This window comes from Limanda limanda, chromosome 17 (genome assembly GCF_963576545.1).
Source record: "Limanda limanda chromosome 17, fLimLim1.1, whole genome shotgun sequence".
NCBI lineage: Eukaryota > Metazoa > Chordata > Actinopteri > Pleuronectiformes > Pleuronectidae > Limanda > Limanda limanda.
This window is the reverse complement of record NC_083652.1, coordinates 16,614,201-16,686,289: the sequence shown is the minus strand read 5'-3', so window position 1 is coordinate 16,686,289 and position 72,089 is coordinate 16,614,201. Positions and strand designations below refer to the sequence as shown.

General features: G+C 42.4%; 9 gene segments (V, D, J or C); all 9 read right to left on the bottom strand.

The window, feature by feature from the left end:
• Window positions 1-171: 171 nt before the first annotated feature.
• On the bottom strand, window positions 172-612 carry LOC133023100 (immunoglobulin heavy variable 4-38-2-like). The segment is given in 2 exon segments: window positions 172-479; window positions 570-612. Coding segments are annotated over 2 exon segments (351 nt in total).
• A 1,251-nt stretch (window positions 613-1,863) lies between these two features.
• Window positions 1,864-2,307, bottom strand: LOC133023644 (immunoglobulin heavy variable 4-30-2-like). The segment is given in 2 exon segments: window positions 1,864-2,174; window positions 2,265-2,307. Coding segments are annotated over 2 exon segments (354 nt in total).
• Window positions 2,308-12,010: 9,703 nt separating this feature from the next.
• Window positions 12,011-12,451, bottom strand: LOC133023099 (Ig heavy chain V region 5A-like). The segment is given in 2 exon segments: window positions 12,011-12,318; window positions 12,409-12,451. Coding segments are annotated over 2 exon segments (351 nt in total).
• A 16,126-nt stretch (window positions 12,452-28,577) lies between these two features.
• On the bottom strand, window positions 28,578-29,015 carry LOC133023222 (Ig heavy chain V region 5A-like). The segment is given in 2 exon segments: window positions 28,578-28,882; window positions 28,973-29,015. Coding segments are annotated over 2 exon segments (348 nt in total).
• Window positions 29,016-50,148: 21,133 nt separating this feature from the next.
• On the bottom strand, window positions 50,149-50,587 carry LOC133023073 (immunoglobulin heavy variable 4-38-2-like; the record flags this gene model as incomplete). The annotated part of the segment is given in 2 exon segments: window positions 50,149-50,441; window positions 50,532-50,587. Coding segments are annotated over 2 exon segments (336 nt in total), but the record flags the coding sequence as incomplete, so codon positions are not given.
• A 6,564-nt stretch (window positions 50,588-57,151) lies between these two features.
• On the bottom strand, window positions 57,152-57,589 carry LOC133023072 (Ig heavy chain V region 5A-like). The segment is given in 2 exon segments: window positions 57,152-57,456; window positions 57,547-57,589. Coding segments are annotated over 2 exon segments (348 nt in total).
• A 5,458-nt stretch (window positions 57,590-63,047) lies between these two features.
• On the bottom strand, window positions 63,048-63,485 carry LOC133023575 (immunoglobulin heavy variable 3-53-like). The segment is given in 2 exon segments: window positions 63,048-63,352; window positions 63,443-63,485. Coding segments are annotated over 2 exon segments (348 nt in total).
• Window positions 63,486-65,439: 1,954 nt separating this feature from the next.
• LOC133023169 (immunoglobulin heavy variable 4-38-2-like) lies at window positions 65,440-65,868 on the bottom strand (the record flags this gene model as incomplete). The annotated part of the segment is given in 2 exon segments: window positions 65,440-65,735; window positions 65,826-65,868. Coding segments are annotated over 2 exon segments (339 nt in total), but the record flags the coding sequence as incomplete, so codon positions are not given.
• Window positions 65,869-71,225: 5,357 nt separating this feature from the next.
• On the bottom strand, window positions 71,226-71,663 carry LOC133023350 (immunoglobulin heavy variable 4-38-2-like). The segment is given in 2 exon segments: window positions 71,226-71,530; window positions 71,621-71,663. Coding segments are annotated over 2 exon segments (348 nt in total).
• Between the last annotated feature and the right edge of the window lie 426 nt (window positions 71,664-72,089).

The following is a 72,089-nucleotide window of genomic DNA, read 5'->3' as shown; positions in this document are numbered from 1 at the left end:
GGTTAAACAGTTGCTGTTAAATGACTTTATGACCCATGTCTGATTCCTCTTTACAGTAACATTGAACTGGTCTGAAATCACCAGTAGTCTTTGGGCTCCTCCTCTGGTGGCTTCATGTAACTAGTGTTCAGGCACTGAGGGGTTTTTGTTCAGGTCGGCTGATGGTTTGTATCATTGTGTGTCTCTGGCACAGTAATACACAGCAGTGTCTCCAGGCTGCATGTTCTGTCCCTTTAGAGTCACTGTTTTGCTGGAGGTGTCTGAGTCGATACTGAACTTGTTCTTTAATGAATCTTTATAGTATATGGTCCCACCATATTTCATCCCAATCCACTCCAGTCCTTTTCCTGCAGGCTGTCTGATCCAAGCTGTGTAGTAGCCACCGCTGAGAGAATAAGAGACCTGGCAGCTGATGGTCAGAGGTTGACCTGGCTGCACAGTCAGAGAGGCTGGCTGCGTCAGAGTTTCACACTTCACATCTGTTAAAATAAGAACGTTTTGTCACAAATCATTAAGTTGTCCTGAAAAAGAAAAAGTGGTGACTCTATGACAAGTCCAGGGAGACTCACATGATCCAGCTGCCAACAGCAGCAGCACAGCTACAGGAAACATGGTTAATGGTGAATCTGACTTGCCGTCAACTCCCCTGTCAGTCTGTTGGGAAGTTTTTATAGTTGAGTAACAAGGAAGGTCTCTGAGTTTGCATAGAATCAAATATACGAATCATCAGTGATGGTGTCACTGGGGTCATAGAATAGAATAGGCTGCTCAGTGTTATTAGATCAGCTCTGAGAAAACCTGACGGGGAATCACCTCTGCTTTCTATCAAATATGGTGTATTTTGATCTCATTATTTACTCAAATTTAACATATTGAAATAACATTGTAAGGCTGGGAATCCATTAGCTTTGCTTTTACTGTAAACTAGGCATATATGTATTGTTTTAAAATTTCAGATTTTTAACTGAAAATGTAATGATTTTATGATTTGGACAAATTCACCATTATCTATGGGAATACAGATTCGAGGGCCATTGCTACGAGCAATCCCGCCCTTGTATAATATTAAGTGATAATTGTGTCTTATATGTTCTGGGGAGGGACTCAAACTGAGCATTGACCTACAGGCCAAGGTCCCTCTTCACCAGCCCTGTTTGTGATTCACGAGACTTCAAGATGCAGCCAGGGGGAGGACTGTGTCCAGGTTGGAGGATGCAGAACTTCCTCTTTGCTATTTACAGATGATATGGTTCTGTTTGCTTCATCAGATTGTGACCTGCATGTGTTCTGGGTTAGATTGCAGCTGGGATGACGGTCAGCACCTTTAACTCTGAGGCCGTGGCTCTCTGCTAGAAAACAACGGATTCATTATTTGGGTGGGGACGGAGATTCTACACCAAATGAGGAGTTTAATAATCTCTGGGTCTTTTTATTGAGTAATGTAGAATTCAGAAGGAGACTCTCTAGTTTAAAGTCTAAAATTGTAAACACAATTCACATCATGTTGCCATAACTTTTATAATAGAATATAAGTGTGTGCAGAAAGTGGATAAATGGATGGATAAAGCTCATTTACATGATTCGAACAAGGTCTGCAACATTCTTGGTTTTAAGACTTGGAGATTCTGCTGCTCTTGAGCAAGGTGGGTGATTTATTGACATTTTATGCAGGAGGAATGAGTGACGTGATGAAAAGAGTTCCTGAAGTTATAAAAACCTTCATGAAACGGACTGATTCCTCTTTACAGTAACAGTGAACTGGTCTGAAATCACTAGTAGTCGTTGGGCTCCTCCTCTGGTGGCTTCATGTAACTAGTGTTCAGGCACTGAAAGGTTTTTGTTTAGGTCGGCTGATGGTTTGTATCATTGTGTGTATCTGGCACAGTAATACACAGCAGTGTCTCCAGGCTGCACGTTCTGTCCCTTTAGAGTCACTGTGTTGCTGGAAGTGTCTAGATCAATACTGAACTTGTTCTTTAGTGAATCTTTATAGTATGAAGATCCTGTAGCTTTCATCCCAATCCACTCCAGTCCTTTTCCTGCAGGCTGTCTGATCCAAGCTGTAGTCCAGCCGGTGCCGCTGAGAGAATAAGAGACCTGGCAGCTGATGGTCAGAGGTTGACCTGGCTGCACAGTCACAGAGGCTGGCTGCCTCAAAGTTTCACACTTCACATCTGTTAAAAGAAGATTGTTTTGTCATAAATCATTAAGTTGTCCTGCAAAAGAAAAAGTGGTGACTCTATGACAAATCCAGGGAGACTCACATGATCCAGCTGCCAACAGCAGCAGCACAGCTACAGGAAACATGGTTAATTGTGAATCTGACGTGCAGTCAACTTCCCTGTCAGTCTGTTGGGAAGTTTTTATAGTTGAGTACAAAGGAAGGCCTCTGAGTTTGCATAGAATCAAATGTACAAATCATCAGTGATGTGGTCACTGGGGGTAATATAACGGAAAAGGCTGCTCAGTGTTATTAGATCAGCTCTGAGAAAACATGACAGGGAATCACCTCTTCTTACTATAAAATATGATGTATTTTGATCTCCTTATTTACTCAATTTTAACACATTGAAATCACATGGTGAGGCTGATTAAACCGTTAGCTTTGCTTTTTGACAGTAAACAATGGGAATACAGATTTTAGGGCCAATACTTTCAAGCAATCCCATCCTTGTGTAATATGAAGTGATAATTGTGTCTTCTGTGTTCTGGGGAGGAACTTAAACTGAGCATTGACCTACAGGCCAAGGTCCCTCTTCACCAGCCCTGTTTGTGATTCACATGAGTTCGAGACATAGCCAGGGGGAGTACTGTGTCCAGTTTGGGGGACTCAGAACTTCCTCTTTGCTATTTGCAGATGATATGGTTCTGTTCGCTTCATCAGATTGTGACCTGCATGTGTTTTGGGATGGATTGCAACTGGGATGCCGCTCAGCACCTTTAACTCTGAGGCCATGGTTCTCTGCTAAGAAACAACGGAGTCATTCTTTGGGTTGGGATAGAGATTCCTCACCAAATTAAGGTGTTTAATTATCTCTGGGTCTTGTTAATGAGTGAGGTAGAATTCAGCAGTAGACTCTCTAGTTCAGTTTATAACATAGAAAACAACTTTCACATAATGATGCCATAACGTACATAATAGAATATAAGTGTGTGCAGAAAGGGGATAAATGTATGGATAAAGCTCATTTACATAATTTGATTAAGTTCTGCAACAATCTTGGTTTTAAGACGTGGAGATTCTGCTGCTCTTGAGCAAGGTGGGTGATTCCATGACATGTTATGCAGGAGGAATGATTGAACTGATGAAAAGAGTTCGTGCAGATATAAAACCTTCATGAAACGGACTGATTCCTCTTTACTGTAACACTGAACTGGTCTGAAATCACCAGTAGTCTTTGGGCTCCTCCTCTGGTGGCTTCATGTAACTAGTGTTCAGGCACTGAGGGGTTTTTGTTCAGGTCGGCTGATGGTTTGTATCATTGTGTGTCTCTGGCACAGTAATACATAGCAGTGTCTCCAGGCTGCACGTTCTGTCCCTTTACAGTCACTATTTTGCTGGAAGTGGCTAATTCGATACTGAACTTGTTCTTCAGTGAATCTTTATAGTATGTATAGTCTGTACGTTTCCACCCAATCCACTCCAGTCCTTTTTCCTGCAGGCTGTCTGATCCAATATGTCCAGTAGATGGTGAAAGAATAAGAGACCTGGCAGCTGATGGTCAGAGGTTGACCTGGCTGCACAGTCACAGAGGCTGGCTGCGTCAAAGTTTCACACTTTACATCTGTTAAAAGAAGAATGTTTTGTCATAAATCATTAAGTTGTGCTGCAAAAGAAAAAGTGGTGACTCTATGACTCCCCTGTCAGTCTGTTGGGAAGTTTTTATAGTTGAGTAACAAGGAAGGTCTCTGAGTTTGCATAGAATCAGATATACAAATCCTCATTGATGGTGTCACTTGGGGTAATAGAAATGGCTGCTCAGCGTTATTAGATCAGCTCTGGGAAAACATGACAGGGAATCATCTCTGCTTACTATAAAATCTGATGTTGGTTGATCTCATTATTTACTCAATTTTAGCACATTGAAATCGCATTGCTGATTAAACCTTGAGCTTTGCTTTCACAGTAAACAGTTGATCATTGAAATCACACATTAGTTGACACGGTGATTATCCAATCACAGGCTCTCAGAACAGATGAAATTATGAACTGAAAGCAATTTTGTTTGCTAGTGTTCACTGAAAAAAACTGACTCTGTGCTGTAGTAAAATATACGTATTAGATTAACTGTTACTTTTTATACATAGAATTATCAATTTGATTTTGTGTTAGCTAGTGTATATTCACTGTCAGGCCGTCATTGTGACCCTAGTTTTAAAAAGTCTGTCAGTCATGTTTTTAAAAGAGGGACTTCCACATATTCACATTTCACTCATGATTTCTTAACCAGTGGGTGGTTGAGTTTGAAGGTTTATAGTTCACTATGAAGAGATTACCCTGCCTTCAAGCGCGTGCGTGCTGGAAAACACTCCTGGATGTATAATATGTCCATGGAGACACTCATTTTGAGGGACTTGAAGCTGCATCCTCGGCTTAGTTCAGCCCAAGACGACAGTGATTGGTTTGTAGACGGACAAACAAGATCTGGAGATCTGGCTACGCAGAACTACTGTGAAGTCAAATCAGAGATGAGATGATTATTCTCACAGGGAAAACATCGTGGGTGATTCTCCTGTTCACCTCCGCTGCAGGACAAGTCCCATTTAGAAACGTGGTTAACATGATGTGCATAGAAAGGCCCTGGTTGGCTGGCAGGGAGATTCTTGTTCACCACTGAGCCGCCTGCCTACGATGTTGTATCCGTCACATTTCACTGTTTAGTGTCATACACATTTACAAGTTGTGTTTTTGTAATTCATACCTGAAAGATTTTTTATTATAGGGGAATATCAGATCTGTAAAAATCAAATGCTGTAGGATTTTGTACAGATGATGAACCAACTCCAGTGATTTGATTCTCTAGCACAATAATAAACAGCAGAATCTTTTGTTTTCAGACTGTTTTTCTGCAGATAGACCTGCTTTTTTGCTGTTGTTTTTGGACATGGTGAACCAGCCGGAGACTGACTGAAAGTATTACTTATTGCTACTGCCATCACTGATAGTAGCAACCCACTCTAGGCCTTTTCCAGCAGCCTGCCTAATCCAAACGTCTCAGTAATCACCACTAAACCCAGAATATGTGCAGGTCAGTGTGTCTCCAGGCCCTTTAACCGCCAGTCCAGACTCAGTCTTTGCATCAATTCCTCCTCCTCAAATAGAAATGCACAACTAGAACGTGAAAGAAATGTTTCATATGAATATATTTACATGTGTGTGTTATATATATATTATATATTATATATTATATATTATATATATATATTATATATATATATATATATATATATATATATGTATATATATACACACACAGTCACTGTGATTTCAGAGTATTAAAAGTGTTATAAATAGTTACTGTTAAATGACGTTATGACTTATGTCTGATTCCTCTTCACAGTAACAGTGAACTGGTCTGAAATCACCAGTAGTCTTTGGGCTCCTCCTCTGGAGGCTTCATGTGACTAGTGTTCAGGCACTGAGGGGTTTTTGTTCAGGTAGGCTGATGGTTTGTATCATTGTGTGTCTCTGGCACAGTAATACACAGCAGTGTCTCCAGGCTGCACGTTCTGTCCCTTTAGAGTCACTGTTTTGCTGGAAGTGTCTAATTCTATACTGAACATGTTCTTTAGTGAATCTTTATAGTATGTGCTTGATCCAGCACCTCTTCCAATCCACTCCAGTCCTTTTCCTGCAGGCTGTCTGATCCAATGTGTCCAGTAGCTGCCAAGAGAATAAGAGACCTGGCAGCTGATGGTCAGAGGTTGACCTGGCTGCACAGTCACAGAGGCTGGCTGCGTCAAAGTTTCACACTTCACATCTGTTAAAAGAAGAATGTTTTGTAATAATCATTAAGTTGTCCTGCAAAAGAAAAAGTGGTGACTCTATGACAAATCCAGGGAGACTCACATGATCCAGCTGCCAACAGCAGCAGCACAGCTACAGATAACATAGTTAATGGTGAATCTGACGTGCCGTCAACTCCCCTGTTAGTCTGTTGGGAAGTTTTTATAGTTGAGTAACAAGGAAGGTCTCTGAATTTGCATACAATCAAATATACGAATCATCAGTGATGGTGTCACTGGGGGTGATAGAATAGAATAGGCTGCTCAGTGTTTTTAGATCTGCTCTGTGAAAACATGACAGGGAATCACCTCTGATTTCTCGAAAGAGATGATGTGTTTTGATCTAATTGTTTACTCAATTTTAACACTTTCATTTTGTATTTATTTACTTTTATTCTTTTAAAAAAATATATTATAAATTATTTCGTATTTATTTATTTTTATTCTTTTAATTATAAGAGACAGTGACAATAGACAGGAACTGGAGGAACGTAGTGGATATACATTTGTGGTCATTTTGTGAGAGCCCTATAGCCACTCAGCCATCTATATTTTTCAGGTAAAATCTAACACCAACAGTCATTATATAGAAAGCCATGGTTAACACATATGTCTCAATCTGATTAAGTCAAAGGAAAATCTCAGAGTTTAGTTTCCTCTTTTTATTTGTATTTATTTTGTGATATTGACTCAGCAACCATCTTTTCTTCAGATCACAAAGTTGAATAACACTGTAAAATCATGAGCTTAGTTTAAAAAGCAGTATTCCTTTAATAAATACAAAATATATTCAGTGTTTTTTTTATTTGTTTAAAATTTATATTGGAGGTATTTTTAGATATTGGTACTTTTTAGAGAAGCTTAGGACATGGGGGGGGGGGGCTTTAACGATATTCCGTGTTGGAAGAGGAGGATATTTAAACACTCAATGAGTGACACAGGGACAGATGCATTGCAGATGCAAAAACTCAATTTCTTGTGTTTTTATTATTTATCATGAATTAAAATTATACACACTGAAATGTCATTTACTTTAATGTCAGAGTGTTAAAAGTGGTATAAATAGTTTCTGTTAAATTACGTTATGACCCATGTCTGATTCCTATTTACAGTAACAGTAAACTGGTCTGAAATCACCAGTAGTCTTTGGGCTCCTCCTCTGGTGGCTTCATGTTACTAGTGTTCAGGCACTGAGGGGTTTTTGTTCAGGTCTGCTGATGGTTTGTATCATTGTGTGTATCTGGCACAGTAATACACAGCAGTGTCTCCAGCTTGCACGTTCTGTCCCTTTAGAGTCACTGTCTTGCTGGAAGTGTCTAATTCGATACTGAACTTGTTCTTTAATGAATCTTTATAGTATTCGTTCCCTCCACTATCGTTCATCCCAATCCACTCCAGTCCTTTTCCTGCACGCTGTCTGATCCAAGCTGTCCAGCTGCTAAGAGAATAAGAGACCTGGCAGCTGATGGTCAGAGGTTGACCTGGCTGCACAGTCACAGAGGCTGGCTGCGTCAAAGTTTCACACTTCACATCTGTTAAAAGAAGATTGTTTTGTCATAAATCATCAAGTTGTCCTGCAAAAGAAAAAGTCGTGACTCTATGACAATTCCAGGGAGACTCACATGATCCGGCTGCCAACAGCAGCAGCACAGATACAGGAAACATGGTTAATGGTGAATCTGACGTGCCGTCAACTCCCCTGTCAGTCTGTTGGGAAGTTTTTATAGTTGAGTAACAAGGAAGGTCTCTGAGTTTGCATAGAATCAAATATACGAATCATCAGTGATGGTGTCACTGGGGGTGATAGAATAGAATAGGCTGCTCAGTGTTATTAGATCAGCTCTGGGAAAACATAACAGGTAATCAATCACCTCTGCTTATAATAAAAATACGATGTGTTTTGATCTCATTATTTACTCAATTTTAACACGTTTATTTATTTTTTATTTTTTTTATTATTTTATTTGTTAGAGACAGTGACTACAGACAGGAACTTAAGCAAAGTAGTGGATATACATTTGTGGTCATGTTGTGAGAGCCCTATAAACACTCAGCTATATATCTTTCACTTAAAATCTAATGCCAACGGATATTTATGTAGGAAGCCATGGTTTCCACATATCTCTCAATCTGATTACGTCAAAGAAAATTTTTATAGTTTAGGTCCTTTTTTTAATTTTCTTTATTTTGTGATGTTACTTCAGCAACCATCTTTTCTTCAGATCACAATGTTGAATAAAACAGTTAAATCATGAGCTCAGTTTAAAAAGCAGTAATCCTTTCATTAATACATTTATATTCAGTGTTTTTTCATATGTTTAAAAATGTGATTGGAGGTTTTTTTAGATGATGATATTTTTTATTGTAGCTTAGGACCTGGAGGGAGGGGAGCTTCAGATGCGATGCTTTGTGTACTGCTCTGTGGCTTCCTGTGTTACTGTGGCTCTCGAGCACAATAATAAAAAGCAGAGTCTCCAGTCGTCAGGCTGCTCATGTGCATATACACCTGGTCCATGTCGTTGTTTCTGGAAATTGTGAAGCGATACTTGACAGATGCTGAATATAATTTAGAACTGCCTGACGGAGCAGTAATGCGGGCAACCCACTCCAGGCCTTTTCCTTCAGCTTGTCTGATCCAGCTGATATAAGCAGAGTCATCAGATATCCCTGCATATGTACACGTCAGTTTGTGGGATTCTCCGGGCTGCTTCACCGCCGGTTCAGATTCAGGTCGAGTCTGACTGCAAACACCTGAGGAGAAAATCAGTTTGATTACAGAACACAGCCGAACATGAGCCTGGACGACGAAAAGGAAGAGTACAGAGGTTTGGAATTCACCAGAAATGTCTGACAGCAGCAGAAATGTGAGACATTTAGTTAAAGTCATCATGTACGTTTGTTGAACATCTGGTTGCTGGTTTGGTTTGTCATCAGGTTGAAGGGAGATGAATACAGATGGAGGGGCTCATGATTTGCATTTACTCCTCCTCACAATGATGAAACTATATCAATCAACTGAAAGGATTTTATCTCACTTCTTATTGAACTCGTTTTAACAGCTTGTTCATTATATTAATAAGTTAGTTACAAAATGTTTAATATAAATATATGAATATATATATTTATAATTTTGTCTAATAGTTTCAAATTAAAGTAAATTATGGTAATTTGTCATCATTTGTAATTTTTTCTTCTCAAAACACGTAAACTTTATAATCTTTATTAAGTTTTACATTATTTTTGAAAAAACTCTGTGCGTAATTAATGGATTATGATACCATCAGAAAACACATTTTCTTGTGTTTTTATTATTTATCATTAATTTCAATAGTTACTGTTAAATGACGTCATGACCCATGTTTGATTCCTCTTTACAGTAACAGTGAACTGGTCTGAAATCACCAGTAGTCTTTGGGCTCCTCCTCTGGTGGCTTCATGTAACTAGTGTTCAGGCACTGAGGGGTTTTTGTTTAGGTCGGCTGATGGTTTGTATCATTGTGTGTCTGGCACAGTAATACACAGCAGTGTCTCCAGGCTGCATGTTCTGTCCCTTTAGAGTCACTGTTTTGCTGGAAGAGTCTGAGTTGATACTGAACTTGTTCTTTAGTAAATCTTTATAGTATGAACTTGATGTGTCTCTCATTCCAATCCACTCCAGTCCTTTTCCTGCAGGCTGTCTGATCCAAGCTGTGTAGCTGCCAAGAGAATAAGAGACCTGGCAGCTGATGGTCAGAGGTTGACCTGGCTGCACAGTCACAGAGGCTGGCTGCCTCAAAGTTTCACACTTCACATCTGTTAAAAGAAGAATGTTTTGTCATAAATCATGAAGTTGTCCTGCAAAAGAAAAAGTGGTGACTCTATGATAAGTCCAGGGAGACTCACATGATCCAGCTGCCAACAGCAGCAGCACAGCTACAGGAAACATGGTTAATGGTGAATCTGACTTGCAGTCAACTCCCCTGTCAGTCTGTTGGGAAGTTTTTATAGTTGAGTAACAAGGAAGGTCTCTGAGTTTGCATAGAATCAAATATACGAATCATCAGTGATGGTGTCACTGGGGGAAATAGAATAGAATAGGCCACAAAGTGTTAATACATCAGGTCTTGGAAAACATGACAGGGAATCACCTCTGCTTACTATAAAATATGATATACAGTACCTGTCAAAAGTTTATACACACCTTCTCATTCAATGGTTCTTCTTTATTTTCAGTTCTTTCTACGTTGCAGATTAATATTGAAGACATCCAAACAATGAAGGAACACATTTGGAATTATGTGGTGAGCAAAAAAAATGCTCAACAAACCAGAATTTGTTTTATATTTTAGATTCTTCAAAGCAGCCACCTTTTTTTCGAAGACAGTTTTGCACACTCTTGGCCTTCTTTCAACCAGCTTCATGAGGTAGTCACCTGGAATGCTTCTCCAACAGTATTGAAGTGTTCCCAGAGGTGCTGAGCACTTGTTGGCTGCTTTGCCTTCACTCTGCGGTCCAACTCATCCCAGACCATCTCATTTGGGTTCAGGTTGGTTGGTTGTGGAGGCCAGGTCCTCTGACGCAGCACTCCATCACTCCTTCTTGGTCAAACAACCCTTACATAGACTGGGATGTGTTTGGGGTCATTGTCCTGTTGAAATACAAATGCTGGTCCCACTAAGCTCAAACCAGATGGGATGCCATGTCGCTGCAGAATGCTGTGGTAGCCATACTGGTTAATTATGCCTTGATTTTGTAATAAATCACCAACAGTATCACCAGCAAAGCCCCCCCACACCATCACACCTCCTCTTCCATGCTTCACGGCGGGAATCACACATGTAGTGAGTGACCATCCGCTCACCTTTTGTGCGTCTTACAAAGACATTGCAGTTGGAACCAAAAATCTCAAATTTGGACTCATCAGACTAAAGTACAGATTTCCACTGGTTTAATGTTCATTCCTTGTGTTTCTTGGCCCAAGCATGTCTCTTCTTCTTGTTGTTTTTCCTCAGTAGTGGCTTCTTGGCAGCAATTTGACCATGAAGGCCTGATTCACAGAGTCTCCACTGGACAGCTGATGTTGAGATGTGTCTGCTGCTTGAACTCTGCAAAGTATTTATATTGCCTCTAATCTGAGGTGCTGTTAATTTGCAGTTTCTGAGGCTGGTAACTCTAGTGAATTTATCCTTTGCAGCAGGGGTAACTGTTGGTCTTCCTGTCCTGGGGCGATCATCATTAGAGCCAGTTTCATTATAGCGTTTGATGTTTTTCGCGAATGAAGTTGAAGATACATTCAAAGTTCTTGAAATTTTCCGGATTTACTGACCTTCCTGTATTAATGTAATGATGGAGTGTTGTTTCTTTTTACTTAATTGAGTGGTTCTTGCCATAATATGGATTAGAACTGTAGTCGAATAGGTCTATTCACTGTATAGAACTGTGCACCAACTCTGCCTCTAAACAATACAACTGATGGTCTCAAACACATTAAGAAGGCAAGAAATTCCCCAAATTAACCCTTGACAAGGCAAACCGGTTAATTGAAAACCATTACAGGTTACTACCGCATGAAGCTGGTTGAAAGAAGGCAAAGAGTGTGCAAAACTGTCATCAAAGCAAAAGGTGGCTACTTTGAAGAATCTGAAATATAAAACATATTTTCTCAAAAACTCACTGAACCTTTATAATCTTTATTAACTTTTTATCAGTTTTGTAAAAAAAAAATCTCAGCACAACAAATGTATTTTGAGACCATCAGAATCACTATTTCTTGTATTTTTTTTAATGATTTATCATACACTCAAATTATACACGCTGACATGACAGTCTCTGTGATATCACAATATTAAAAGTGGTATAAATAGTTACTGTAAAATGACGTTATAACCCATGTCTGATTCCTCTTTACAGAAACAGCTAACTGGTCTGAAACCACCAGTAGTCTTTGGGCTCCTCCTCTGGTGGCTTCATGTAACTACTGTTCAGGCACTGAGGGTTTTTTGTTCAGGTCGGCTGATGGTTTGTATCATTGTGTGTCTCTGGCACAGTAATACACAGCAGTGTCTCCAGGCTGCACGTTCTGTCCCTTTAGAGTCACTGTGTTGCTGGAAGGGTCTGAGTCGATACTGAACTTATTCTTTAATGAATCTTTATAGTATGTGCTCCCTCCACCATACTTCACTCCAACCCACTCCAGTCCTTTTCCTGCAGGCTGTCTGATCCAAGCTGTACCGTAGCTGGTGACAGAATAAGAGACCTGGCAGCTGATGGTCAGAGGTTGACCTGGCTGCACAGTCACAGAGGCTGGCTGCCTCAAAGTTTCACACTTCACATCTGTTAAAAGAAGAATGTTTTGTCATAAATCATTACGTTGTCCTGCAAAAGAAAAAGTGGTGACTCTATGACAAATCCAGGGAGACTCACATGATCCAGCTGCCAACAGCAGCAGCACAGCTACAGGAAACATGGTTAATGGTGAATCTGACGTGCTGTCAACTCCCCTGTCAGTCTGTTGGGAAGTTTTTATAGTTGAGTAACAAGGAAGGTCTCTGAGTTTGCATAGAATCAAATATGCGAATCATTAGTGATGGTGTCACTGGGGGTAATAGAAGAGAATAGGCTGCTCAGTGTTATTAGATCAGCTCTGGGAAAACATGACAGGGAATCACCTCTGCTTACTATAAAATATGACGTTTTTTATCTCATTATTTACTCAATTTTAACACATTGAAATCACATTGTAAGGCTGATCAAACCGTTAGCTTTGCTTTTACTGTGAACAATTAAGGCACATATGTATTGTTGTGACGTTTCAGAAGTGCAATGATCCCATCATCAATGGGAACACAGATCCTAGGGCCGTTGTAGAGTCCTTGTATAATATGACGTGATAATTGTGTCTTCTGTGTTTTGGGAGGAACTCAAACTGAGCATTGACCTACAGGCCAAGGTCTCTCTTCACCAGCCCTGTTGGTGATTCACATGAGTTCAAGATGCAGCCAGGGGGAGGACTGTGTCCAGTTTTGGGGACTCAGAACTTCCTTTTGCTATTTGCAGATGATATGGTTCTGTTCGCTTCATCAGATTCTGACCTTCATGTGTTCTGGGATGGATTGCAGCTGGGATGACGGTCAGCACCTTTAACTCTGAGGCCATGGTTCTCTGCTAGAAAACAACGGAGTCATTCTTTGTGTAGGGACGGAGATTATACAACAAATTAAGGAGTTTAATTTTATCTGGGTCTTTTTAATGAGTAAGGTCGAATTCAGCAGGAGACTGACAGTTTAGAACAATGTTGGAGGCTGACATAACTTTTTCTCATCAACTGCTGACTTATTTGCCACTTTTAGGACTCACTCCTGCAAGATTTCCATACATGACTCTCTAGCAAGTGTCACAATGCATGGAAGTGTTTAGCTGCATTGCCAGAAAAAGGAAAACATGTGTATAATAAAGCCTTTAACACGTTATTTTTATAAAAATATGTTTTTCACGTTATTGTAGCAACTTTTATCACATAACAAGGAACTCCTCTTGTCATAGGAATGTGCTGTTTATTGTCTAACATTGTAAAAAAACGATTCACATCATGATGCCATAACTTATATAATAGAATATCAGTTTGTTCAGAAAGGGGATGCATTGATGGATAAAGCTCATTTACATGAATTGATCAAGTTCTGCAACATTCTTGGTTTTAAGCTGTGGAGTTCTGCTGCTCTTGAGCAAGGTGGGTGATTTCTTGACATGTTATGCATGAGGAATGACTGAACTGATGAAAAGAGTTCCTCTAGTTATAAAACCTTCATGAAACGGACTGATTCCTCTTTACAGTAACAGTGAACTGGTCTGAAATCACCACTAGTCTTTGGGCTCCTCCTCTGGTGGCTTCATGTAACTAGTGTTAAGGCACTGAGGGGTTTTTGTTCAGGTCGGCTGATGGTTTGTATCATTGTGTGTCTCTGGCACAGTAATACACAGCAGTGTCTCCAAGCTGCACGTTTTGTCCCTTCAGAGTCACTGTTTTGCTGGAAGTGTCTAATTCGATAGTGAACTTGTTCTTTAATGAATCTTTATATTTTGAATCTCCTGTATATTTCCACCCAATCCACTCCAGTCCTTTTCCTGCAGGCTGTCTGATTCAATGTGTAGCGTAGCTGCTGAGAGAATAAGAGACGTGGCAGCTGATGGTCAGAGGTTGACCTGGCTGCACAGTCACAGAGGCTGGCTGCGTCAAAGTTTCACACTTCACATCTGTTAAAAGAAGAATGTTTTGTCATAAATCATTAAGTTGTCCTGCAAAAGAAAAAGTGGTGACGCTATGACGAATCCAGGGAGACTCACATGATCCAGCTGCCAACAGCAGCAGCACAGCTACAGGAAACATGGTTAATGGTGAATCTGACGTGCCGTCAACTCCCCTGTCAGTCTGTTGGGAAGTTTTTATAGTTGAGTAACAAGGACGGTCTCTGAGTTTGCATAGAAACAAATATACGAATCATCAGTGATGGTGTCACTGGGGGTAATAGAATAGAATAGGCTGCTCAGTGTTATTAGATCAGCTCCTGGAACACATGACAGGGAATCACCTCTGCTTACTATAAAATATGATGTATTTTGATCTCATTATTAACTCAATTTTAACACATGGAAATCACATTTTAAGGCTGATTAAACCGTTAGCTTTGCTTTTTTAGCAAACAATTAAGGCACATATGTATTGTTTTGACATTCTAGAAATGCAATGATCCCAATTTCAAAGGGAATACAGATTCTAGGGCCATTGGTCCAAGGTATCCCGTCCTTGTATAATATGAAGTGATAATTGTGTCTTCTTTGTTCTCGGAGGAACTCAAACTGAGCATCGACCTACAGGCCAAGGTCCCTCTTCACCAGCCCTGTTTGTGATTCTCATGAGTTCAAGATGCAGCCAGGGGGGGGACTGTGTTCAGTTTGGGGACTCAGAACTTCGTCTTTGCTATTTGCAGATGATATGTTTCTGTTCGCTTCATCAGATTGTGACCTGCATGTGTTTTGGAATGGATTTCAGCTGGGATGACAGTCAGCACCTTTAACTCTGAGGCCATGGTTCTCTGCTAGAAAACAAAAGATTCATTCTTTGGGTTGAGACGGAGATTCTACACTAAATGAAGGAGTTTAATTATCTCGGCGTATTGTTTATGAGTAATTTAGAATTCAACAGGAGACTCTCTAGTTTATTGTTTAACATAGAAAATAAGTTTCACATCATGAAGCCATAACGTATATAATAGAATATAAGTGTGTGCATAAAGGGGATAAATCGATGGATAAAGCTCATTTACATGATTTGATCGAGTTTAGCAACATTTTTGTCACAGTTCCTCTGTGCCTCCAGTGCCCCTACCCTTCTCGTTTCCCTTTTTCCGCAGGTGCAGCACATCTCGGTGATGACCCGGCTCTCCAGGCGCACCTGCACTAATCATCTCCGGGCTTTATCTGCCCTGGCTGTGCTGCGAGTCATCGCCAGTTCGTCCCCGTCACTACAGTGGTAGATACTCGTTCTAGGCTCCGTAACTGTCTCTGGATGAGACCTCTTGTTCTAACCCACGTGTCTATCCCTCTGTTCGCCAGGACTGAAACCTTGGACCCTCGTGTCTACCTCCACGCTGAAGACCTCACGGAGATCCAGCCGTCCTGTCTACCTCCACGCTGAAGTCCTCACGGAGTTCTCAGCCGTCCTGTCTACCTCCCCGCTGAAGACCTCACGGAGTGTCAGCGGACCCGCCAATCTGTTCTCTCCTACTGCAATAAACTTCCTTGAACGCACCACCCTATCTGGCTCTGTTTTGACTCTGCTCTGGGGTCCCGCTCGAGACCTCAGTCATCACAGAACAAACTGGCCATTAAACCATGGACCCCGCAGAGTCAAAGGAACTTCGCCAAGCCATCAAAATTCAAGGGAACATGCTCGGACAACACGACAAGACGCTCACCGGACTGGTAGCCTCCGTGAACGCCGTGGGAGTCCTGCTGACACAGATTAACGAGCGGCTTAATCCCTCCTCCGGCTCTGTCTCGGGGGAACCATCAGCCCCGACGCATTCGGACCCTCCGGGGGCTTCCACCCGGGATCCTTCATCCCCACACCAGAACGTTACTCCGGTGAGTCGGGGTCTGTCGGCGCTTTTTGCTCCAGTGCTCTCTTGTGTTTGATAATCAGCCCCGTATGTATAATAATGACCGTGTTAAAATAGCTTTTGTTGTGAGTCTCCTCTCGGGTCGGGCTGCGCAGTGGGCCACGGCGCTGTGGGATCGAGACTCACGATTCAATTTTTCATTTGATCAGCTTCAAGCGGAAATGAAAAAGGTTTTTGACCACCCAGTTCGGGGCAAGGAGGCAGCCAATCGCTTGCTTTCGCTCCGACAGGGGACACGCTCGGTGGCGGATTACGCTGTGGAGTTTCGCATTCTCGCTGCGGAGAGCGGCTGGGATACGCTCGCGCTGCAGAGTATGTTTTCGAACGGTCTAGGGGATAACATCAAAGATGAATTAGCAGCTAAAAATGACTCTGAATCCCTCGATGATTTAATTTCCATAGCCATCAGACTAGATAACCACCTTAGAGAGAGAAAGCGAGAGCGAGCAGGGCGCCAGCAGACCCCAGCTTCACTACCCCGCACCGCATTCAGTTCACCTCCACCATATCCTACTTCCAGCTCCTCCTCCAGGGAGGCCACGGAGGAGCCCATGCAAGTTGGGAGGGCCCGGCTCACGGCTATTGAGAGAGAGCGGCGTTTCCGGGAGCGGCTTTGCCTGTACTGTGGTCAGCCCGGCCACACTCTCTCCTCCTGCCGTCAACGGTCAAACGAGGAGGCTCATTAGGGGAGGGGGGAATCCTGGTGAGCCACACTCAGTCCTCCACGTCTCTAACTCCCTCCAGAACATTATTAGAGGCGAGACTAATTACCAATGAGTTGTCACTTCCCCTTAAGGCTCTTTTGGATTCCGGTTCGGAGGAAAACTTCATTGACACGGACCTGGTCACTCAGAGCAACATTCCTCTCATTCCCCTCTCTCAACCTGGAGAGGTGAGTGCCTTGGATGGTCGACACCTGGCCCGGATAACCCATCAAACTAAACCCCTCACCTTGGTAGCATCAGGTAATCACCGGGAGATCATCCAATTCCTGGTGATCTCCTCGCCCCATTCACCCCTGGTTCTGGGTCAGCCTTGGTTACAGCTCCATAATCCCCACGTTGACTGGAGGAGAGGCGTGGTGATCGGATGGAGTACACATTGCCACGCCAACTGCCTTCGTTCAGCCAGCCCGTCATCTTCTCTTCCTCCGTCTCCTCCTCCTCCAGACCTATCTCTGGTTCCCTCTGAGTACCACAACCTCCAGGAGGTGTTTATTAAGGACAAGGCCCTTACCCTACCCCCTCACCGACCTTATGATTGTGCCATCACTCTCGTTCCAGGATACACACTTCCCTCCAGCAGACTCTACAATATATCCAAGCCCGAGAGAGAGACGATGGAGAAATACATCCAGGAGGCACTCAGAGGAGGACTCATCACGCCCTCTTCATCCCCGGTGGGAGCAGGTTTCTTTTTCGTTAAAAAGAAAGATGGCTCCCTACGGCCATGTATAGACTTCCGCGGGCTTAACAACATCACTGTTAGAAACAAGTACCCACTCCCCCTGATTGACGCTGCTTTCGGCCCATTACATGAGGCTGCTGTGTTCTCCAAACTGGATCTCCGCAACGCCTATCACCTGGTGCGGATCAAACAGGGAGACGAATGGAAAACGGCTTTCAACACCCCGCTAGGACACTTTGAGTATCGCGTGATGCCTTTCGGACTCATCAATGCCCCTGCAGTGTTCCAAAACCTTGTTAATGATGTTCTCCGTGATATGCTCAACCACATTATCTTTGTTTATTTAGACGACATTCTCATATTCTCACGGAACCTGCAGGAGCACAGAGAACACGTCAGGTTAGTGGTGCAGAGACTATTAGAGAATAAACTGTTTGTTAAAGCTGAGAAACGTGTGTTCCATGCTTAATCGGTTCCTTTCCTGGGATATGCCATGGAGGGGGGTCAGCTTCGGACGGACCCGGCTAAGGTTCAGGCAGTGACCGAGTGGCCGACTCCCGAGACCAGAAGACAGCTGCAGTGCTTTCTGGGCTTCTATCATTTCTACCGTCGCTTCATACGGAATTACAGTAAGGTAGCCACACCACTCACCAGACTCACCTCCTCTAAAATCCCTTTTACCTGGTCCCCTAGTGCGGAGAGAGCGTTTGTTGAGCTCAAGACGCTGTTCTCCACCGCACCTGTACTGGTTTACCCGGATCCGTCCCTGCAGTTCGTGGTGGAGGTGGACGCTTCAGACATTGGGGCCGGGGCAGTCCTCTCCCAACGTTCCCCTGGGGACGGTAAGTGGCACCCTTGTGCCTTTTACTCTCACCGTTTCTCTCCCGCCGAGCAGAATTATGATGTCGGTAACCGGGAGTTGCTGGCCGTCGTGTTGGCGCTGGGAGAGTGGCGCCACTGGCTGAGGGGAGCTGAGCACCCGTTCATCGTGTGGACGGATCACAAGAACCTGTCATACCTCCAGTCAGCCAAGAGACTAAACCCACGACAGGCTAGGTGGGCTCTGTTCCTGGGACGTTTTGACTTTACATTAACTTTCAGACCTGGTTCCCGCAACATCAAGCCAGACGCCCTCTCCCGGCAGATGGCCCCCGTGACCCCCAGTCAGTCTCCAGAGACCATCCTTCCACCATCATGCATCGTGGCAGCGGCTTTTTGGGAGGTGGAGTCCCGGGTCAAGGAGGCCCAGCTCACGGATCCCGGTCCAGGTAACGGTCCTCCTAACCGCCTTTATGTCCCGGTCCCCCTCAGATCCCAAGTGCTGGTATGGGGACATGCGTCCAAGCCATCCTGGGAACCAGCAAACTCTGGAGTTGATTCGACGGCGCTTCTGGTAGACCAGCATGGCTCAGGATGTCCAGTCTTTCGTCGCTGCGTGCTCAGTCTGCGCCCGTGGAAAGGCCTCTCATCAACCTTCCTCTGGACTCCTCAGACCACTCCCCATCCCCAGCCGTCCATGGTCCCACATCGCTGTGGATTTTATCACAGGGCTCCCCCTATCAGCAGGTAATACTACCATACTCACCATAGTGGATCGTTTCTCTAAGGGCGTACATTTTGTTCCTCTCCCCAAACTCCCTTCTGCGCTCGAGACAGCTGATCTCCTCACCCAGCATGTGTTCCGGTTGCACGGTCTGCCTCTGGACATTGTCTCTGACCGTGGACCCCAGTTTACCTCTCAGGTGTGGAAGGCATTCTGCCGGGCTTTGGGGGCATCGGTCAGTCTGACCTCGGGTTATCATCCCCAGACTAACGGACAGACCGAGCGAGCGAACCAGGATTTGGAATCAGCCCTCTGCTGTGTTTCAGCACGTCATCCCTCATCCTGGAGTGCTCACCTGGCCTGGGTCGAGTACGCCCACAACTCCCTAACCAGTTCGGCCACAGGTATGACCCCATTCACTGTTATGTATGGTTTTCAACCCCCCCTGTTTCCCTCACAGGAGGAGGACGTGGCCGTCCCCTCCATTCAACTCCACCTACGCCGCTGCCGGAGAGTCTGGAGGGAGGCTCGTGCTGCATTGGTTCGCACATCAGCCAGAAATGAGAGGATTGCCAACCGCCGTCGTACTGCTGCCCCTACGTACACGCCTGGACAGAAAGTATGGCTGTCCTCTCGGGACCTTCCGCTCCAGGTGGAGTCAAAGAAATTGGCTCCCCGATACGTCGGCCCATACGAGGTGGTGAAGGTCATCAATCCGGTCACAGTACGTCTCAGGTGCAGGTGCAGCACATCTCGGTGATGACCCGGCTCTCCAGGCGCACCTGCACTAATCATCTCCGGGCTTTATCTGCCCTGGCTGTGCTGCGAGTCATCGCCAGTTCGTCCCCGTCACTACAGTGGTAGATACTCGTTCTCGGCTCCGTAACTGTCTCTGGATGAGACCTCTTGTTCTAACCCCCGTGTCTATCCCTCTGTTCGCCAGGACTGAAACCTTGGACCCTCGTGTCTACCTCCACGCTGAAGTCCTCACGGAGTTCTCAGCCGTCCAGTCTACCTCCCCGCTGAAGACCTCGCGGAGTGTCAGCGGACCCGCCAATCTGTTCTCTCCTACTGCAATAAACTTCCTTGAACGCACCACCCTATCTGGCTCTGTTTTGACTCTGCTCTGGGGTCCCGCTCGAGACCTCAGTCGTCACAATTCTTGGTTTTAAGTCTTGGAGATTCAGCTGCTCTTGAGCAAGGTGGGTAAATTATTGACATGTTATGCAAGAGGAATGAGTGAACTGATGAAAAGAGTTCCTGCAGTTATAAAACCTTCTTGAAAACGACTGATTCCTCTCTACAGTAACAGTGAACTGTTACTGTAGAGAGGAATCAGTCTTTGGGCTCCTCCTCTGGTGGCTTCATGTAACTAGTGTTCAGGCACTGAGGGGTTTTTGTTCAGGTCGGCTTATGGTTTGTATCATTGTGTGTTTCTGGCACAGTAATAGACAGCAGTGTCTCCAGGCTGCACATTCTGTCCCTTTAGAGTCACTGTTTTGCTGGAAGTGTCTGAGTCGATGCTGAACTTGTTCTTTAGTGAATCTTTATAGTATGTGCTCCCTCCAATCCTGCTTCCAATCCACTCCAGTCCTTTTCCTGCAGGCTGTCTGATCCAAGCTGTGTAGTAGCTGCTTAGAGTATAAGAGACCTGGCAGCTGATGGTCCTGGCTGCACAGTCACAGAGGCTGGCTGCGTCAAAGTTTCACACTTCACATCTGTTAAAAGAAGATTGTTTTGTCATAAATCATTAAGTTGTCCTGCAAAAGAAAAAGTGGTGACGCTATGACGAATCCAGGGAGACTCACATGATCCAGCTGCCAACAGCAGCAGCACAGCTACAGGAAACATGGTTAATGGTGAATCTGACGTGCCGTCAACTCCCCTGTCAGTCTGTTGGGAAGTTTTTATAGTTGAGTAACAAGGGAGGTCTCTGAGTTTGCAGAGAATCAAATATGCAAATCATCAGTGATGGTGTCTGGGTAAAATAATAGAATAGGCTGTTCAGTGTTATTAGATCAGCTCAAGGAAAACATGACAGGGAATCACCTCTGCTTACAATAAAATATGATGTGTTTTGATCTCATTATTTCCTCAATTTTGACACATTGAAATCACATTGTAAGGCTGATTAGACAATCAGCTTTGCTTCACAGTAACGTTTCAGAAATGCAATGATCCCATTATCAATGGGAATACAGATTCTAGGGCCATTGCTACGAGCAATCCCGTCCTTGTATGTTATGAAGTGATAATTGTTTTGTCTGTGTTCTGATGGGGGGAACTCAAACTGAGCATTGACCTACAGGCCAAGGTCCCTTTTCACCAGCCCTCTGTGGGGACCGCGTATTTGTGAACTACAGTTCGGCCTTCATGTGTCGTCAGAAGTCAAGAGCACATGTTCTTTGTTCTTGAGAAACCAGAGCAGCCAGAACTCAGGATCCCAGGGTGCTTCAACGTCACGCAGAGGTGTGAAATCCAACCTAGAACACAAGTTTCAACCACTTTTGGTCACTCTGGGCCCCATGATCCATGAGGTCACAGGGCCAATATAAGCCATGTCCCCCCTCTCTTTTTTCTCTTTCTACTCAAACCTCCGAGAGGAGTAGTGATGCTATCCAGCAGTCAACTCTCCTAGAGGAGCCCATCTCTCTTCCTGCTCAACTTCACTGGAGGAGAGGTGCAGTTTGCAGCTCACCTCACCAAGGAAACCTCCTCCCAATCCAAGCTCTACCAACCTTCAAGCAGGCCTGACTGGAGCAGACTGCTAAAACCTTCGGAAAGTTCAGTTATGCATACACTTACCTGAGAACTTCAAACAGCACAAGAGCTGCATCGCACAGCAGAACCACAACAGGAGCCGCAACCCAGCAAGACGACTTCACTGGACTTCGGACAGCAAATATACCTTTTTTCCCTTTTAATGGACGGGTAACACAACTGGGCTTAATAATAATACAAGGCTAAGCAAAGACTGTTTATACGATTCTGTGTGATGTTTATTAGTTTGATTTGTGTTGCTGTGATATTTTGGTTACAAGTAATTTGAAGGTTAAGGTTAGTTATGTTATGCTCTTCACAGTCTTTTTCTGCAAGCATCTAGTAACTTTCTCTAATTTGGCACCAACACACACACGCATATCTCCACACACACCTCTCTGAGCCCTGCTACATGTAGTAAACACACTAGGGGGGTATGGTTTATTGCCCTCATAGGGGCCACCTGCCAATTTGAAAGCACACTCACTCACACAGACACACACACGCAGTCATACTCACATACACATATTTATTTGGTAAGTCCGCCTTTAGTAATTTGTGTTTTTATACTTTATTATCTTCACAATATATGTTTTTCTTTCACAAATGTTGTTTTAATGAATGTTGCATAAGTGTGAATTTTTCCAACCTTTACACTGTCAAGGACTCTATATCCTTCAACATTTCTAACTATCTCTATGGTAATTTGGTTATAGTTATTAATTTAATTAATCAGAGTTCCAAATTCAAAGTTATTACTTTCATGAGACTTCATCAATAAAGGAGACTCTGTAGTTTATGGTCTAACATCGTAAAAAATGATTCACATAATGATGCCATAACTTATATAATAAAATAATATAAGTGTGTGCAGAAGGGGATAAATGATGGATAAAGCTCATTTACATAATTTGATCAAGTTCTGCAACTTTCTTGATTTTTAAACGTTGAGATTCTGCTGCTCTTGAGCAAGGTGGGGGATTTCTTGACATGTTATGCTGGAGGAATGAGTGAACATATGAAAAGAGTTCCTGCAGTTATAAAACCTTCATGAAACTGACTGATTCCTCTTTACAGTTACAGTGAACTGGTTTGAAATCACCAGTAGTCTTTGGGCTCCTCCTCTGGTGGCTTCATGTAACTAGTGTTCAGGCACTGAGGGGTTTTTGTTCAGGTCGGCTGATGGTTTGTATCATTGTGTGTCTCTTGCACAGTAATACACAGCAGTGTCTCCAGGCTGCATGTTCTGTCCCTTTAGAGTTGCTGTGTTGCTGGAAGTGTCTAATTCGATACTGAACTTGTTCTTTAATGAATCCTTAAAGTATACAGTCCCACCATGCTTCCTCCCAATCCACTCCAGTCCTTTTCCTGCAGGCTGTCTGACCCAAGCTGTCCAGTAGCTGCTGAGAGTATAAGAGACCCGGCAGCTGATGGTCAGAGGTTGACCTGGCTGCAGAGTCACAGAGGCTGGCTGCGTCAAAGTTTGACACTTCACATCTGTTAAAAGAAGAATATTGTGTCATAAATCATTACGTTGTCCTGCAAAAGAAAAAGTGGTGACTCTATGACAAATCCAAGGAGACTCACATGATCCAGCTGCCAACAGCAGCAGCACAGCTACAGGAAACATGATTAATGGTGAACCTGATGTGCCGTCAACTCCCCTGTCAGTCTGTTGGGAAGTTTTTATAGTTGAGTAACAAGGAAGGTCTCTGAGTTTGCATAGAATCAAATATACGAATCATCAGTGATGGTGTCACTGGGGGTGATAGAATAGAAAAGGCTGCTCAGTGTTATTAGATCAGCTCTGGGAAAACATGAAAGAGAATCCCCTCTGCTTACAATAAAATATGATGTGTTTTGATCTCATTATTTACTCAGTTTTAACACATTTATTCATTCTTTTTTTTTTAAATTATTTTATTGGTTAGAGACAGTGACGACAGACAGGAACTGGAAGAAAGTAGTGGATATACATTTGTGGTCATGTTGTGAGAGCCCTATAACCACTCAGCTATATACTTTTCATTTAAAATCTAACGGCAACTGTCATTTATGTAGAAAGCCATGGTTTACACATATCACTCAATCTGATCAAGTCAAAGAAAAATCTCAGAGTTTGGGTTCCTTATTTTATTTGTCTTTATTTTGTGATATTGATCCAGCAACCATCTTTTCTTCATATCATAATTTTGAATAACACTGTAAAAACATGAGCTTTGTTTTAAAAGCAGTATTCTTTTCAAAAATAAAAAATATATTCAGTATTATTTTATCTGTTTAAAACTTTAATTGGAGGTTATTTTAGATTGATACTTTTTATTATAATTAAGAACATGTGGGGGGGGGGGGGGGGGGGGCTTCAACGATTTTCAGTGTTGGAAGAGGAAGATATTTAAATACTCAATGAGTGACACAGGGACAGATGCGATGCTGTGTAGTAGCTGGTGACAGAATAAGAGACCTGGCATCTGATGGTCAGAGGTTGACCTGGCAGCACAGTCACAGAGGCTGGCTGCGTCATAGTTTCACACTTCACATCTGTTAAAAGAAGAATGTTTTGTCATTAATCATTAAGTTATCCTGCAAAAGAAAATGTGGTGACTGTGACAAATCCAGGGAGACTCACATGATCCAGCTGCCAGCAGCAGCAGCACAGCTACAGGAAACATGGTTAATGATGAATCTGACGTGCCGTCAACTCCCCTGTCAGACTGTTGGGAAGTTTTATAGTTGAGTAACAAGGAAGGTTTCTGAGTTTGCATAGAATCATATACGAACCATCAGTAATGGTGTCACTGGGGGTAATAGAATAGAATAGGCTGCTCAGTGCTATTAGATCAGCTCTAGGAAAACATGACAGGGAATCACCTCTGCTTACTATAAAATATGATCTATTTTGATCTCATTATTTACTCAATTTGAACACATTGAAATCACATTGTTAGGCTGATTAAACCGTTAGCTTTGCTTTGACAGTAAACAATGAAGGCACATATGTGATGTTGTGACATATCACATTTGTACCAGATGAAACGTTATGATTTGATTTGGACAGATTTACCATTATCAATGGGTATACAGATTCTAGGACCATTGCTACGAGCAATCCTGTCCTTGTATAATATGAAGTGATAATTGTGTCTCCTATGTTCTGGGAGGAACTCAAACTGAGCATTGACCTTCAGGCCAAGGTCCCTCTTCACCAGCCCTGTTTGTGATTCACATGAATTCCAGATGCAGCCAGGGGGGGACTGTGTCCAATTTGGGGGAATCAGAATTTCCTCAATACTGTATGCAGATGATACGGTTCTGTTCGCTTCACCAGATTGTGACCTGCATGTGTTCTGGGATGGATTGCAGCTGGGATGGCGGTCAGCACCTTTAACTCTGAGGCCATGGTTCTCTGCTAGAAAACAACGGATTCATTCTTTGGGTTGGGACGGAGATTCTACACCAAATGAAGGAGTTGAATTATCTCTGGGTCTTTTTAATGAGTTAGGTTGAATTCAGCAGGAGACTGTCTAGTTTATCATCTAACATAATAAAAACGTTTCACATCATGATGCCATAACTTATATAATAGAATATATAAGGACTTCTTGATTTATAGTATAGAAGTTATCCTTAAAAATGTTTACCCTCATCAATGCTGCTAAAAACTTTCATCCCGATGATGTGTTCCTACACTTGACATCTATTGCACTTCTGTCCGTCCTGGGAGAGGGATCCCTCACATGTGGCTCTCTCTGAGGTTTCTTCGTATTTTAACCTGTTAAAAAGGTTTTAAGTTGTTTTTCCTTACTCTTGCTGAGGGTTAAGGACAGAGGATGCCACACCATGTTAAAGCCCTATGAGACGAATTGTGATTTGTGAATATGGGCTATACAAATAAAATTTGATTGATTGATTGATTGAATATAAGTGTGTGCAGAAAGGGGATAAATGGATGGATAAAGCTCATTTACATGATTTGATCAAGTTTAGCAACATTCTTGGTTTTAAGACGTGAAGATTCAGCTGCTCTTGAGCAAGGTGGGTGATTTCTTGACATGTTATGCAGGAGGAATGAGTGAATTGATGAAAAGAGTTCCTGCAGTTATAAAACCTTCATGAAACGGACTGATTCCTCTTTCCTCCTTTTATTATTTATCATACACTAAAATTTGACACACTGACATGTCAGTCACTGTGATGTCAAAGTATTAAAGTGGTATACATAGTTACTGTTAAATGAAGTTATGACCCATGTCTGATTCCTCTTCACAGTAACAGTGAACTGTTCTGAAATCACCAGTAGTCTTTGGGCTCCTCCTCTGGTGGCTTCATGTAACTAGTGTTCAGGCACTGAGGGTTTTTTGTTCTGGTCGGCTGATGGTTTGTATCATTGTGTGTCTCTGGCACAGTAATACACAGCAGTGTCTCCAGGCTGCACGTTCTGTCCCTTCAGAGTCACTGTTTTGTTGGAGGTGACTAATTCGATACTGAACTTGTTCTTTAGTGAATCTTTATAGTATGAACCTCCTATATATTTCAACTCAATCCACTCCAGTCCTTTTCCTGCAGGCTGTCTGATCCAATGTGTCCAGTAGTTAAGAGTATAAGAGACCTGGCAGCTGATGATCAGAGGTTGGCCTGGCTGCACAGTTACAGAGGCTGGCTGCGTCAAAGTTTCACACTTCACATCTGTTAAAAGAAGAATGTTTTGTCATAAATCATTAAGATGTCCTGTAAAAGAAAAAGTGGTGACTCTATGACACATCCAGGGAGACTCACATGATCCAGCTGCCAACAGCAGCAGCACAGCTACAGGAAACATGGTGAATGGTGAATCTGACGTTCCGTCAACTCCCCTCTCAGTCTTTTGGGAAGTTTTTATAGTTGAGTAACAAGGAAGGTCTCTGAGTTTGCATAGAATCAAATATACAAATCTTCAGTAATGGTGTCACTGGGGGTAATAGAATAGGCTGCTCAGTGTTATGAGATGTTATGAGATTAACACGTTTATTTATTTATTTTAAGTTTTGTATTCTTTTTTGTAAGAGACATTGACAACAGAGAGGAACTGGAGGAAAGTATTGGATGTACATTTGTGATCATGTTGTGAGAATCCTATAACCACTCAGCTATATATTTTTCATTTAAAATCTGACGCCAACTGTCATTTATGTAAAAAGCCATGGTTTACACATATCTCTCAATATGATCAAGTCAAAGAAAAATCTTAGAGTTTAGGTTCCTTTTTTTATTTGTCTTTATTTTGTGATATTGACTCAGCAACCATCTTTTCGTCAGATCACAATGTTGAATAAAACTGTACAATCATGAGCCTAGTTTAAAAAGCAGTATTCCTTTCATAAACACAAACTATTCTCAGTGTTTTTTTATCTGTTTAAAATTCATATTGGAGGTATTTTTGGATATTGATACTTTTTAGAGTAGCTTAAGACATGGAGGGGGGGGGGGCTTCAACAATTTTCAGTGTTGGAAGAGGAGGATATTTAAACACTCAATGAGTGACACAGGGACAGATGCAATGCTTTGTGTACAGCTCTGTGGCTTCCTGTGTTACTGTGGCTCTCGAGCACAATAATAAACAGCAGAGTCTTCAGTCGTCAGGCTGCTCATGTGCAGATACACCTGGTCCATGTTGTTGTTTCTGGAAATTGTGAAGCGATTCTTGACAGATGCTGAATATTATTTATCCGCTCCTGACGGAGCAGAAATGTGGGCGACCCACTCCAGGCCTTTTCCTTCAGCTTGTCTGATCCAGCTGATATAAGCAGACCCATCAGATAACCCAGCATATGTACACGTCAGTTTGTGGGATTCTCCGGGCCGCTTCACCACCAGTTCAGATTCAGTCAGAGTCTGACTGCAAACACCTGAGGAGAAAATCAGATGGTTACAGAACACAGCCGAACATGAGCCTGGACGACAACAAGGAAGAGTGCAGAGGTTTGTAATTCGCCAGAAATGGCTGACAGCAGCAGAAAAGTGAGACATTTAGTTAAAGTCATCATGGTCGTTTGTTGAACGTCTGGTTGGTGGTTTGGTTTGTCATCAGGTTGAAGGGAGATTAATACAGATGGAGGAGCTCATTATTTGCATTGACTCCTCCTCACAATGATGAAACTATATCAATCAACTGAAGGGATTTTATCTAATTTCTTATCTTACTCGTTTTAACTGATGGTTCATTTTTTAATGTTACTTACAAATTGATTTACATTAATATATTTACATTTGACGGTGTGTTGTATACATATATATATATATATGTGTAATTTTGTCTCGGTTAGTACCAAATTAAATTAAATTATTGTTATTTGTCATCAATTGTAATTTTTTCTTTTCGAAAATTACTGAAACTTTATTATATTAGTTACTTTTATATCAGTTTTGTAAAAATATTAATATCAGAGTATCTAATGGATTTTGAGACAATCAGAAAACACAATTTCTTGTATTTTTTTAAATTATTTATCATGAACTAAAATTATACACAGTGACAAGTCAGAGTTTTAAAAGTGGTATCAATAGTTACAGTTAAATTAACTTGTGACCCCTGTCTGATTCTTCTTTACAGTAACAGTGAACTGGTCTGAAATCACCAGTAGTCTTTGGGCTCCTCCTCTGGTGGCTTCATGTAACTAGTGTTCAGGCACTGAGGGGTTTTTGTTCAGGTCGGCAGATGGTTTGTATCATTGTGTGTATCTGGCACAGTAATACACAGCAATGTCTCCAGGCTGCATGTTCTGTCCCTTTAGAGTTGCTGTGTTGCTGGAAGTGTCTAATTCGATACTGAACTTGTTCTTTAGTGAATCCTTAAAGTACACAGTCCCACCATGTTTCATCCAAATCCACTCCAGTCCTTTTCCTGCAGGCTGTCTGATCCAAGCTGTGTAGTAGCTGCTGAGAGTATAAGAGACCTGGCAGCTGATGGTCAGAGGTTGACCTGGCTGCACAGTCACAGAGGCTGGCTGCGTCAAAGTTTGACACTTCACATCTGTTAAAAAAATAATGTTTTGTCATAAATCATCAAGTTGTCCTGCAAAAGAAAAAGTGGTTACTCTATGACAAGTCCAGGTAGACTCACATGATCCAGCTGCCAACAGCAGCAGCACAGCTACAGGAAACATGGTTAATGGTGAATCTGACGTGCCGTCAACTCCCATGTCAGTCTCTTGGGAAGTTTTTATAGTTGAATAACAAGGAAGGTCTTTGAGTTTGCATAGAATCAAATGTACGAATCATCAGTGATGGTGTCACTGGGGGTAATAGAATAGAAAAGGCTGCTCAGTGTTATTATATCAGCCCCGAGAAAACATGACAGGGAATCACCTCTGCTTACTATAAAAAATTATGTATTTTGATCTCATTATTTACTCAATTTTAACACATTTATTTATTCATTTTTATTTTGTATTATTTTATCTGTAAGAGAGAGTGACTACAGACAGGAACTTAAGGAAAGTAGTTGATATACATTTGTGGTCATGTTGTGAGAGTCCTATAACCACTCAGCTATATATTTTTCATTTAAAATCTAACGCCAACGGTCATTTATGTAGAAAGCCATGGTTTACACATATCTCTCAATCTGATTAAGTCAAAGAAAAATCGTAGAGTTTGGGTTCCTTATCTTATTTGTCTTTATTTTGTTATATTGACTCAGCAACCATCTTTTCTTCAGATCACAATGTTGAATAAAACTGTAAAATCATGAGCTTAGTGTACAAAGCAGTATTCCATTTATAAATCCCAAATATACTCAGTGTTTTTTTATCTGTTTAAAATTATAATTGGAGGTATTTTTAGATATGGATACTTTTTATTGTAGTTTTAGGACATGGGGGGGGGGGGGCTTCAACGATTTCCAGTGTTGGAAGAGGAGGATATTTAAACACTCAATGAGTGACACAGGGACAGATGCGATGCTTTGTGTACAGCTCTGTGGCTTCCTGTGTTACTGTGGCTCTCGAGCACAATAATAAACAGCAGAGTCTTTAGTCGTCAGGCTGCTCATGTGCAGATGCACCTGGTCCATGTCGTTGTTCCTGGAAATTGTGAAGCGATTCTTGACAGATGCTGAATATAATTTAGAGCTGCCTGACGGAGCAGAAATGCGGGCAACCCACTCCAGGCCTTTTCCTTCAGCTTGTCTGATCCAGCTGATATCAGCAAGGTTATCAGATATCCCTGCATATGTACACGTCAGTTTGTGGGATTCTCAGGGCCGCTTCACTGCCGGATCAGATTCAGTCAGAGTCTGACTGCAAACACCTGAGGAGAAAATCTGTTTGGTTACAGGACAGAGCCAAACATCAGCCTGGACGACAAAAAGGAAGAGTGCAGAGGTTTGGAATTCACCAGAAATGGCTGACAGCAGCAGAAATGTAAGACATTTAGTTAAAGTCATGTTGTTTGAACGTTGAACGTTTGGTTGGTGGTTTGGTTTGTCATCAGTTTGAAGGGAGATTAATACAGATGGAGGAGCTCATGATTTGCATTGACTCCTCCTCACATTGAGGAAAATGTATTGATCAGCTGAAGGGATTTTATCTCATTTCTTATTTTACTTGTTTTAACTTTTTGTTCATTATATTATAATATTAGTTACAAAATGTTTTATGTAAATATATTAACATGTGTGGGTAAACACACGGGTATATATGTATGTATATAAATATATTGTTTTGTCTCTGTTAGTACCTAATGAAAGTAAATTAAGGTTATGTCATCAAGTGTTAGTTTTTCTTCTCAAAAATCACGGAAAATGTATTATATTTATTAACTTTTATATCAGTTTTGTAAAAACAAAAAATCTCAGGCTAACTTATTGATTTTGAGACCATCGCAAAACACAATGTCTTGTGTTTTTATTATTTATCATGAATTAAAATTATACACACTGACATGTCATTTACTTTAACGTCATTGTGTTAAAAGTGGTATAAATAATTTTTGTTACATTACGTTGTGACCCATGTCTGATTCCTCTTTACAGTAACAGTGAACTGGTCTCAAATCACCAGTAGTCTTTGGGCTCCTCCTCTGGTGGCTTCATGTAACTAGTGTTCAGGCACTGAGGGGTTTTTGTTCAGGTCAGCTGATGGTTTGTTAGCCTGGGTGCCAGACGAACTTAGCCCCGCCCACAACATTTGTTGTTCGGGAAGTTCGGTCTGGAGTCGCTCCGTTGGGGAGAAACTATGGCCGATCAGGAGCTGATCGGACCAATCAGATCGTCAGGGCGGGCTTTATACGGTGATTGACAGATGATCTACAGTGACGTAATCAACCACGTCACCAGAGAGCGCTGCCTGCAGAGCTGAGATGTGTCGATGCTGCTATCGAGTCTGTCTCATTTGTAGATCGAACAGATGTTTTTGCCGTCCTCCTACGGGATTCATAAAAAGTTTAATTTATCAGCTGGCCCCGATGCTGCAGCCACACAAGCAGTCATATAAATAAAAAGAGAGTGGGGGGGGGGGGGCGCTACGCTCCTCAGCACATATGAGACAAAAAAGACACAAGTTGGGACGCTGTTGTAGTTAATGTTGGAGCAACAAGGAAGTGTAAAACGATTAGCTGCCGTTTCTCATCCTCGCTGGCTCCTGCAGAGCCATGACAGCGGAGCTCTGCAGCGCAGCGTGCGGATCAGCAGCTCCGTGGATTTCTGGTAGCGACGGATCTCTCTCAGAGCCCCGGTCCCGGGCCGGTCCCGGGCCGGTCCCGGTCCGGTCCCGGTCGCGGTACTCGGCCGGTAGCAAGGCTCTGAGAGAGATCCGTAGCGGGCTTCTTCATGCCGCCGCCGGCCGGGGCTCTCACGAGCAGCCCTGGTCACCGGCTGCTTCCTGGAGGCTTTGCCTCCGGTGGATATACGAGCGGCATTAGCAGCATTTCCATTTATTTATTTAGAGAGTTAATAAATTCGTGAAACAGACAACTGACAACAACTATGTGTCGCTTGACATACGTCACATACTACGTTGCTCTGATTGGTTGTAGGTCTATCCAATTGAGCGAAGAGGCATTTTGTTTCCTGGTTCTGTTGAAACACGCCCCATAATCACAGCCCAATGGAGCGGTCTCAGACTCATATTCTGACTAGAATAATGAGTCTGACAACATCAGGCTAATGGTTTGTATCATTGTGTGTCAAATTCGATACTGAACTTGTTCTTTAGTGAATCTTTATAGTATGCGGTGCATCCATCACAACCGTATGCAATCCACTCCAGTCCTTTTCCTGCAGGCTGTGTGATCCAGGCTGTGTTGTAGCTGTTAAGAGTATAAGAGACCTGGCAGCTGATGGTCAGAGGTTGACCTGGCTGCACAGTCACAGAGGCTGGCTGCGTCAAAGTTTCACACTTCACATCTGTTAAAAGAAGAATGTTTTGTCATGAATCATTAAGTTGTCCTGCAAAAGAAAAAGTGGTGACTCTATGACAAGTCCAGAGAGACTCACATGATCCAGCTGCCAACAGCAGCAGCACAGCTACAGGAAACATGGTTAATGGTGAATCTGGCGTGCCGTCAACTCCCCTGTCAGTCTGTTGGGAAGTTTTTATAGTTGAGTAACAATGAAGGTCTCTGAGTTTGCATAGAATCAAATATACTGATCAACGGTGATGGTATCACTCGGGGTAATAGAATAGAATAGGCTGCTCAGTGTTATTAGATCAGCTCTGAAAAAACATGACAGGGAATCACCTCTGCTTTATATAAAATATGATGTGTTTTGATCTCATTATTTACTCAATTTTAACACATTTATTTATTCACTTTTATTTTTTATTCTTTTACTTGTAAGAGACAGTGACTACAAACAGGAACTTGAGGACAGTAGTGGACATACATTTGTGGTCATGTTGTGAGAGCCCTATAACCATTCAGCTATATATTTTTCATTTAAAATCTAACGCCAACGGCCATTTATGCCGAAAGCCATGGTTTACACATATCTTTCAATCTGATTAAGTCAAAGAAAAATCTCAAAAATAAAACTGTTCAATCATGAGCTTAGTTTAAAAAGCAGTATTCCTTTCATAAACACAACATATATTCAGTGTTATTTTATCTGTTAAAATTTTTTATTGGAGGTATTTTTAGATGTTGATACTTTTCAGTGTAGCTTAGGACATGGGGACGGGGGGGCTTCAAAGATTTTCAGTGTTGGAAGAGGAGGATATTTAAACACTCAATGAGTGACACAGGGACAGATGCGATGCTTTGTGTACAGCTCTGTGGCTTCCTGTGTTACTGTGGCTCTCGAGCACAATAATAAACAGCAGAGTCCTCAGTCGTCAGGCTGCTCATGTGCAGATACACCTGGTCCATGTCGTTGTTTCTGGAAATTGTGAAGCGATTCTTAACAGATGCTGAATAATATTTATCGGCTCCTGTCGGAGCAGAAATGCGGGCAACCCACTCCAGGCCTTTTCCTTCAGCTTGTCTGATCCAGCTGATATAAGCAGAGTCATCAGATATCCCTGCATATGTACACGTCAGTTTGTGGGATTCTCTGGGCCGCTTCACCACCGGTTCAGATTCAGTCAGAGTCTGACTGCAAACACCTGAGGAGAAAATCAGTTTGGTTATACGACAGAGCCAATATGAGCCTGGATGACAAAAAGGAAGAGTGCAGAGGTTTGTAATTCACCAGAGATGGCTGACAGCAGCAGAAATGTGAGACATTTAGTTAAAGTCATCATGGACGTTTGTTGATCGTCTGGTCGGTGGTTTGGTTTGTCATCAGGTTGAAGGGAGATTAATACAGATGGAGGAGCTCATGATTTGCATTGACTCCGCCTCACAATGATGAAACTATATCAATCAACTGAAGGGATTTCATCTAATTTCTTATTTGACTCGTTTTAACTTTTTGTTCATTATATTATAATGTTAGTTACAAAATGCTTAATATAAATATATTCACATGTGTGGGTGTGTTATATACGTGTTTACAAATATATGTAAATTTGTCCCTGTTAGTACCTAATGAAGGTAAATTATGGTTATTGGTCATCAATTGTATTTTTTTTTCTTCTCATGAATCACTGAAACTTTATTATATTCATTTCACTTCATATCAGTTTTGTAAAAATGTTAATCTCTGGAGTAACTAACATATTTTGAGAGAATCATAAAACACAATTTTTCTGTATTTTTTTTATTATTTATCATAAACTAAAATTTTACACACTGACATGTCAATCACAGTGATGTCAAAGTATTAAAGTGGTATGAATAGTTACTGTCAAATTACGTTATGACCCATGTCTGATTCCTCTTTATAGTAAAAGTGAACTGGTCTGAAATCACCAGTAGTCTTTGGGCTCCTCCTCTGGTGGCTTCATGTAACTAGTGTTCAGGCACTGAGGGGTTTTTGTTCAGGTCGGCTGATGGTTTGTATCATTGTGTGTCTCTGGCACAGTAATACACAGCAGTGTCTCCAGGCTGCATGTTCTGTCCCTTTAGAGTCACTGTTTTGCTGGAAGTGTCTAATTCGATACTGAACTTGTTCTTTAATGAATCTTTGTAATATGAAGCTCCTGTATATCTCACTCCAATCCACTCCAGTCCTTTTCCTGCAGGCTGTCTGATCCAAGCTGTCCAGTGGTTAAGAGTATAAGAGACCTGGCAGCTGATGGTCAGAGGTTGACCTGGCTGCACAGTCACAGAGGCTGGCTGCGTCAAAGTTTCACACTTCACATCTGTTAAAAGAAGAATGTTTTGTCATAAATCATTAAGTTGTCCTGCAAAAGAAAAAGTGATGACTCTATGACAAATCCAGGGAGACTCACATGATCCAGCTGCCAACAGCAGCAGCACAGCTACAGGAAACATGGTTAATGGTGAATCTGGCGTGCCGTCAACTCCCCTGTCAGTCTGTTGGGAAGTTTTTATAGTTGAGTAACAATGAAGGTCTCTGAGTTTGCATAGAATCAAATATACTGATCAACGGTGATGGTATCACTCGGGGTAATAGAATAGAATAGGCTGCTCAGTGTTATTAGATCAGCTCTGAAAAAACATGACAGGGAATCACCTCTGCTTTATATAAAATATGATGTGTTTTGATCTCATTATTTACTCAATTTTAACACGTTTATTATTCATTTTTATTTTTTATTTTTTTATTTGTAAGAGACAGTGACTACAGACAGGAGCTGGAGGAAAGTAGTGGATATACATTTGTGGTCATGTTGTGAGAGCCCTATAACCACTCAGCTATATATTTTTCATTTAAAATCTAACGCCAAATGTCATTTATGTAGAAAGCCATGTTTACACATATCTCTCAATCTGATGAAGGCTAAAGAAAAATCTCATAGTTTAGGTTCCTTTTTTTATTGTCTTTATTTTGTTATATTGTCTCAGCAACCATCTTTTCTTCGGATCACAATGTTGAATAAAACTGTAAAACCATGAGCTTAGTTTAAAAAGCAGTATTCCTTTCCTAAATCCCAAATATACTCAGTGTTTTTTTATCTGTTTAAAATTTTAATTGGAGGTATTTTTAGATCTTGATACTTTTTTAGAGTCGCTTAGGACATGTGGAGGGGGTGGGGGGGCTTCTACGAATTCCAGTGTTGGAAGAGGAGGATATTTAAACACTTAATGAGTGACACAGGGCAAAATGCAATTTTTGTGCACAGCTCTGTGGCTTCCTGTGTAACTGTGGCTCTCGAGCACAATAATAAACAACAGAGTCTTCAGTCGTCAGGTTGCTCATGTGCAGATACACCTGGTCCATGTCGTTGTTTCTGGAAATTGTGAAGCGATTCTTGACAGATGCTGAATAATATTTAGAGCTGCCTGACGGAGCAGTAATGTGAGCAACCCACTCCAGGCCTTTTCCTTCAGCTTGTCTGATCCAGCTGATAGCAGCAGAGTCATCAGATATCCCTGCATATGTACACGTCAGTTTGTGGGATTCTCCGGGCCGCTTCAGCGCCGGTTCAGATTCAGTCAGAGTCTGACTGCAAACACCTGAGGAGAAAATCAGTTTGGTTATACGACAGAGCCGAACATGAGCCTGGATGACAAAAAGGAAGAGTGCAGAGGTTTGTAATTCACCAGAGATGGCTGACAGCAGCAGAAATGTGAGACATTTAGTTAAAGTCATCATGGTCATTTGTTGAACGTCTGGTTGGTGGTTTGGATTGTCATCAGGTTGAAGGGAGATTAATACAGATGGAGGAGCTCATGATTTGCATTGACTCCTCCTCACAATGATGAAAATGTATCGATCAACTGAAAGGATTTGATCTCACTTCTTATTCTACTCGTTTTAACAGCTTGTTCATTATATTAATATGTTAGTTACAAAATGTTTTGTATAAATATATGAATATATATATGTATATTTAATTATGTCTAATAGTTTCAAATAAAAGTAAATTATGGTAATTTGTCATCATTTATAATTTTTTCTTCTCAAAACACAAAACTTTATTATCTTTATAAACTTTTTCATTATTTTTGTAAAAAATCTTTGCGTAACTAATGGATTATGATACCATCAGAAAACACAATTTTTTGTGTTTTGATTACTTATCATGAATTTCAAAAGTTAATGTTAAATTACGTTATGACCCATGTCTGATTCCTCTTTACAGTAACAGTGAACTGGTCTGAAATCACCAGTTGTCTTTGGGCTCCTCCTCTGGTGGCTTCATGTAACTAGTGTTCAGACACTGAGGGGTTTTTGTTCAGGTCGGCTGATGGTTTGTATCATTGTGTGTCTCTGGCACAGTAATACACAGCAGTGTCTCCAGGCTGCACGTTCTGTCCCTTTAGAGTCACTGTTTTGCTGGAAGTGTCTAATTCGATACTGAACTTATTCTTTAGTGAATCTTTATAGTATGTGCTGTATCCATTTTGACCCCTTCCAATCCACTCCAGTCCTTTTCCTGCAGGCTGTCTGATCCAATGTGTGCGGTAGCTGCTGAGAGAATAAGAGACCTGGCAGCTGATGGTCAGAGGTTGACCTGGCTGTACAGTCACAGAGGCTGGCTGCATCAAAGTTTCACACTTCACATCTGTTAAAAGAAGAATGTTTTGTCATAAATCATTAAGTTGTCCTGCAAAAGAAAAAGTGGTGACTCCATGAAAAATCCAGGGAGACTCACATGATCCAGCTGCCAACAGCAGAAGCACAGCTACAGGAAACATGATTAATGGTGAATCTGACGTGCCATCAACTCCCCTGTCAGTCTGTTGGGAAGATTTTATAGTTGAGTAACAAGGAAGGTCTCTGAGTTTGCATAGAATCAAATATACGAATCATCAGTGATGGTGTCACTGGGGGTAATAGAATAGAACAGGCTGCTCAGTCTTATTAGATCAGGTCTTGGAAAACATGACAGGGAATCACCTCTGATTACCATAAAATATGATTTATTTGAGTTAATTTTTTACTAAATTCAGACACGTTGAGATCACATTTTAAGGCTTATTAAACCGTTAACTTTGCTTTTAGAGTAAACAATTAAAGCACATATGTATTGTTTTGACATTTCAGAAATGTAATGATTTTTGATATTTTTTCACATGAGTTCAAGATGCAGCCAGTGCGAGGACTGTGTCCAGTTTGGGGGACTCAGAACATACTCTTTGCTATTTGCAGATGATATGGTCCTGTTCGCTTAATCAGATTGTGACCTGCATGTGTTGTGGGATGGATTGCAGCTGGGACGACGGTCAGCACCTTTAACTATGAGGCCATGGTTCTCTGCTAGACAACAACGGATTCATTCTTTGGGTTCAGACGGAGAATTTACACCAAATGAAGGAGTATCATTTTCAATGGGTCTTTTTATTGAGTAATGTAGAATTCAGCAGGAGACTCTCTAGTTAAAAGTCTAACATTGTGAAAACGTTTCACATCATGATGCAATAACTTATATAATATAATACAAGTGTGTGCAGAAAGGGGATAAATGGATGGATAAAGCTCATTTACATGATTTGATCAAGTTCTGCAACATTCTTGGTTTTAAGACGTGGAGATTCTGCTGCTCTTGAGCAAGTTGGGGGATTTCTTGGCATGTGATGCAAATGGAATGAGGGAACTGATGAAAAGAGTTCCTGCAGTTATAAAACCTTCATGAAACAGACTGATTCCTCTTTACAGTAACAGTGAACTGTTCTGAAATCACCAGTAGTCTTTGGGCTCCTCCTCTGGTGGCTTCATGTAACTAGTGTTCAGGCACTGAGGGGTTTTTGTTCAGGTCGGCTGATGGTTTGTATCATTGTGTGTCTCTGGCACAGTAATACACAGCAGTGTCTCCAAGCTGCACGTTCTGTCCGTTTAGAGTTGCTGTGTTGCTGGAAGTGTCTAATTCGATACTGAACTTGTTCTTTAATGATTCCTTAAAGTAAACAGTCCCACCATGTTTGCTCCCAATCCACTCCAGTCCTTTTCCTGCAGGCTGTCTGATCCAAGCTGTGTAGTAGCTGCTGAGAGTATAAGAGACCTGGCAGCTGATGGTCAGAGGTAGGTTTTATAGTTGAGTAACAAGGAAGGTCTCTGAGTTTGCATAGAATCAAATATACAAATCATCAGTGATGGTGTCACTGGGGGTAATAGAATATAATAGGCCGATCAGTGTTATTAGATCAGCTCGGGGGAAATATGACAGGGAATCATGTCTGTTTACTATAACATATTATGTGTTTTGATTTAATTTTTTATTCAATTTTAACACATTCAAATCACACTGTAAGGCTGATTGAACCGTTAGCTTTGCTTTCACAGTAAACAGTTGACCATTGAAATCACACATTAGTTGACAGGGTGATGATCCAATCACAGGCTCTCAAAACAGATGGCATTTTTTAACTGAAAGCAATTGTGTTTGTTAGTGTACACTGAAAAAGCTGATTTTGTGTGGTTGTAAAATATATGTATTAGATTAACTGTCACATTTTCTACATAGAATTATTAATTAGATTTTGTGTTAGTTAGTATATGCTCATTGTAAGGCCGTCATTGTGACCCTAGTTTTAAAAAGTCTCTGTCAGTCTTGTTTTTAAAAGAGGGACTTTAACATATTCACATTTCACTCAAGAATTCTTAACCAGTGGGTGGTTGAGTTTGAAGGTTTATAGTTCACTATGAAGAGATTACCCTGCCTTTAAGCTTGAGCATGCTGGAAAACACTCCTGGATGTATAATATGTCCATGGATACGCTCAAGTGCTGAAGACATTGTTTGGAAAAAATGAAAATAGATGGGGGAAAAGATTTTTTGGATGATAAATTTGTATCACAAATATGTGGTGATTTTTTTTTTTCACATGAGGAGGTTTGAGTCTATGTTTTATTTCTTTACCAGTCTCAGAGCTGAATAGGGGACATTTCGAGTCTACTCTTACCTTGCTAGATAAAACTAACTGTACTTCAGACAGATTCTCTGCAGCAGACTTTGGACAACTTTTCAGTCAAGTCATCTTGAAATTCAGAAGCAAAGATCATCATCTTCATTATTCATGTTCAACAAAGAATGAAACCATTATCTACTTGGTCAGGATCACTTGGCATTTAGTGTAGAACGACAAATGCCATATTTATGACTTTTGACTGTTTGGAACGAAATCATGCAGACAATAACAAAAAATTACCTATGATTAATTTTGGTATAGTATATATATTTATAACTCCTGTAAAAAGGTGTGTAATGTGTGTAAAGGACTTAATGATTGAGGGAAAACAGATGTTACTGAGATTACATTGCTACTTGTGGTCTGTGGAGGTTTTTGTTCAGCAGCTCAACTGTCCTCAGTCACTGTGGCTCTCGAGCACAGAAGTAAACAGCATCATCTTCTGCTTTCAGACTCTCGACCTGAAGGAACTGAGTGCTGCTGGAAACATCCTCAGTCATGATGAAACGGTTTTGAAAGGAGCTGCCGTACTTCGCAGAGTTTGAACCTGTGTTCATCCACCCAATCCACTCCAAACCTTCCCCTGGCCTCTGCTGTATCCAGACCATATTGATGGATGTCATGGAGTACCCTGATATGACACATGACATCTTCACCGTCTCTCCAGGTGTTTTCACCTGCGATGGAGACTGGTCCAGTTTGATCTCACTCCAGACTCCTGTAAGTAAAGAAATGATGAACATTATCCAGCAAACCTGTAAACCACACGTTAGACAAGTTACAAAATAACAAAAGCAGGATTGATTTTCTCACCATGAACAGTAACTACAAATAAAAAAACCCAGACAAGTGTGTTTTCCATTCTCTGACACACTGTAGTTCTTTGACTGGTGATTAAAGTTGTGTATTAGCCGGTCGGTGTGTTTTGAAAGTTGCTGGTGTTATAAGGAGGGAAGAGTTTGCATAGACCTCCCTCTACAGGTGTGAGAGGTTACTTGAAACTGTTTGTTTTTCATAAACCACAACAGAGGAACATGTAAAATACCGAAGTTCTGCTTCCCAATCAAATTCAAATAGATCAAATGATATGGTATCAATGCACAGTCTCTTTGTCAGCAGTATGGCAAGTTCAACCTATTCCCTGTTTCTATATGTGACTGTATGCAGCTCCAGTTTTCATGATTCAGCCTGTTGGTCAGTAGACTGAGACAGGAAATGAAGTGAGTCTGCTGTAGCCTCTTTTACCAGACCTTCATTTAAGTAGGGCTAACTGATTCAGGGGAACAACTGTTGATATAACGAACAGAATCAGCCGTGACACTGTCCGACTGTCAGTGATGCTCATGTCGGTCTTTGACCTTTCATTATTTGGTTGTTTTCTTTGGGTTAGCTGCTGTCTGTGGTGCTTCGTCACTTTGCATTTGAAGCGCTACTGTGAAAATGATAGTGGTCATAACCATAGATATATATATATATAAGGCTAGATGTCTCGGCCAACTGAGTCGATCGTCCGCACATGGCGGCCATCTTGCTACAGTCAGCTTGCTCACCCATCACATTGTGTTGTAGTTGTGATGATCTGACATTTTAGTTTGTTTTTTTCACTCTCTTTGGGTTTTCTGTTTCCTGTTTTATTTGTAGTATCGTGTTCCTTGTATGTTGTCTCTGTCTTCACTTCCTGTCAGTGATTATCTTCCTCAGTCCTCATGTGTTTAACCTGTGTTTGTTTGTTTGTTTATTTTGACAGGGACAGTGCATATTAATAGACATTTCTGTAAATATGCCAGATTTAGCCAGAAGGTTAGTTTCCATCTGCAGTCCTTGGCCAGATGTAACAATAGGCTCCCTAAAAAGCAAATAAGCAAATAACAGAAAGAGTTTTAAAAAAGAACATAGAAAAGCAACAGATAAAACATTAATTATAACCACATACAAGTATTCAGTAGTTCAAGCATTAAAATACATGAAGCATGCAGGACAAACAAGAGTCAGCATCAAACAAACACAAATTGAAAAGGTAGACTAGGACTTATAGAGGACATCTATATGTGTTAGACATCGAGGCAGTAGCCCACCAAAGCAGACAGTACATGCACAACAAACTAACAAAAAGTCGACATGACAATAGTACATGAAGCAGCACAGGAGAGACATAGAACGAGCTACAAAAAGCATACAAACAAGCAAGCATACAAAGTAAGTTGCAGGACAAATTCACAGACACGCTGACACAAGGAGGCAAGAGCAGGCGGGTCAAGTTTAGTGCTGGCAGATCATATTATCAAACAGCCACTGTTTCAGATTAGAACTAAATGACCGATATGTGTTTAGGTCTCTGATACATGTTGGGATGTTATTCCATTCACGTGAGGCTGCAACAGAGAAGGTTGACTGACTAAAGGTACTTTTCCTAAATGGAATAATGCAGTCCCCTTTCATGACTCCTCTTGTGATCCGATGTTGGTTTGTTCTAATAGTTACAAATTCTCTAAGTGGAGGAGGGGCCATGCCATGTATGATTTTGTAAAAGAGACATGCATTTTTGTGCTTAATCATGTTTTCCCAGCTCACTAGATTGTGTTTTCTTAAAATTGCACAGTGATGGAATTGCCTTGGTTTTTTGTCCAGAACTTTCAGTGTTTGTTTATACAAAGACTGTAGTGGTTTTAGTGTTGTGTGATTAGCCTGAGACCAGCTCGTCAGACAGTAGCTCATGTGAGAGAATATCATTGAATGCATGTACATCATGGCTGCCTCGGTGGACATAGAGTTTCGTATAAATTTGAAATTGGCAAGATTGAATTTGATCCTTTTGCAGACAGTTTTTACATGTGCCCTGAAATTAAAGTTGGAGTCCAGAATAATGCCAAGGTATTTAAATTCCTTAACAATTTCTAATTTTTCTCCTGACACAAGAACATCTGGGTTTTCACTACAGTCATTTGTTTTGGAGAAGAACATACCAACAGTCTTAGACACATTTAGTTGGAGACAGCACTGATTGAGCCATGCTGTAATTTTCAGCATGGCCTTTGTGAGTTTGGCAGAAACTTCGGTTTTTGTCAATCCATGCACATACAGCACAGTATCATCAGCATACATTTGAATGTGGGCCTCTGGACACACAGACGGCAAGTCGTTGATATACAAACAAAATAAAAGTGGACCCAGTATGGATCCCTGTGGTACACCAGTGGACAAGGAGAGGGTGTCAGATTGCTGTCTAATTAGATTGTGTCTAATTGCCCCTGCCTTTCCCCTTTGTATTTAAGCCTCTGTGTTCCCCTTGGTCCCTTGTCGGGTTGTTCTCGTTTTCACATGTCGTAATTTTATGGTTTGTCTGTTCTGCTGTCTCGTCAGCTTTCCCTTCCTGGATCCTTCGTGTTTTCCGTGCGCCTTGTCGCCGTATTTTGATCCTCGGGTTCTCGTTTCCCTCCAGCGTTCCCTGTTAGTGTTTTATGTTTTGGCTGTGTCTTGTTAAAAGACTCTTTGTTATATTAAATACCCTTTTTGTTATATCTCTGCTTAAACAAACCGTGACAGTAGTGGTACGTACATCTCTGACGTTTATAGCAAACCAAACCAAAAATTGGTTGGAAATTGAGCAAGTTATGGTTATTTAAAAAGTATGTACCACTACAACACAATGTTATGGGTGAGCGAGCTGACTGTAGCAAGATGGTCGCCATGTGCGGACGATCGACTCCGTTGGCCGGCAACGCGGACGAGACATCTAGCCATATATATATATCTATGGTCATAACTTCCTTAGAGATAGCGGTGTTAGCCACTCGCATTTCCAGAGGCTAACAATAGTTGTTACGTTCTGAAACTGTAGTGGGGACGTACAGTATGTTATTCACGGCCACTTTTCCAGGTCGTCCTCCCATCCCTCGATAGTAGAAGGCAGAGGAACGATTACATTTTCTCGTTTGAGATGTTACATGTGACTTTTCCACATGTTTTAATAAAACATAGTTACAAATCGCTCACAGACCTCCGTCTCTCCGACTTGAACCTCAGACTTGAACTAACATGCTGTTGCTTTTAAAACTGGACCAGACCATGAGCAAATGTTCAACCAAGACAAGCTTCACCTGAAACTCATTTTGAGGGACTTGAAGCTGCATCCTGGGCTGAGTTCAGCCCAAGACGACAGTGATCGTTTTGTAGACATAGAAACAATGTCTGGAGATCTGGCTACGCAAAACTACTGTGAAGTAAAATCGGACATTATTCTCACAGGGAAGACATCGTGGGCGAATCTCCAGTTCACCTCCGCTGCAGAACAAGTCCCATTTAGAAACCTGGTTAGCATGATGTGCATAGAAAGGCCCTGGTTGGCCGGCAGGAATATTCTTGTTCACCACTGAGCAGCCTGACTACAATGTCGTATCCGTCACATTTCACTGTTTACTGATATAAATATTTACAAGCAGTGTTTTTGTAATTCATACCTGGAGGTTTTTCTATTTTCAGAAAATATCAAATGTGTAAAAGACAAATACTGTAAGATTTTGTACAGCTGATGAACCAACTCCAGTCACTTTGACTCTCTAGCACAGGGGTCTTCAACGTTTTTCAGGCCAAGGACCGCCAAACAGGTGGGGAGATGGTGGAGCAGGGACCCCCGACTATATATATTGTATAAAATTGTGTTTTATATTAAACCTGGGCCTAGTGCCATGTATAAACATAACTACCCTGATATTGTATTCAATACCAAGCTATTCAAATATTACACTGGTTCATATATTCATGTTTTTAATTTAAACATGTGCAAGGTACAGGGTGGCCATGCCATTGCCATTTATAAACATACAGGAAAGTATTCAGACCCCTTTAAATTTTTCACTGTTTCATTGCAGCCATTTGCTAAAATCAAAAAAGTTCATTTTATTTCTCATCAATGTACACTCAGCACCCCATCTTGACAGAAAAAAACAGAAATGTAGAAATGTTTGCAAATTTATTAAAAAAGAGAAACTGAAATTTCACATGGTCATAAGTATTCAGACCCTTTGCTCAGTATTGAGTAGAAGCACCCTTTTGAGCTAGTACAGCCATGAGTCTTCTTTGGAATGATGCTACAAGTTTTTCACACTTGGATTTGGGGATCCTCTGCCATTCTTCCTTGCAGATCCTCTCCAGTTCCGTCAGGTTGGATGATGAACGTTGGTGGACAGCCATTTTCAGGTCTCTCCAGAGATGCTCAATTGGGTTTAGGTCAGGGCTCTGGCTGGGCCAGTCAAGAATGGTCACCGAGTTGTTCCGAAGCCACTCCTGTTATTTTAGCTGTCTGCTTAGGGTCATTGCCTTGTTGGAAGGTGAACCTTCGGCCCAGTCTGAGGTCCAGAGCACTCTGGAAGAGGTTTTCTTCCAGGATATCTCTGTACTTGGCCGCATTCATCTTTCCTTCAATTGCAACTAGTCGTCCTGTCCCTGCAGCTGAAAAACACCCCCATAGCATGATGCTGCCACCACCATGTTTCACTGTTGGGATTGTATTGGGCAGGTGATGAGCAGTGCCTGGTTTTCTCCACACATACCGTTTAGAATTAACGCCAACAAGTTCAATCTTGGTCTCATCAGCCCATAGAATCTTTTTTCTCATAGTCTGGGAATCCTTCCTGTGTTTTTTGGCAAACTCTATGCGGGCTTTCATATGTCTAGCACTGAGGAGAGGCTTCCGTCGGGCCACTCTGTGTTAACGTTTAGATGAAGAGATGGACCCAAATGCAGAGATTATAAAATAAAAAAGGTATTTTAATTAAAGAGGCTCTTTTAACTAACAAACAAAACATTAACACTAACAGGTAACAAACAAAACACGAGGCTTACGCAGGGATTCAAAGCTCAGGAGATCAGGACAGCACCATGGAAGACAGGAGGGTAGATGAACAAACACCGCAGGAACACAGACAATCCGACAGAGGACAAAAGGAAGACAGAGGCTTAAATACACAGGGAAGGCAGGGGCAATTGAACACAGGTGAAACACATGAGGGCAGGGCTGACAATCACAGACAGGAAGTGAAGAGGGAAACAACACACAAAGAACAGAGACTACAAAATGAAACAGGAAACAGAAACCGGGTGTGCAACATGAAAACAACTAGAACACACACAACAGAGATTAACTAAAACAGAAAACACTTTTGGCCTGACAATTACAACATAAATTGCCAGACTGTTACAGAACCCCCCCCTCAAGGGCCGGATACCAGACGGCCCAAAAACAAAACCGAGACGGGACGGAGGGGGGAACCGGAGGAGGGACTCCGGGACATGCCCAGGGCTCCGGCGGACGGCACCGTGGCCGCTCAGGGACAGAGTTCTAAGGCTCTGGAGGGCGGCGCCATGGCCGCTCAAAGGCAGAGTTCTGAGGCCAAGGAGGGCAGCGCCGTGGCCGCTCAAGGGCAGAGCTCTGAGGCTCGGGAGGGCGGCTCCGTGCCGCTCAAGGGCAGAGTTCCGAGGCTCGGGAGGACGGCCCGGGGGCCGGTCAGGGACCAAGATCGGCATCTCCTCAGGCGGGTGGCCCGAAGACTGGTCAGGGGCAGAGGGCAAGGGCTCCGACCTCAGCCCAAGACGTGGGGCAGGAACCAGTGTTGGCACCGCAAAGACCTCTGACGCCGGAACCAGAGTGACATCTGCCGGGACCCTTTGCGTGGGGCAGGCACTGGAGCGGGGACAGGAGTAGGGACTGGAGCTGGCACCGTAAAGACCTCCGACGCTGGAACCAGAGTGGCGTCTGCCGGGACCGTCCGGCGCGGAACAGGGACTGGAGCAGGGACTGGCACCGCGAGGACCTCAGACGCCGGAACCAGAGTGGCGTCTGCCGGGACCCTCCGGCGTGGGACTGGGACAGGAGCGAGGACAGGAGCAGGCACCGCAAGGACCTCCGACGCCGGAACCAGAGTGGCATCTGCCGGGACCCTCCGGCGTGGGACAGGACCTGGAGCGAGGACTGGAGCTGGCTGGGGCCCAGTCGGGGCTGGAGGTGGCTGAGGCCTCTGAGCCTGCTGCTGGAGAGAGAGGCTTCTGCTGTGGATGCCCCCTCTCCAACGTCCACCACCCACAGCAGAACCCTTCTTGAGGCTGCGGGGACCACCAACCATGGAACTCCTCCGCAAACTGCGGGGTTCACCACGGGCCAGGCGGGTTCCCTTGAAGGGGTCCGTGAATGGGGCTGGAGGGCTGCGCATTGTCCTCAACCGCTCCTGCACCTCCAGGAGGTAGGGGACGTAGTGGCTCGCCCAGGGACGATCTTTAAGCCAGGCCTCCATCACCAAGATCGCTTCCAGGGTCTCAGCAGTGTCTGAGCCTCCCCCCTCCAGCTCAGACACCAAACACTCAAAATAATAAACTCTTTTGCACCAAAAACTAACCTCTGCTCGGTCCATATTATGGTCGGATTGTTCTGTTACGGTTTAGTGAAGGAGATGGACCCAAATGCAGAGATTATAAAATAAAAGGGTAATTTAATAATATAATAAGAAGTTCTTTAACTAAAAAACAAAACATTAACAGGTAACAAACAAAACACGAGGCTTACGCGGGGATTCAAAGCTCAGGAGATCAGGACAGCACCATGGAAGACAGGAGGGTAGATGAACAAACACCGCAGGAACACAGACAATCCGACAGAGGACAAAGGGAAGACAGAGGCTTAAATACACAGGGAAGGCAGGGGCAATTGAACACAGGTGAAACACATGAGGGCAGGGCTGACAATCACAGACAGGAAGTGAAGACGGAAACAACACACAAGGAACAGAGACTATAAAATAAAACAGGAAACAGAAACCGGTTGTGCAACAAGAAAAAAACTAGAACACACACAGCAGAGATTAACTAAAACAGAAAACACTTTTGGCCTGACAATTACAACCTAAATTGCCAGACTGTTACACTCTGCCATAAAGCCCAGACTGGTGGAGGGCTGGAGTGATAGTTGACTTTGTGGAACTTTCTCCCATCTCCCTACTGCATCTCTGGAGCTCAGCCACAGTGATCTTTGGGTTCTTCTTTACCTCTCTCACCAAGGCTCTTCTCCCACGATTGCTCAGTTTGGCTGGACGGCCAGGTCTAGGAAGAGTTCTGGTCGTCCCAAACTTCTTTATAATGGCCTCCATAATTTACGGATTATGGAGGCCACTGTGCTCTTAGGAATCTTGAGTGCTGCAGAAATGCTTTTGTAACCTTGGCCAGATCTGTGCCTTGCCACAATTCTGTCTCTGAGCTCCTTGGGCAGTTCTTTCGACCTCATGATTCTCATTTGCTCTGACATGCACTGTGAGCTGTAAGGTCTTATATAGACAGGTGTGTGCCTTTCCTAATCAAGTCCAATCAGTTTAATTAAACACAGCTGGACTCCAATGAAGGAGTAGAACCATCTCAAGGACGATCAGAAAAAATGAAAGCATATGAGTTAAATATGAGTGTCACAGCAAAGGGTCTGGGGTCTCATTTGTAACTGTTGCGTACGCACAAAACGGGCCTGAAACGAGCGTACGCCACTTCTCACGCCAACGTTGGGATTTATAAAAACAAACTTGACGGGAAAATGTGCGTATTTCTACGCAAACTTAGACCCATGCTTACGACCGTTTTGGAGACGGGAAAACGGCGACACAGACGTGAGGTGGTGAACTGCAGCAGATTATTGATCCAATTCCTAATTTGCATTGAAACCAGCAGCTTAGTTTTGCTGGCGCGACATACCTGCTCCACACGAGCCTTTTAATTAAAAAAATATAAAACAACTTAAAGCAAGGTTCAGATTCGATTTAACAGCCGAGTTACAGAGCCGAGTCATTAATAGGTTTTAATAATATCTTCTAATACTGTGCGTGTGTCATCAGATCGCTGCAGTGAACGGGACTGAGCCAGAGAGCGCACAGAGCCCAGTGCACAGAGCGCACTGGAGATTACTTATAAGAAATGAAGAAACTTTCCAAATAATATCCCAGAGGAGGTGAGGATCCACTGATGTGAGGGAATCGGTCCGCTGCTCTAAATAAATAAATACTGCCGTGACAGTGGAGCGGGGTTCTGCTCAATGTGTGCACGTGAATGGAAGGATGAGGAGGAAGCGAGGATTCAGAGATTTCTGATCTCACACTTTGTGTTATCAACAGCAGCAGTGGCAGAGTATCACTGTATTTTCTTTATTAGTGACATCACTGCTGTCTCAGAAAGTCACTCTTCACCTCCACTTCACTAACAAACACCTCGATGTCAGTGTCAGAAAGTTTCACTTCCTCTTCCCATCGCTTGATGCCGTGACTCCGTCAGGACTCACGGTGGAAACCCATTGGTCAGCAGGATTATTTAATAGTCACGCCGTGCTTTGCATTGAACATTGATGGTTGAAAGTGGGCGTGTGGAGGGCGGATTTGGCGGCAGATCCACGAACGAACGTTTCCAGGTGGACGGTGAACATTGCGTTCAGGTGAGCGTGCGCACGGTTTTATAAATCGGAAATTATCTTTTGCGTAAGCCATTTTCGGCTTTTGTAGGTACGTACACTTTTAGTATGAATCCTACGCACTCTTTTATAAATGAGACCCCTGAATACTTATGACCATGTGATATTTCAGTTTTTCTTTTTTAATAAATTTGCAAAAATGTCTACATTTCAGTTTTTTCTGTCAAGATGAGGTGCTGAGTGTATATTAATGAGAAATAAAAATGAACTTTTTGGATTTTTGCAAATTGCTGCAATGAAACAAAGAGTGAAATATTTAAAGGGGTCTGAATACTTTCCGTACCCACTGTACATATTGCATACAACACTGAGCTATTAAAGTAATTCACAGATTCATGTTTTTATTTTAAACAAAGAAGTAGAAGAGACAGTGAATCCTCAAGCTATCTGTGGATGGCACACATACTACCACATTAGTGAGATGTCAGACCCTGATGGGTAGCACACAACTTATCTAATATTGGATGGATGGAGGTTGTCAGGCAGAGGGTCAAATCAGCCTCACAATATGTTGGATGCATGTTAATGTGTATTGAAAGACATTTAAATTCGTGAAAAAAAAAATATATAAATTATAAAAAATGTAAAAAATTGTCTAATCAACCAAAGATTTTGCGATCCCCGTGCAGTACCTCCGCGGACCCCCTAGGGGTCGCGTACCCCCTGTTGAAGACCTCTGCTCTATATGGTTATTTTGGTTATTTTTACTAATTTAATTGTTTATCAGAGTTCCAAATTTGTACTAAGTTCTTTCATGAGATGTAATCAATAAATTGGCTATCTTGTCCCTTCCTTTGAAGGGTGGTGCCCCGAGGTAACTTTGATAAATTAAATCATTATTTATTATTTATATTTTTAACATGAATATTCAATATTTTACTTTGATAACCAAATTTATTAAATGACGAAAGGCACACCATTTAATGGTTTCACGTTTAATGCATTATTGCATAACAGTAGAATTCAGCAGGAGTCTCTCCAGTTTATTGTCTTACAGTGTAATAGCATTTTACATTATGATGCCATATCTTATAGAATAGAATATAAGTGTCTGCAGAAAGGGGATAAATGGATGGATAAAGCTCATTTACATGATTTGATCAAATTCTGCAACATTCTTTGTTTTAAGACGTGGAGATTCTGCTGCTCTTGAGCAAGGTTGGTGATTTCTTGACATGTTATGCAGGAGGAATGAGTGAACTGATGAAAACAGTTTCTGCAGTTATTAAACCTTCATGAAACGTACTGATTCCTCTTTACAGTAACAGTGAACTGGTCTGAAATCACCAGTGGTCTTTGGGCTCCTCCTCTGGTGGCTTCATGTAACTAGTGTTCAGGCACTGAGGGTTTTTTGTTCAGGTCTGCTGATGGTTTGTATCATTGTGTGTCTCTGGCACAGTAATACACAGCAGTGTCTCCAGGCTGCACGTTCTGTCCTTTTAGAGTTGCTGTGTTGCTGGAAGTGGCTATTTCGATACTGAACTTGTTCTTTAGTGAATCTTTAAAGTATTCGCTCCCTCCACCATGCTTGCTCCCAATCCACTCCAGTCCTTTTCCTGCAGGCTGTCTGATCCAAGCTGTCCAGTAGCCGCTGATAGAATAAGAGACTTGGCAGCTGATGGTCAGAGGTTGACCTGGCTGGACAGTCACAGAGGCTGGCTGCGTCAAAGTTTGACACATTACATCTGTTAAAAGAAGAATGTTTTGTCATAAATCATTAAGTTGTCCTGCAAAAGAAAAAGTGGTGACACTATGACAAATCCAGGGAGACTCACTTGATCCAGCTGCCAACAGCAGCAGCACAGCTACAGGAAACATGGTTAATGGTTGATCTGACGTGCCGTCAACTCCCCTGTCAGTCTGTTGGGAAGTTTTTATAGTTGAGTAACAAGGAAGGTCTCTGAGTTTGCATAGAATCAAGTATACAAATCATCAGTAATGGTGTCACTGGGGGTAATAGAATAGAAGAGGCTGCTCAGTTTTGTTAGATCTGCTCTGGGAAAACATGACAGGGAATCGCCTCTGCTTACTATAAAATATGATCTATTTTGATATCATTATTTACTCAAGTTTAACACATGGAAATCACATTGTAAGGCTGATCTAACCGTTAGCTTTGCTTTTACTGTAAACAATTAAGGCACATATGTATTGTTTTGACATTTCAGGAATGCAATGATTATTTGATAAGGACAAATTTACCATTTTCAATGGGAATATAGATTCTAGGGCAGGAGTGGGCAAACTTTTTGACTCGCGGGCCACATTGGGTTCTAAAATTTCACAGAGGGGCCGGGCCAGGAACAGATGGATGGAGTGTTTTTGTGAACTAATATAAATGACATGGAAAAATCATTACATGAAAGGATTTGGCCTTTACCAAGTAGCAAAGCACTTATTTGAAAGGCCATTTAACAAAAACTCGCCTTCAGGGAAAGGCTTGCTAGCCGTTGCTATTTCAAATGCCCCCCAAAAAACATGCCTTGGTAGATGACTCTTTAATCGCAGTTTGTCTGTGAATTTTTTTTTTGCTGAGTCTGTAAATTAGTCGCCAACCTCTGAGCTGCAGCCACCCATTCTTGCGTTGACTGCTTGCTAGCGTAGTTAGCATGCTTCGTAGCAAAGTGACGGCTGATGTTGTACTCCATGAAAACTGCGACTTTCTCAGCATATCAGGCATACACCCTTCGATTTGACTTCAGTGAAAAAGTATTTTGTTGTCGACTCCGTGTTAAACACTCGGGACTCATTGTCCACTTTTCGTTTCCTTGATCCTCTCATTTTACAGAAGGGCTCACAGTGCAAAGGGAAAAAGTGGGAGATCATGTGCCTTTTCAAGCCCTATAACACCCACACTCCCGGGCAAATTTAATTTAGCTGACGCTTTTATCCAAAGCGACTTACAATTAGTGCATTCAACCCCGAGGGTTCAAACCCAGAACAACAAGAATCAAGAAAGTATGATGTCTTCCTGAATAAAGCAAAACTACAAAGTGCTATAAGTACGTGCCATTTAAGTGCTACTAAATTGATGGTTTAAAAAAACAAAAAAATTTAATTTTTTTTTTTTTAATAAATTTCTTTTTTTTTTTTTTAAATTATTTGGACAAGTTCGGCGGGCCGGATTAAAAAGCCCAACGGGCCGTATATGGCCCGCGGGCCGTACTTTGCCCATGTCTGTTCTAGGGCCATTGCTACGAGTAATCCCGTCCTTGTATAATATGAAGTGATAATTGTGTCTCCTGTGTTCTGGGGAGGAACTCAAACTGAGCATTGACCTACAGGCCAAGGTTCCTCTTCACCAGCCCTGTTTTTGATTCACATGAGTTCAAGATGCAGCCAGGGGGGGGGACTGTGTCCAGTTTGGGGGACTCAGAACTTCTTCTTTACTATTTGCAGATGATATGGTTCTGTTTGCTTCATCAGATTGTGACCTGCATGTGTTCTGGGATGGATTGCAGCTGGGATGACGGTCAGCACCGTTAACTCTGAGGCCATGGTTCTCTGGTAGAAAACAACAGATTCATTCTTTGGGTTGGGACGGAGATTCTACACCAAATGAAGGAGTTTAATTATCTCTGGGTCTTGTTATTGAGTAATGTAGAATTCAGCAGAAGACTTACCGTTAACTTCAGAGCAATGTTGGAGGCTGAAATAACTTTTCCTCATTAACTGTTGAATTATCTGCAACTTTTAGGACTCACTCCTGCAACATTTGCATACATATCTCTCTAGCATGTGTCAGAATGCATTGAAGTGTTTATCTGCCACGCAAGAAAAAGAAAAACACGAGTATCATAAAGACTTGAACACGTTATTGATATAAAAATATGTTTTTCATGTTATTGTAGCAACTTTCATCATATAACAAGGAACTCTTCTTGTAATTAGAATGTACTGTTTATCATCTAACATTGTAAAACAATTCACATCATGATGCCATAACTTATATAATAGAAAATAACTGTGTGCAGAAAGGGGATAAATGGATGGAAAAAGCTCATTTACATGATTTGATCAAGTTCTGCAGCATTCTTGGTTTTAAGACGTGGAGATTCTGCTGCTCTTGAGCAAGGTGGTGATTTCTTGAAATGTTATGTAGGAGGAATGAGTGAACTGATGAAAAGAGTTCCTGCAGTTATAAAACCTTCATGAAACGGACTGATTCCTCTTTACAGTATGTGAACTGGTCTGAAATCACCAGTAGTCTTTGGGCTCCTCCTCTGGTGGCTTCATGTAACTAGTATTCACGCACTGAGGGGTTTTTGTTCAGGTCGGCTGATGGTTTGTATCATTGTGTGTCTCTGGCACAGTAATACACAGCAGTGTCTCCAGGCTGCATGTTCTGTCCCTTTAGAGTCCCTGTTTTGCTGGAAGTGTCTAATTCGATACTGAACTTGTTCTTTAATGAATCTTTATAGAATTCGTTCCCTACACTATCTTTCATTCCAATCCACTCCAGTCCTTTTCCTGCAGGCTGTCTGATCCAAGCTGTGAAGCTGGTGAGAGAATAAGAGACCTGGCAGCTGATGGTCAGAGGTTGACCTGGCTGCACAGTGACAGAGGCTGGCTATGTCAAAGTTTCACACTTCACATCTGTTAAAAGAAGAATGTTTTGTCATAAATCATTAAGTTGTTCTGCAAAAGAAAAAGTGGAGGCTGTATGTCAAACCCAGGGAGACTCACATGATCCAGCTGCCAACAGCAGCAGCACAGCTACAGGTAACATGGTTAATGGTGAATCTGATGTGCCGTCAACTCCCTTGTCAGTCTGTAGGGAAGTTTTTATAGTTGAGTAACAAGGAAGGTCTCTGAGTTTGCATAGAATCAAATATACGAATCATGAGTGATGGTGTCACTTGGGGTAATAGAACAGAATAGGCTGCTCAGTGTTATTAGATCAGCTCTGGAAAACATAACAGGGAATCAACTCTGCTTACTACAAAATATGATTTATTTGAGTTCATTTTTCACTAAATTCAGACACGTTGAGATCAGAATGTGAGGCTGATTAAACCGTTAACTTTGCTTTTAGAGTAAACAGTTAAGGCACATATGTATTGTTTTGACATATCACATTTGTACCTGTAAAACGTGATGATTATTTGATTGGGACAAATTGACCATTATCAATGTGGATACAGATTCTAGGGCCCATTGCTACGATAAATCCCCTTCTTGTATAATATGAAGTGATAATAATGTCTTCTGTGTCCTGTGGAGGAACTCAAACTGAGCATTGACCTACAGGCCAAGTTCCCTCTTCACCAGCCCTGTTTGTGATTCACATGAGTTCGAGACACAGCCAGGGGGGGAGGACTGTGTCCAGTTTGGGGGACTCAGAACTTCCTCTTTGCTATTTGCAGATGATATTGTTCTGTTCGCTTCATCAGATTGTGACATGCATGTGTTCTGGGATGGATTGCAGCTGGGATGACGGTCAGCACCTTTACATCTGAGGCCATGGTTCTCTGCTAGAAAACAACAAAATCATTCTTTGGGTTGGGACGGGGTTCTACACCAAATGAAGGAGTTTAATTATCTCTGGGTCTTGTTAATGAGTAATGTAGAATTCAGCAGGAGACTCTCTAGTTCATTTTTTAACATAAAAAACAAGTTTCACATCATGATGCCATAACTTCTATAATAGAAGATAAGTGTGTGCAGAAAGGGGATAAATGGATGGATAAAGCTAATTTACATGATTTGATCAAGTTCTGCAACATTCTTGGTTTTAAGTCGTGCAGATTCTGCTGCTTTTGAGCAAGGTGGGTGATTTCTTGACATGTTATGCAGGAGGAATGAGTGAACTGATGAAACGAGTTCCTGCAGTTATAAAACCTTCATGAAATGGACTGATTCTGCTTTACAGTAACAGTGAACTAGTCTGAAATCACCAGTAGTCTTTGAGCTCCTCCTCTGGTGGCTTCATGTAACTAGTGTTCAGGCACTGAGGGGTTTTTGTTCAGGTCGGCTGATGGTTTGTATCATTGTGTGTCTCTGGCACAGTAATACACAGCAGTGTCTCCAGGCTGCACATTCTGTCCCTTTAGAACTGAACTTGTTCTTTAGTGAATCTTTATAGTATGAACCTCCTGTATATTTTACCCCAATCCACTCCAGCCCTTTTCCTGCAGGCCGTCTGATCCAAGCTGTCCAGTAGCTGCTGACAGAATAAGAGACCTGGCAGCTGATGGTCAGAGGTTGACCTGGCTGCACAGTCACAGAGGCTGGCTGCGTCAAAGTTTCACACTTCACATCTGTTAAAAGAAGAATGTTTTGTCATAAATCATTAAGTTGTCCTGCAAAAGATAAAGTGGTGACTCTATGACAAATCCAGGGAGACTCAAATGATCCAGCTGCAAGCAGCAGCAGCACAGCTACAGGAAACATGATTAATGGTGAATCTGACGTGCTGTCAACTCCCCTGTCAGTCTGTTGGGATGTTTTTATAGTTGAGTAACAAGGAAGGTCTCTGAGTTTGCATGGAATCAAATATATGAATCATCAGTGATGGTGTCACTGGTGGTAATAGAATAGAATAGGCTGCTCAGTGTTATTAGATCTGCTCTGGGAAAAATGACAGGGAATCACCTCAACTTACTATAAAATATGATGTATTTTGATCTCATTATTAACTCAATTTTAACACGTTTATTTTGTATTTATTTGTTTTTATTCTTTAATAAAAATATTATTATAAAATATTTTGTATTTATTTATTTTTATTCTTTTAGTTGTAAGAGACAGTGACTATAGACAGGATCTTGAAGAAAGCAGTGGATATACATTTGTGATCATGTTGTGAGAGCCCTATAACCACTCAGCTGTATATTTTTCATTTAAAATCTAACGCCAACTGTTATTTATGTAGAAAGCCATGGTTTACACATTTCTCTCAATCTGATTAAGTAAAAAAAAATTCTCATCGTTTAGGTTCCTTTTTTTAATTGTCTTTATTTTGTGATGTTAATTCAGCAACCATCTTTTCTTCAGATCACAATGTTTACTTAAACTGTTCAATCATGAGCTTATTTCAAAAAGCATTATTTTTTTTATATGAATACAAAAAATATTCAGTGTTATTTTATCTGTTCAAAATTGTAATTAGAGGTATTTTTAGATATTAATACTTTTTATTGTAATTTTAGACATGGGGAGGGGGGGGGCTCAACGATTTTCAGTGTTGGAAGAGGATGATATTTAAACACTCAATGAGTGACACAGGGACAGATGCGATGCTTTGTGTACATCTCTGTGGCTTCCTGTGTGACTGTGGCTCTTGAGCACAATAGTAAACAGCAGAGTCTTCAGTCGTCAGGCTGCTCATGTGCAGATAAACCTGGTCCATGTCGTTGTTTCTGGAAATAGTGAAGCGATTCTTGACAGATGCTGAATATAATTTAGAGCTGCCTGACGGAGCAGAAATGCAGGCAACCCACTCCAGGCCTTTTCCTTCAGCTTGTCTGATCCAGCTGATATAAGCAGAGTCATCAGATATCCCTGCATATGTACACGTCAGTTTGTGGGAATCTCCGGGCCGCTTCACCACCGGTTCAGATTCAGTCAGGGTCTGACTGCAAACACCTGAGGAGAAAATCAGTTTGGTTATAGAACAGAGCCGAACATGAGCCTGGTCGACAGCAAGGAAGAGTGCAGAGGTTTGGAATTCACCAGAAATGGCTGACAGCAGTAGAAATGTGAGACATTTAGTTAAAGTCATCATGTACGTTTGATGAACGTCTGGTTGCTGGTTTGGTTTATCATCAGGTTGAAGGGATATTAATTCGGATGGAGGAGCTCATGATTTGCATTGACTCCTCCTCACAATGATGAAACTGTATCGATCAACTGAAGGGATTTCATCTCATTTCTTATTTTACTCGTTTTAACTTTTTGTTCATTATATTATGATGTGAATTACAATTTTTTTTTTATAAATACATAAATATATATACAGATTTAGATATATAATTGTTTCTGTTAGTTTATAAAGAAAGTAAATTATGGTAATTTGTCATCAATTGTAATTTTTTCTTCTCAAAACACGGAAACTTTATTATACTTAATAACTTTTATGTTATTTTTGTAAAAAAAAAAATTAGAGAGTGGATATTGAGACAATCACAAAACACAATTTCTTGTATGTTTTTTATCATTTATCATAAACTAATATTACATCACTCTGACATGATAGTCACAGTGTTGTCAAAGTATTAAAGTGGTATGAAGAGCTACTGTCGAATGACGTTATGACCCATGTCTGATTCCTCTTTACAGTAACAGTGAACTGGTCTGAAATCACCAGTAGTCTTTGGGCTCCTCCTCTGGTGGCTTCATGTAACTAGTGTTCAGGCACTGAGGGGTTTTTGTTCAGGTCGGCTGATGGTTTGTATCATTGTGTGTCTCTGGCACAGAAATACACAGCAGTGTCTCCAGTCTGCATGTTCTGTCCCTTTAGAGTCCCTGTGTTGCTGGAAGAGTCCGAGTCGATACTGAACTTGTTCTTTAATGAATCTTTATAGTATACGTTCCCACGATATTTCATCCCAATCCACTCCAGTCCTTTTCCTGCAGGCTGTCTGATCCAACCTGTGTAGTAGCTGCTGACAGTATAAGAGACCTGGCAGCTGATGGTCAGAGGTTGACCTGGCTGCACAGTCACAGAGGCTGGCTGCCTCAAAGTTTCACACTTCACATCTGTTAAAAGAAGAATGTTTTGTCATAAATCATTAAGTTGTCCTGCAAAAGAAAAAGTGGTGCCTCTCTGACAAATCCAGGGAGACTCACATGATCCAGCTTCCAACAGCAGCAGCACAGCTACAGAAAACATGGTTAATGGTGAATCTGACGTGCCATCAACTCCCCTGTCAGTCTGTTGGGAAGTTTTTATAGTTGAGTAACAAGGAAGGTCTCTGAGTTTGCATAGAATAAAATATATGAATCATCAGTGATGGTGTCACTGGGGGTAATAGAAAATAATAGGCTGCTCAGGGTTATTAGATCAGCTCTGGGAAAACATGACAGGGAATCACCTCTGCTTACAATAAAATATGATGTATTGGATTTCATTTTTTACTAAATTCAGACATGTTGAAGTCACATTGTGAGGCTGATTAAACCGTTAGCTTTGCTTTTACAAAAAATAATTAAGGAACATTTGTGTCGTTTTGACATTTCAGAAATGCAATGATTTTTGATTTGGACAGATTTAACATTATCAGTGGGAATACAGATTCTAGGGCTATTGCTACGAGCAATCCCGTCCTTGTATGATATGAAGCTATAATCTGTCTTCTGTGTTCTGGGGAGGAACTCAAATTGAGCATTGACCTACCGGCCAAGATCCCTCTTCACCAGCCCTGTTTGTGATTCAAATGAGTTCCAGATGCAGCCAGGGTGAGGACTGTGTCCAGTTTGGGGGACTAAGAACTTCTTCTTTGCTATATGCAGATGATGTGGTTCTTTTTGCTTCATCAGATTGTGACCTGCATGTGATCTGGGATGGATTGCAGCTGGGAAGACGGTCAGCACCTTTAACTCTGAGGCCATGGTTCTCTGCTAGAAAACGATGGATTCATTCTTTGGGTTGGGACAGAGATTCTACATCAAATGAAGGAGTTTAATTATCTCTGGATCTTTTTAATAAGTAAGGTAGAACTCAGCAGGAGACTCTGTAGTTTACAATCTAACATTGTAAAAACGATTCACATCATGATGTGATATGTTATATAAGAGAATATAAGTGTGTGCAGAAAGGGGATAGATGATGGATAAAGCTCATTTACATGATTTGATCAAGTTCTGCAACATTCTAGGTTTTAAAATGTGGAGATTCTGCTGCTCTTGAGCAAGGTGGGTGAGTTCTTGACATGTTATGCAGGAGGAATGAGTGAACTGATGAAAAGTTTTTCTGCAGTTATAAAACCTTCATGAAACGGACTGATTCCTCTTTACAGTAGCAGTGAACTGGTCTGAAATCACCAGTAGTCTTTGGGCTCCTCCTCTGGTGGCTTCATGTATCTAGTGTTCAGGCACTGAGGGTTTTTTGTTCAGGTCGGCTGATGGTTTGTATCATTGTGTGTCTCTGGCACAGTAATACACAGCAGTGTCTCCAGGCTGCACGTTCTGTCCCTTTAGAGTCACTGTGTTGCTGGAAGAGTCTTAGTCGATACTGAACTTGTTCTTTAGTGAATCTTTATAGTATGTGGTCCCTCCAGCCCTGCTTCCAATCCACTCCAGTCCTTTTCCTGCAGGCTGTCTGATCCAATGTGTGTAGTAGCTGCTGAGAGAATAAGAGACCTGGCAGCTGATGGTCAGAGGTTGACCTGGCTGCACAGTCACAGAGGCTGGCTGCGTCAAAGTTTCACACTTCACATCTGTTAAAAGAAGAATGTTTTGTCATGAATCATTAAGTTGTCCTGCAAAAGAAAAAGTGGTGACTCTATGACAAATCCAGGGAGACTCACATGATCCAGCTGCCAACAGCAGCAGTACAGCGACAGGAAACATGGTTAATGGTGAATCTGACGTGCCGTCAACTCCCCTGTCAGTCTGTTGGGAAGTTTTTATAGTTGTGTAACAAGAAAGATCTCTGAATTTGCATAGAATCAAATATAAGAATCATCAGTGATGGTGTCTCTGGGGTTAATAGAATAGAATAGGCTGCTCAGTGTTATTAGATCAGCTCTGATGAAAACATGACAGGGAATCACCTCTGCTTACTATCAAATATAAAGTATTTGGATCTCATTAGTTACTCAATTTTATCACATTGAAATCACATTGTAAGGCTGATTAAACTGTTAGCTTTGCTTTCACAGTCAACAATTAAGGCAAATATGAATTGTTGTGACGTTTCAAAAATGCAATGATCCCATTATCAATTGGAATACAGATTCTAGAGCCATTGCTACGAGCAATACCGTTGTTGTATAATATGAAGTGATAATTGTTTTGTCTGTGTTCTGATGGGGGGAACTTAAACTGAGCATTGACTTACAGGCCAAGGTCCCTCTTCACCAGCCCTATGTCGGGACCGGATATTTGGGAACTATAGTTCGGCTTACATGTGTAGTCCAAACCTGGAGCACATGTTCTTTGTTCTGGATACAAACCAGAGCCTTCAGAACTCAGTCTCCCAGGGTGCTTTAACATCACACAGAGGTGTGGAAACCGACTGGGAACAAAAGTTTCAACCACTATTGGTCACTCTGGGCCCCATGATCCATGAGGTCACCAGGCCAATATAAGTCAAGTCCCCCCTTGCTTTTTCCTCTTTCTATGCAACCCCCCGAGAGGAGAAGTGAGGCTGTCCAGCTCACTTGCTCTTTCAACTCCAGTCAACTCTCTAAGAGGAGCCCACCTTCCTTTCTGCTCAACTTCAAAGGAGGAGAGGTGCAGCTTGCAGCTCACCTCACCATGTAGACCTCCTCCCAATCCAAGCTCTACCAACCTTCAAGCAGGCCTGACTGGAGTTCACTGCTAAAACCTTCAGAAAGGCAGCTACGCATAAGCTTACCTGAGAACTTCAAACAGCACAAGAGTTGCATCGCACAGCAGGACGACAACAGGAGCCGCAACCCAGCAAGACGACTTCACTGGACTTCGAACAGCACATCCACCTTTTTTTCCTTTTTAATGGGCGGGTAACACAACTGGTCTGGGTTATTAGTTTGATTTGTGTTGCTGTGATATTTTGTTTACAAGTTATTTGAAAGTTAATGTAAGTTATGTAATGCTCTTCACAGTTTTTTTCTGACTGCATCTGGTAACTTTCTCTGAATTGTCACCAACACACACAGACACACACTTATATCTCCACACACATCTCTCTGAGCCCGCTACATGTCGTAAACATACTAGGGGGCGATGGTTTATTTCCCTCATAGGGGCCAGCCACCATTTTGAAAGCACACTCACTCACACCGACACCCACATGCACGCACGCATACTCACAATACACATATTTATATCATAAGTATACTTTTAGTAACTTGGGTATTTATACTTTAGTATCTTCATAATAAATGTTTTCTTTCACAAATGTTTTAATGAATGTTGCATAAGTGTGAATTTTGCCAACCTCTACACTGTCGTACTTAGTTCTTTCATGAGACTTAATCAATAAAGGAGACTCTTGTTTATCGTCTAACAACGTAAAAACGTTTCACATCATGATGCCATAACTTATATAATAGTAAGTGTCTGCAGAAAGGGGATACATAGATGGATAACGCTCATTTACATGATTTGATCAATTCTCCAACATTCTTGGTTTTAAGTCGTGGAGATTCTGCTGCTCTGGAGCAAGGTGGGTGATTTCTTGACATGTCGTGCTGGAGGAATTAATAAACTTTTATATTATTTTTGTAAAAAAATTATATCTAGGGTAACTAATGGATTTTGAGACCATCAGAAAACACAATTTCAAGTCTGTTTTTATTATTTATCATGACCTAAAGTATACACACTGACATGTAAGTCGCTGTGATGTCAGAGTATTAAAAGTGGTATCAATAGTTACTGTTAAATGACGTTATGACCCATGTCTGATTCCTCTTTACAGTAACAGTGGACTGGTCTGAAATCACCAGTAGTCTTTGGGCTCCTCCTCTGGTGGCTTCATGTAACTAGTGTTCAGGCACTGAGGGGTTTTTGTTCAGGTCGGCTGATGGTATGTATCATTGTGTGTATCTGGCACAGTAATACACAGCAGTGTCTCCAGACTGCACGTTTTGTCGCTTTAAAATCGTTGTGTTGCTAGAAGTGTCTAATTCGATACTGAACTTGTTCTTTAGTGAATCTTTATAGTATGAATAGTGTGAACTTTTTATCCCAATCCACTCCAGTCCTTTTCCTGCAGGCTGTCTGATCCAAGCTGCGTAGTAGCTCCCAAAAGAAAAAGAGACCTGGCAGCTGATGGTCAGAGGTTGACCTGTCACAGAGGCTGGCTGCGTCAAAGTTTCACACTTCACATCTGTTAAAAGAAGAATGTTTTGTCATAAATCATTAAGTTGTCAAGCAAAAGAAAAAGTGGTGACTCTATGACAAGTCCAGGGAGACTCACATGATCCAGCTGCCAACAGCAGCAGCACAGCTACAGGAAACATGGTTAATGGTGAATCTGACGTGCCGTCAACTCCCATGTCAGTCTGTTGGGAAGTTTTTATAGTTGAGCAACAAGGAAGGTCTCTGAGTTTGCATAGAATCAAATTTACGAATCATCAGTGATGGTGTCACTTTTTGGAGAGGAACTCAAACTGAGTATTGACCCACAGGCCAAGGTCCCTCTTCACCAGCCCTGTTTGTGATTCACATGAGTTCCAGATGCAGCCAGGGGGGGGGGGAACTGTGTCCAGTTTTGGGGACTCAGAACTTCCTCTTTGCTCTTTGCAGATGATATGGTTCTGTTCACTTCATCAGATTGTGACCTGCATGTGTTCTAGGATCGATTGCAGCTGGGATGACGTTCAGCACCGTTAACTCTGAGGCCATGGTTCTCTGCTAGAAAACAACAGATTCATTATATGGGTTGGGACGGAGATTCTACACTGAATGAAGGAGTTTAATTTTATCTGGGTCTTTTTAATGAGTAAGGTCGAATTCAGCAGGAGACTGACAGTTTAGAACAATGTTGGAGGCTGAAATAACTTTTCCTCATTAACTGTTGACTTATTTGCAACTTTTAGGACTCACTCCTGCAACATTTCCTATACATGACTTTCTAGCATCTGTTAAAATGCATGGAAGTGTTGAGCTGCTACGGCAGAAAATGATTAACATATGTATCATAAAGACTTGATCTTGTTATTGTTATAAAAATATGTTTTTCATGTTATTGTAGCAACTTTCATCACATAACAAGGAACTCTTCTTGTCATTAGAATGAACTGTTTATTGTCTAACATCGTAAAAACGTTTCACATCATGATGCCATAACTTATATAACAGAATATAAGTGTGTGCAGAAAGGGGATAAATGGATGGATTAAGCTCATTTACATGATTTGATCAAGTTCTGCAACATTCTCGTTTTTAAGACGTGGAGATTCTGCTGCTCTTGAGCAAGGTGGGTGATTTTTTGACATGTTATGCAGAAGGAATGAGTGAAGTGATGAAAAGAGTTCCTGCAGTTAATAAAACGTTCATGAAACTGAATGATTCCTGTTTACAGTAACAGTGAACTGGTCTGAAATCACCAGTAGTCTTTGGGCTCCTCCTCTGGTGGCTTCATGTAACTAGTGTTCAGGCACTGAGGGGTTTTTGTTCAGGTCGGCTGATGGTATGTATCATTGTGTGTATCTGGCACAGTAATACACAGCAGTGTCTCCAGGCTGCATGTTCTGTCCCTTTAGAGTCACTGTCTTGCTGGAAGTGTCTAATTCGATACTGAACTTGTTCTTTAATGAATCTTTATAGTATTCGTTCCCTCCACTATCGTTCATCCCAATCCACTCTAGTCCTTTTCCTGCACGCTGTCTGATCCAAGCTGTCCAGCTGCCAAGATCATAAGAGACCTGGCAGCTGATGGTCAGAGGTTGACCTGGCTGCACAGTCACAGAGGCTGGCTGCGTCAAAGTTTCACACTTCACATCTGTTAAAAGAATAATGTTTTGTCATAAATCATTCAGTTGTCCTGCAAAAGAAAAAGTGGTGACTCTATGACAAATCCAGGGAGACTCACATGATCCAGCTGCCAACAGCAGCAGCACAGCTACAGGAAACATGGTTAATGGTGAATCTGACGTGGCGTCAACTCCCCTGTCAGTCTGTTGGGAAGTTTTTATAGTTGAGTAACAAGGAAGGTCTCTGAGTTTGCATAGAATCAAATATACGAATCATCAGTGATGGTGTCACTGGGGGTAATAGTATAGAATAGGCTACTCAGTGTTGTTAGATCAGCTCTGGGTAAACATGACAGGGAATCACCTCTGCTTAATATAAAATATGGTTTATTTTGATCTCATTATTAACTCAATGTTATCACGTTTATCAACTTATTTTTATTTTTTATTCTTTTATTTGTAAGAGACTGTGACTACAGCCAGGAACTGGAGGAAAGTAAGGGATATACATGTGTGTTCAAGTTGTGAGAGCTCTATAACCACTCAGCTATATATTTTTCATTTAAAAACTAACGGCAACTGTCATTAATGTAGAAAGCCATGATTAACACACATCTCTCAGTCTGATCAAGTAAAAGAAAAATCGAGTTTACTCTCCTTTTTTTAATTGTCTTTATTTTGTGATATTGACTCAGCAACCATCTTTTCTTCAGATCACAATGTTGAATAAAACTGTAAAATCATGAGCCTAGTTTAAAAAGCAGTATTCAATTCATAAATACAAATCATGTTCAGTGCTCTTTAATCTGTTTAAAATTTTAATTGGAGGTACTTTATGGTATTGATACTTTTTATTGTAATTTAAGACATGGGGGGAGGGAGCTACAACGATTTTCAGTGTTGGAAGAGGATATTTAAACACTCAATGAGTGACACAGGGACAGATGCAATGCTTTTTGTACAGCTCTGTGCTTCCTGTGTTACTGTGGCTCTCGAGCACAATAATAAACAGCAGAGTCTTCAGTTGTCAGGCTGCTCATGTGCAGATACACCTGGTCCATGTCGTTGTTTCTGGAAATTGTGAAGCGATTCTTGACAGATGCTGAATAATATTTATCAGATCCTGACGGAGCAGAAATGTAGGCAACCCACTCCAGGCCTTTTCCTTCACGTTGTCTGATCCAGCTGATAAGAGCAGAGTCATCAGATATTCCTGCATATGTACACGACAGTTTGTGGGATTCTCCGGGCCGCTTCACCGCCGGTTCAGATTCAGTCAGAGTCTGACTGCAAACACCTGAGGAGAAAATCAGTTTGGTTATAGGACAGAGCCGAACATGAGCCTGGACGACAACAAGGAAGAGTGCAGAGGTTTGGAATTCACCAGAAATGGCTGACAGCAGCAGAAATGTGAGACATTTAGTTAAAGTCATCATGTTCGTTTGTTGAACGTCTGGTCGGTGGTTTGGTTTGTCATCAGGTTGATGGGAGATTAATACAGATGGAGGAGCTCATGATTTGCATTGACTCCTCCTCACAATGATGAAAATGTATCGATCAACTGAAGGGATTTTATATAATTTCTTATTTGACTCGTTTTAACTTTTTGTTCATTCATTTATGTTATTTACAAAATGATTTACATGAATATACTTACATTTGTCGGTGTGTTAAATATACATATATGTGTGTAATATTGTCTCGGTTAGTACCTAATGAAATTAAATTATGGTTATTTGTCATCAATTAAAATTTTTTCTTTTAATAAATTACTGAAACTTTATATTTATTTACTTTTATATCATTTTTTTTAAATATTAATATCAGAGTAACTAATGGATGTGACACAATCAGAAAACATAATTTCTTGTATTTTTTTTATTATTTATCATGAACTAAAATTATACACAGTGACATGTCAGAGTATTAAAAGTGGCATCAATAGTTACCTTTAAATTAACATGTGATCCATATCTGATTCCCCTTTACAGTAACAGTGAACTGGTCTGAAATCACCAGTAGTCTTTGGGCTCCTCCTCTGGTGGCTTCATGTAACTAGTGTTCAGGCACTGAGGGGATTTTGTTCAGGTCGGCTGATGGTGTGTATCATTGTGTGTCTGGCACAGTAATACACAGCAGTGTCTCCAGGCTGCACGTTCTGTCCCTTTAGAGACACTGTGTTGCTGGAAGGGTCTACATCGATACTGAACTTGTTCTTTAATGAATCTTTATAGTATACGCTCCCATCACCATGTTTCCACCCAATCCACTCCAGTCCTTTTCCCGCAGGCTGTCTGATCCAAGCTGTCCAGTAGCTGGTGACAGAATAAGAGACCTGGCAGCTGATGCTCAGAGGTTGACCAGGCTGCACAGTCACAGAGGCTGGCTGCGTCAAAGTTTCACACTTCACATCTGTTAAAAGAAGAGTGTTTTGTTATAAATCATTAAGTTGTCCTGCAAAAGAAAAAGTGGTGACTCTATGACAAATCCAGGGAGACTCACATGATCCAGCTGCCAACAGCAGCAGCACAGCTACAGGAAGCATGGTTAATGGTGAATCTGACGTGCCGTTAACTCCCCTGTCAGTCTGATGGGAAGTTTTTATAGTTGAGTAACAAGGAAGGTCTCTGAGTTTGCATAGAATCAAATTTACGAATCATCGGTGATGGTGTCACTGGGGGTAATAGAATAGAATAGGCTGCTCAGTGTTATTAGATCGGCTCTGAAAACATGTCAGGGAATCAACTCTGCTTACTATAACATTTGATGTATTTGATCTCATTATTTACTCAATTTGAACACATTGAAATCACATTGTAAGGGTGATTAAACCGTTAGCTTTGCTTTTATAGTAAACAATTAAGGCACATATGTATTGTTTGGACGTTCTAGAAATGCAATGATCCCTATTTCAATGGGAATACATATTCTAGTTCCATTGGTACGAGCAATCCCGGCCTTATATAATATGAAGTGATAATTGTGTCTCCTGTGTTCTGGGAAGAACTCAAACTGAGCATTGACCTACAGGCCAAGGTCCTCTTCACCAGCCCTGTTTTTTATTCAGATGAGTTCAAGATGCAACCAGGGGGGGGGGGTGAGTCCAGTTTGAGGGACTCAGAACTTCCTCTTTGCTATTTGCTGATGATATGGTTCTGTTTTCAGCAGATTGTGATCTAAATGTGTTCTGGGATGGATTGCAGCTGGGATGACGGTCAGCACCTTTAACTCTGAGGCCATGGTTCTCTGCTAGAAAGCAACGGACTCATTTCTTGGGTTGGGACAGAGATTCTACACCAAATTAAGGAGTTTAATTATCTCTGGGTGTTGTTAATTAGTAAGGTAGAACTCAGCAGGAGACTCTGTCGTTTACAATCTAGCATTGTAAAAAACGTTTCACATAATGATGCCCAAACTTATATAATAGAAAATAAGTGTGTTCAGAATGGGGTTAAATGGATGGATAAAGCTAATTTACATGATTTGATCAAGTTCTGCAACATTCTTGGTTTTAAGTCGTGGAGATTCTGCTGCTCTTGATCAAGGTGGGTGATTTCTTGACATTTTATGCAGGAGGAATGAGTGAAGTGATGAAAAGAGTTCCTGCAGTTATAAAACCTTCATGAAACGGACTGATTCCTCTTTACAGTAACAGTGAACTGGTCTGAAATCACCAGTAGTCTTTGGGCTCCTCCTCTGGTGGCTTCATGTAACTAGTGTTCAGGCACTGAGGGGTTTTTGTTCAGGTCGGCTGATGGTTTGTATCATTGTGTGTCTCTGGCACAGTAATACACAGCAGTGTCTCCAGGCTGCACGTTCTGTCCCTTTAGAGTCACTGTTTTGCTGGAGGTGTCAAATTCGATACTGAACTTGTTCTTTAGTGAATCTTTATAGTATGTGCTGTATCCACCACCCCCGAATCCAATCCACTCAAGTCCTTTTCCTGCAGGCTGTCTGATCCAAGCTGTACCGTAGCTGCTGAGAGAATAAGAGACCTGACATCTGATGGTCAGAGGTTGACCTGGCTGCACAGTCAGAGAGGCTGGCTGCGTCAAAGTTTCACACTTCACATCTGTTAAAAGAAGAATGTTTTGTCATAAATCATTAAGTTGTTCAGCAGAAGAAAAAAGTGATGACTCTATGACAAATCCAGGGAGACTCACATGATCCAGCTGCCAACAGCAGCAGCACAGCTACAGGAAACATGGTTAATGGTGAATCTGACGTGCCGTCAACTCCCCTGTCAGTCTGTTGGGAAGTTTTTATAGTTGAGTAACAAGGAAGGTCTCTGAATTTGCATAGAATCAAATGTACAAATCATCAGTGATGCTGTCAATGGGGGTAATAGAATAGAATAGGCTGCTCAGTGTTATTAAATCAGCTCTGGGAAAACATGACAGGGAATCACCTCTGCTTACAATAAAATATGGTGTATTTTGATATCATTATTAACTCAAGTTTTATACATTGACATCACATTGTAAGGCTGATTAAACCGTTAGCGTTGCTTTGACAGTATTTAATTAAGGCACATATTTATTGTTTTAACATTTCAGCAATGCAATTATTTTTTATTTAGACAAATTTACCATTATCAATGGGAATACTGTGGCGTGCACTCATGGGTGTGTCCTCTCACCCAGTGGGTCGATGGGAAATGTAAAGTCTGTAGCTATATATACTTCCCGTATGGGGAACATGTGCCTGTTCTTCCTGACTACTGATTAAACAACAGTAAGCAGTACCTGCGTCTCTGCCTTTCCTTGTCCTGCCACATTGGTGACCCCGTTTTTTTGAACATGTTCGAGGTGAAGGAGGATAGTGTCCCTTCCTCATCGGGGGAAGACGTTTTTCTTCCCCGGCTCCCGTGGACCGTGTCTCCACGACGACCATGGCGCAGCAGCTTCCAGGATCGAACAGCTCCGCGGAGCACGTTAAGCTCCCGGAGTTTTGGCAGAACGACCCCGCGCCGTGGTTTCAGCACATCGAGGCTCTCTTCCATCTGCAAGGAGTAACGGCAGACGACTCCAGGTATTTTTTGGTGGTCGCGGCTTTGGACCAGCAATCCACCCGGTGCGTGATGCAGCTCCTGCGAGCCCCGCCGCTGCGGGGAAAGTACACCGCCATCAAGCAGCTTCTCCTCCGGCGCTACAGCTTGTCAGCCGCGGAGAGAGCGGACAAGCTACTGTCGCTTCCCGGTTTGGGTGATGGTTCGGCAGTGGACCTGATGGACGAGATGCTGTCGTTGCTGGGCTCCGAGGATGAGGGTTTCCTGTTCCCGCACATCTTTCTGCGCCAGCTCCCGCTGCAGGTGCGCGCAGCCCTCGCCAACTCTTCCTGTTTGGCGGCCGGCGACTTCCGTGGATTAGCTGAGGAGGCGGACCGGATCCTGCTGACTTCGAGGAACGTCTCCGTGCAGAGTGTGGCCGTGGAGTCCTCGCAGTCGACGTTGGAGAACGAGGTTCCGGCAGTGACGGCTGCAGTCTCCACCCGCACACAGCGCGGCCAGCTGTGTTTCTTCCATCAGCGCTTCGGCAGCAAGGCGCGCCGCTGCGTTCCTCCGTGCGCGTTCCAGGCACCGGGAAACGGAAGAGCCGGCGCTCGGTAGCAGCCGTGGGCGCTGGTGATCAAGAGGAGCTGCTGTTCGTTCATGACTCCATATCAGGTAATCAGTTCTTGGTGGACTCCGGCTCGCAGAAGAGCCTTCTCCCTCCTGCAGCTACGGACCTCTCGGCCCGTGGCAGTGGTCCGCGTCTGACAGCGGCTAACGGCTCGGCTATAGAGACGTTTGGTACCAAGTCTGTGACTGTGTGTTTCAATGGACGCAAATTTCTGTGTGATTTTGTTGTAGCCTCCATTACGGTTCCTATTATCGGAGCAGATTTTCTGTGCACTAATGGGTTGTTAGTGGATGTAACTAATCGCAGGCTCATTGATGCTGTGTCTTTTGCGTCTTTTCCGTGTCAGTCAGGGGGACCCGGGCCGTTAACACACGCTAATTTTGCGGCGTCAAAGGATGTCTTCCAGCACTTACTGGCGGAATTTCCTTCGCTGACAACGCCCGCATTTTCTGCCGCGGTTACTAAACACGGCGTGGAACATTTCATTCCCACTGCGGGTACGCCCGTTTTCGCACGTTCGCGTCGCCTCGACACCGTGAAGTTAGCCACCGCGAAGGAGGAGTTTGCTACCATGGAGCGTTTGGGGATCGTTAGGCGGTCCAACAGCCCGTGGGCTTCACCGCTCCACATGGTGCCCAAGGCGGATGGTTCTTGGCGGCCGTGCGGCGACTTCCGCCGTTTAAATAACATTACGGCCCATGACCGTTACCCAATTCCGCATGTTCAGGATTTTTCGATTCGTCTGGCGGGCATGACAATTTTTTCTAAAATCGATTTGGTGCGAGGTTATCATCAGGTGCCTGTGCGGGCAGAGGACGTGCCCAAGACTGCTGTCATTACGCCGTTTGGGCTTTTCGAGTTCCTGCGGATGCCGTTCGGCCTTAAAGGCGCAGCGCAGACGTTTCAGCGATTGATGGACTCGGTGCTACGTGACCTCGCGTTTGTTTTCGTCTATTTGGACGACATCTTGGTGGCCAGCTCGTCGGCTGATGAACATTTGTCGCACCTTAGGCAGGTTTTCCAGCGCCTTGATGGGCATGGTCTCATTGTCAACACAGCCAAGTGCCAGTTTGGGCTGTCTGTCATAGACTTTTTGGGCCATCGCATTTCATCGCAGGGTGCGGTTCCTTTGCCCTCGAAGGTGCATGCAGTTGCGGATTTTCCCCGTCCGGTCTCGGTCAGGTCGCTACAGGAGTTTTTGGGCATGGTTAACTTTTACAATCGTTTCTTGCCGCGTGCGGCCCAACTCCTGCAACCATTGTATGGTGCTTTGAAGCTTAAGAAAGCCAAGGACCAGGTTGATTGGACCCCTGTGGGGATCCAGGCTTTTGAGGGGGCTAAGGCTGCCCTGGCTAACGCGGCGCTTCTGGCGCACCCCGCGTCTCGGGCGCCCATCGCCCTCACGACCGATGCTTCAGATGTGGCTGTTGGTGCAGTTGTTGAACAGCGGGTTGCGGGTGCGTGGCAGCCCCTTGCATTTTTTAGCCGCGGTTTGCGAGACAGTGAGCGAAAATACAGTGTGTTTGACCGGGAACTGTTAGCGTTGTACCTGGCTACGCGTCATTTCCGTTTCCTGCTGGAAGGCCGCCCTTTCACAGCCTTTGTTGACCACAAACCATTGACGTTTGCTATGGCAAAGGTGACAGAGCCATGGTCTGCTCGCCAGCAGCGCCATCTAGCGGCGATCTCCGAATTCACAACGGACATCCAACATGTGGCGGGTAAAGCGAACCCGGTTGCAGACTGCCTGTCGCGGGTGTTGGTGTGCCCTGTGCATCTTGGGGTTGATTTTTCCGCTCTGGCTGCCGATCAACCTGGGGACCCGGGTATCGTTGCACTGAGAGCTGCGAGTACCGGTCTGAAGCTGGAGGAGGCAGTTGTGCAAAATGGTGGGCCTGCCCTCCTTTGCGACGTCTCCACGGGCCGCCCCCGCCCGGTGGTGCCGGTTGCTTGGCGCCGTCGGGTCTTTGATATGGTGCACTCTCTTTCTCATCCGGGTGTCCGGGCGTCGGTGAAGTTGGTGTCTTCGAAGTTTGTGTGGCCTGGCCTTCGCAAAGAGGTCAAGGAGTGGGCGGCCACATGTGTGGCGTGTCAGCGAGCTAAAGTTCACCAGCACACTAGGGCGCCCCTCGAGCCATTTTTGATTCCAGCCAGGCGTTTTGATCATGTGCATATCGACCTTGTGGGGCCTCTTCCCCCTTCCCAGGGTTTTACACATCTCCTTACCATGGTAGATCGGACCACTAGGTGGCCAGAGGCAGAGGTCTGCTGATGGTTTGTATCATTGTGTGTCTCTGGCACAGTAATACACAGCAGTGTCTCCAGGCTGCATGTTCTGTCCCTTTAGAGTCACTGTTTTGCTGGAAGTGTCTAATTCGATACTGAACTGGTTCTTTAGTGAATCTTTATAGTATGAATCTCCTGTATATTTGCTCCCAATCCACTCCAGTCCTTTTCCTGCAGGCTGTCTGATCCAAGCTGTCCAGTAGCCGCTGAGAGAATAAGAGACCTGGCAGCTGATGGTCAGAGGTTGACCTGGCTGCACAGTCACAGAGGCTGGCTGCGTCAAAGTTTCACACTTCACATCTGTTAAAAGAAGAATGTTTTGTCATAAATCATTAAGTTGTCCTGCAAAAGAAAAAGTGGTGACTCTATGACAAATCCAGGGAGACTCACATGATCCAGCTGCCAACAGCAGCAGCACAGCTACAGGAAACATGGTTAATGGTGAATCTGACGTGCCGTCAACTCCCCTGTCAGTCTGTTGGGAAGTTTTTATAGTTGAGTAACAAGGAAGGTTTCTGAGTTTGCATAGAATCAAATACACGAATCATCAGTGATGCTGTCACTGGGGGTAATAGAATAGAATCGGCTGCTCAGTGTTATTAAATCAGCTCTTTGAAAACAAGACAGGGAATCACCTCTGCTTTCTCGATAAAGATGATGTGTTTTGATCTCATTATTAACTCAATTTTGACACGTTTATTTATTCATTTTTATTTTGTATTCTTTTATTTGTGAGAGAAAGTGACTACAGACAGGAACTTGAGGAAAGTAGTGGATATACATTTGTGGTCATGTGTGAATGCCCTATAACCACTCAGCTATATATTTTTCATTTAAAATCTCAAGGCAACGGTCATTT